The 72,089-nt window shown below is 50.2% G+C and overlaps 1 protein-coding gene across 1 annotated transcript; it reads right to left on the reverse strand.

The window, feature by feature from the left end:
* Positions 1–14,289: 14,289 nt before the first annotated feature.
* LOC147992821 (uncharacterized) lies at positions 14,290–51,535 on the reverse strand. The gene is made up of 4 exons (XM_087543118.1): positions 50,648–51,535; positions 49,069–49,153; positions 48,848–48,914; positions 14,290–14,476 (listed from the first exon to the last, which is right to left on the reverse strand). The coding sequence occupies exons 1-4, from the start codon at positions 51,533–51,535 to the stop codon at positions 14,290–14,292; spliced, it is 1,227 nt and encodes a 408-aa protein (XP_087399244.1).
* Between the last annotated feature and the right edge of the window lie 20,554 nt (positions 51,536–72,089).

Raw genomic sequence — 72,089 nt, forward strand, 5'->3', positions numbered from 1 at the left:
ATTAACACAGTCCACAGTCTTTGGTCCAAGCTTACGCTTTTTGGGGATCGACACATTAACTTTCGCCAAACAGCCCCAGGTACGTAAGTACGAGAGTGTTGTCCTTCTCTTGGTCCACTTCTCATAAGGAGAGATCTCGTTATCCTTTGTCGGAACTTTATTCAGGACATGACATGATGTCATTATAGCCTCCCCCCCACCATGCCTTGGATAAACCCGACGTATCTAACATGGCGTTAACCAAATCATTTAGAGTACGGTTTTTCCGCTCGGCAACCCCGTTTGACTTGGGTGAGTAGGGAGGCGTCCTCTCGTGAATAATACCGTGTTCCGCACAAAAGGCATCAAACTCTTTCGAGAAGTACTCTCCACCATGATCTGACCGGACTCGTTTAATTTTCTTTTCAAGTTGATTCTCAAATTCCGCCTTATAGATTTTGAAGTAGTGTAGAGCCTCATCTTTAGTATTTAACAGATACACATAGCAATATCTAGTGGAATCATCTATCAAAGTCATGAAATATTTCTTTCCACCTTTAGTCAACACACCATTCATCTCACAAAGATCAGAATGTATGAGTTCAAGTGGCACCAAGTGTCTCTCCTCAGCTGCCTTGTGAGGCTTGCGAGGTTGCTTAGATTGCACACACGAATGGCACTTAGAACCTTTGGCTAAAGTGAAACTTGGGATTAAATTCAATTTTGCTAGCCGCGTCATAACACCGAAACTAAGGTTAAAAAGACGTGAATGCCAGACTTCAGATTCATTAACACTCAAATGAATATTGTTCACGACTTTATTACATAGATCTGCAAGAGAAAGGCGGAACATGCCTCCGCATTCATAACCCTTTCCAACAAATAGTCCATATTTCGTAACAACTAATTTATTAGACTCGAATACCAACTTAAACCCTTCTCTACACAGAAGGGAGCCACTAACGAAGTTCTTCTTGATGGCGGGGACATGATGCACGTTCTTCCGCTGCATGATCCTTCCCGAAGTAAACTTCAGATCGACTGTGCCAACACCAAGAACAAAAGCACTCACGCCATTCCCCATCAGTACGGACCCGTGACCTGTGGCCTGGTAAGAAGAAAACAATGAAATGTCAGCACACACATGAACACCTGCACCTGTGTCGACCCACCAGTAGGTGGACGGCCAAACTAAAAATACAGCAAATAAATTACCGTACCCAGATGCACCACTCTCATGGTTGCTCACAATCATATTGACAGACTTGGAGTCCTGCCCTTGCTTCTTATACTTGTTTGGGCACTTGTTGGCCCAATGTTCAAGCGAACCACAAGTAAAGCAGCCCTCATCCTTCTTGTTCTTCTTGAAGGTCTTCTTACCCTTCTTCTTAAAGTCGTCACTCTGTTGGACACCGTTCTTTCCCTTGGTCTTGTGGGAATTGGAGTTCTTCTGATGCACCATATTGGACACAGAAGTTCCTTCGACCCCTTTTCCGTGCGAGTCCTTTACCCTTGAATTCTGCTCAACACTCAGATGGCCAATGACATCCTCCACAGAGAATTCACGCCTCTGATGTTTCAGAGTGGTGGGAAAGTTCCTTCAGGAATTGGGAAGCTTAGCGATTATGCAGCCCGCGACGAACTTGCCCGGTAACTCGCACTTAAGAAGCTCAAGCTCCTTAACAATGCATGTTATCTCATGAGCCCACTCAAATACAAGACGGTTTTCAACCATTTTGTAGTCATGGAACTGCTCTATAATATACATCTCGCTCCCTGCATCGGCAGCCCCGAACTTAGATTCGAGCGCCTCCCACAAGTCCTTGGCAGACCGCACATGCAAATATGCGTCAACCAGCTTATCTCCAATCACACACAGAACTGCCCCGAGGAACATGACAGTGGCCTCCTTGAACACCTTCTCCTGTTCAGGAGCGATCGTTCCTGTGGGAGTCACACCGGCGACCCAGAACACGTTCATGGCCGTGAGCCATAAGGTGGTTTTAGTCTGCCAACGCTTAAAGTACGTCCCCGTAAACGGGGACGGTTTCAGTGCAGCAGCAAAACAAGAATTCGTAAAACTCCTACACACATTAGGTTTTTGGATTGATAAGAAAATAGGCAGTTTTTCGATTAAGTTAATCGATGAATACATCATGAGCATGACATGGACAGCATTGATAACACACTGACTATGATCTAATAGAGCATGTACTACGCATATAGTAGAAACATCTACGCATATCGCTAGTACTTCTACAACAGAAAGAAACACGAGAAGGATAAACGATGTATACCCTCCAATCGGCCACGCAACGATGGTGGCGGCGGCAGCAGCCGCGGCATCCTCGGCGGCCTTCTTGTCGGCCTCGGCCTTCTCAGCGTCGGCACGGTCGGCGTCGGTCGACATGGTGATGACGAAGGTGATGCGGACGTAGATGAACAGAAGCGAGTAGTCGCATCATCGCTACCCAAAAACCTAATCGCCCCTCTCCCATACAGGATCCGGAGAAGCGGGGTTTCAGAGGCCTGCTCTCCCGTCAACCGTGATCGTGGCCCTACCTGTCAAAGACTCTCTGTTCCTGACCGGCAAAAAGAAGCGCATAGGAGTGAGCTCGGCTCGGCTCAATCCCGCAACCCGCGGCGCGTCGTGACGAGGCATGGTGAGGCGAGCGGAGGAGGAGGAGTGCGCGAGGGCCTCATCTCTTCTCAAGCTCCAATAGCATGAGGAAGAGAATCCCTTAGAAACCACTCCAACTCTCCTTCCACTTCCGGGGTGGGACTAAACTTCCCACCACCTTGTCATGCCACCTACATGGGCCCTTAGAGATCAAATCTGAAATTGTTATATGGGCTCTAGGCCCATCTCATATTTCAACAGTTCCGAGGTGCTTGCTAGCTTGAACTTGGCGAGGACGGCGACCTACGGACTACAATAACGCTTCTGCAGTTTAAGGTCAAGTGCTTCTGTGTTGATCTTGATCTTCAGTTTGTTATTTTCCCAGATGTACATGCTGGAACACTGTACATCCCAATTCTATGTTGTTCTCCGGATAAGTATAAATGTTTGAGAATGAATTGGCGCTTCTTGATGTGCAGCCTAATCCTAATTCTGAATTTCATATAAAACCATCTGGCAGGTTTGGTACGTATGAGCCCCATCTTTTACAATATTTTGGTTTTTGTCTGCACTACACATGCATTGCATTTGATTCTGCATATCTTAGATAGCCAAATCATGTGATTTCTTATGTGTACTACAGAGCCTAACGTATAATCTTGCTGCACCCATACGAACATTGGGTTAAATTTCTGAAAAATATATATTGGGTAATTATTCTCCTTTTGCGTGGAAAAACTAAATAGATTAATTGACTTCACAAAGTAACAATTTGGTCCACTGTTTGCATAAATTTAATTGTCACCACTGGTATTTCTATTGTAGGAATCATATGCATGGGTCCTCTCACATAGGTGATTTCTTTTGTTGCAAATAAAAGAAACATGTGATAAGTTAATTAATGGTTACACCAATACATCCTGTATATCAGGGTTGTGACCTTTCATCGTGAAGTTGATCAAAGTTTTCACTTTTCAATATTGGGTACATACAATAGCTGATTCATTGTATGCTTCCACCCATTAGTTTGTAAACACTTTCTCTCAGCGTCCGAGATGGCTTATGAGAATGTTACTTCTTTTTATAGTGGAACACTTGAGGAGGGTTACTAAATTGCTTCATGTATCTATATTACATGTTATGTAAAACTTTTTCCCTTGAAAAAATAGTTCTATAAGCCCAATTTTTCTATTCATTTTATATAATTGTTCCTGCAGCAACGCGCGGGGAATCTTCTAGTATAATAAAAGGTTCAGCCATGGACTGGTGGACATTCATCATCAGACCCAGCATGAGCGACTAGTGTTAGCATACGCTTTGCTTTTTATCATGGCATTTCAATAAAAACTTGCTTCGTCACAACAAACAGGCAATACATACACACATGCGCACATGGACAACATGGTCACTTACAGTAGGCTACTCCAACAGGAAACAGGCAAAGAAGTGTCAACAAGCTCTTGACAGCTTCCCCTTGCGCACTTGCCATCAGCAGGTTGTCCTCACACTCGACAATTGTGCAAATTCTACATGTTTTTTGCCAAAGCTGGGGGGTTGAACATAGCGCCGCCTTTGTGGCCAACTACTAGTCATGTTGGGTGGACTAATGACAACATTCATCACCAGGCCTACAATAGGAAAGACTAGCATACACTTATCCTCTTTTCATGAAAGAGAGATATTGCCTTGACCCAAAGAAGTAGGCGGTGAGCTCAAACTGAGTATGCATGACCATTGCAATCCCTGAGATGCTGAGAAGATCAGAAACCTCACTCGTTGCTTATTCTCCTGCCAACCAGTCATACCGACAGAGTACATGCGCTCTTCACAACGTAAATAAAATAACTGAACTACCAAACTATTCCAACAAAGCTTGTAATATCAGAACAAACATATACACGCATATACACCATGATCGTCACTTCAAACAGGCTACTCCGGCCAGCAAAGAAGTGGCAGCAAGCTTCCGACAGCACACTTATCATCATCAGGTTTCTCTTTCTATACTTGGCATGTACACCTCAAAAGAGTCATTCACTTATCCTCAAGATACGGTCTCTTGCAATCGTCATCTGCGCATCCAGAGTAGCTATTTTGCTGATAAGAGAGCCCATGTCATCTAGGATAGGATGTAAGAAGACATCTACCTCTGCCCCGATATCTTTTTCTTCATTGTCATTCACCAGAGTTTGGCTGAAAGACTGCAGTCCAGTGATGAGGAGAGAGGAAGCTTCTTCTGTGTCCATGGGGGGGCAAATAGCTCCCATGCGTCGTCATTGGTGTGAATTGTCTCTCATGCGACGTCGTTGGTTGTAATAGCTCTCATGTGACTTCTGCGTTGGAAAAAATAGCTCCCATGCGACACTACTGCCTAATCCAAAGACACATGTTTAAAACTCGAATTAGGTGAGCGGGACCCACGGCGTGGGACCCACTAACTTATCCAACTCAGCATTGGTCAGGTGAACGAGACCCACTGCGTGGGACCCACTAACTTATCCAGGTCAGCATTGGTACAAGAGGACACCGAGCCTTGCCCCGAGTCGTGCAGCACGCGAGCCCATCCTCCCCCCTCCCCCCTCACCGACCGTTGTTCTTCTTCTTCTCCAGCGATAACGCGCAGCAATGCCGTTCCGGGCCGCGACCTAGCAATGTCGAGCTCCGCTTCAGCCTCCCGCCGCTCATGGCCGTGCCATGGCGCAGTGTCCATGACAAGGTGCCCTGCATGACCACGTATCGCACCCCTGAAGCGGCTAGTCACAATGACCGACAAGAATGGCAACCTTGGGCGGGAATTCGTGAAATGCGAGAGCGAACCAGAGCAGGGAAAGGTGAGATTTTACTTCTCAATATGCCAATTTTGGTTTTTGTCTCCCAATTTCATATTTGCCCAATTTTTCATTGGATTTGGGATTTAGGGTTCATCTTTCCAATCTCAGAAATTGAAGCAATGCACCCATTTTGAGTGGCTAGATGAGTACATAGAGCAGATTCAACTGGAGGGTGCATCAGGGGAGCTCGATTTACCGTTGGAGGCGGAGAAGTTGGGCATGTTTGGATCGGGCGCGTCTGGATCTGGGGCCCCTATATCTGCCCATTCCATTGGGGCTACAGTGGGGGATGCAGGAGTGACGGCAGAGCTGAAGAAGCTGAACAAGCAGATGAAGAAACTCATCGAATTGCAGAAGCAGGGCAATTTGATGGGGCTGATGGCCGGACTTTTTTATGTTTGTGTAATTGCTCTCGCATTTGTTTATGTGATGATAATTAGTTGTAAGTGAATAGATTGGGCATCATTTGTAATCGTAATGATATGTATATTTGAATAAAAGTGTTGTGCTGTACGAATTCGGCATGTCTTCTCCACTCTATTTCGGCCCCGTTTTTTCAGTTCTTCAGTTCGTCATCAGTTTCAGTGGTAGAGGGAGAAAAGGAAAAAAAGTTCGTCCACAGTTGCCCGAAAAGGCCAGGCCCATATAGAAGTTAGGCAGGGCCGAATAGAACATATCCAGGCCAATTGATAAAAGAAGTGTAGCTAGTGCAAAAAAAAGTGCACACGGTCATTGACATCGATATATCTTTTCGGCTTTAGTTTATTTCACAAATTTTAAGTTTCCTGCAGTCACCTTTTTTGAGATAACTCATCTGATAATTATTTGAGCTATTTTTATGCATAAGCTATCGTGTCCGATGGTAGGGTCCCGTGTTGTTTCGACTAAAACAAAAGGTTGGTTCTAGTTAGCAGTCTAACTTGCAGTCTTTGTGAACCAAAAAAGTTGCAATTGTTTGGTTCTAGTTTATTTCAACCAAGCACCATTTTTAATTTTTTTTGATTTGTGCTATGGTGTTTTCAAAGTTTTTACTCATGTGTTTCAACCGAAAAAGGTTGTGCCCCTCTCAAAAAAGAAGACATCTAGTGTGCCCCTAGTAGCATCTCCTTACAACATAGAGGGGCATCCCCTTACAACATATAGTGCATAAAACATAAAAGGAAGATAATTAACTAGACACGTGCTAACAACAACTTATATGATTGGATCATGTTTTAGTGCATTTTTAGTACACGTGGCCACATAAATAAAATGCAATGGAGAAACTTTAGGCCCGAAAAAACATTAATAGATAACACGATAGAGGGGCATCGGGTACCCTAGTAGCATAGATAGATAGAACATATAGAGGGGCATCCCCTTACAACATATAGTTCATAAAACATGAAAGGAAAATAATTAAAACTAGATAGATAGAAGACACGAGCACACACGCCCGAACCAAGACAAACACAAGCTAGATAGATAGAAAGACTCGCACTAGAACAACTCCTTGGCCCCTCCTCCTTAGCCGGCGCCCCTCACTCGTCGTTCTCCGGCATCTGGTAGGGGAGGGTGTGCATGCCGTTGGGGTGAGGGAAGATGTGGTGGAAGTTGGTGAAGATGTTGTAGGTCATGAACGCGATAAACTCGCATCCACTCCAGAAGACCTGGCCGAGGAGGTGGTGAGCGTCGTAGGGGTTGGTGAAGGTGACGTAGAGGCCGATGACGAAGCCGTTGGCGTTGCCATCGTACTGCTCGTGGAGGTGGAACATGGGCGGAGTGCCCGGAGGGAGGTGGCGGTAGCCGGCTTGGAGGAAGAAGCCAACCAACTCTCTAGGGCCCCTCCACCTTGAGATGGACCACACCCTCAGGCTATTCTCGACGATGACTCCGGCCGGGTACTCCCTCTCCGGCACGATGCGAGGGCGACGGTAGGTAGGGCCGTTGAACTGCATGGTGGATCGAGTGGTGGATTTGGCTCGAAAAGAAGAAGGGGAGGAGGCTTGAGAGATTATTGTGAGAGGGATGAGGAAATGGTGCCCTTTTATAGCCGTGTTGCAGCCGTGGTCAATGTGTACACGGTGCCTTCTCGATCGTTTTCTCTTCTCCGTTCGTACTGGCATAAGTAATTGCGGGCATTAATTCAAAAACGGCGGGCAGAGCATCCAAAGAGGCACGGGCGGCACAGGCGAGATGCATCGTTTCGTGCACTTGCATCGGCGGTGACGCCGCATGTGAAACAGGCCCGTTCATCCGCGCGTGACACTAAAAAAGGAGCTGCACCACTGACGCATCCGTCCCGTTCAAACATGCATTTGTTAAAATAATTAAGATGTGACGTACGTATACGCTGCGCCCCTGCCATGCTTTACTGCGTCGATGCATGCATGCAAGCCCGCATGCAAATGGCTAGGCTGTGTCACAGCGTTCAGGAGCACATAATAGCTAGGCTATGACGTTGCATGGCATGCATGGGATAGGGATGGCCCACATGTCATTGACCCTCTCGCATGCAGCCCATCCCCCCCTCTCGACGGCCGTGCACACGCACGCCAGGCTCTGCCGGGCCCGATCCGCTCGGCCCAACGGTCACTGAGATGCTCCCCCGCTCAACGTTATCTGTTCGTCAGAGAGAAAAAACGGTGGCCAATTAGATTGGAGAATGAGGGCTCCCACGGACCGCCCCCGCGGAATCCTTCTAAAAGGCCTATCCGACGGCCGCAGTTTGGCATTAGGGTTAGATCGACGGTGGACGTTTGGCGCTAGGGTTACATGGGTTTTGGAGGCAGTCAACGGGGTTTTGAAAGGTTTGACCGAACATTCAAATGTGTATAACTAATTCAAAAAAAATCTAAAAAATGAAAAACCTGCGCATATAGCCTTTTTATGTTACAAAGTTATGATATAAAATGATAACCTTGATCTAATGATCTTTGCATGAAAAAACCATCACAAATTGGACTATCTCGACTGAGGTTGCATAGAGTTCAAAGGAGTGAGAAGAGGGTTTGAGGTTTCGAAAATGCAAAAAAATCAAAAACATCACCTTAGCTTCATTTTGGAGTGACTAAGGAGGATCTGAAGTTATTTTTGCATTTTAAATTTTTAAACTTGTTTTATTACTGACTTTGTATTAAAGGTGTTTTTTCAAAAATAAATTAAATAATATGAATACTTATTCAAAAAATGTGAGACTTCGTATTGATCCTATATAGGTATAATATAAGCTAAGAAAATCTTTTTTGGGTGATTTTGAGAAGGTCGAAAAAAACTTGCTTAGAAACTTGCTAAGTAACTTTGGAGCCTGTTTGGACAACATTTTCAGTGACTATGAGTTGGACTTCACAAAAAGGGTTGGATTTATGAACTAAAGTGCATAGTAGTACATAAAACAATGCAACATCACAGAACAAACAAATGAACTCCAAAAATATTGGATATAGGTTCAAATTGAATGTCGGTTCAAATTTGAATTTTATTTCAAGTCAAATCAACATCATGGCACATAAGTTTTCACATGAAAGAACATAAGTTTTCACATCAAATGACAACAAACTTAAGTTTTCACATCAAATTTGAATGATTTCGACTCTATTTCTTTTGCTTCTTTCTACCACTCGATTTCTTCTCCTTTTTTCCACCGTTTGGTTCCACGGCGCATAGTTTGTTGATGTTGATGCTCTTGCTTTTTGGCCCCTTGGTTTTCTTGCCAACTCCACTAGGCCCCCTCAACTTTTGCACCTGACCATGTCCCACTTCACCAGTTTGCACTTCTGCAGATTGAGTAGATGGCACACATTGTTCAAATACTTCAGTTTGCAAGTCAACACTTGGCAGCACAACCTCCAAACATGGCAACACAGCTGTCAAAGCAGATTCGCATGGCAGCACAACAGTTGCTTCATCTGCAACAGTTTCAGATTGCCCTAGCACCTGCAAAACAGATTCAGTATGCATCACATCATCCAAAACAGAAACACTTAGCTCATGTTCAGCAGTAATAGTTTCAGTTTGCTCCATATCTTTGTCACCAAACATTATCTGCTTAGTGCTCTTCCTTCTAAAGCCATTGAGTCTTGCTTTTTTCACTAGCCAGCATTGTTCAACAACAAGAGGTGGGGCTTTTTCTGCATGCTTCCTCCTAAAAAATAAATCATTTGACTTGGTTAGATACTAGAACAAGTAGTAAAATAAGAAACTTGCAAAAACAGTAACATAAACATACTTCGGCCTCTGAGCAGTGTAGATGCACTTGGATGAACCAATTCTGTGCCCAAGTACCTCACACAACTTGCACCTATTTTTGTTACCTTTTTGAGCCCTTTTCGGCTTATCATTCTTTTCATTTTCCTTTTCCCCCTTCTTACTACAACCACCTTTCTCAAACCAAGCTTTGAATCTGCTATGTTTAGGCCTCCCAGCCTTTCTTCTAGTGACAGGGGGGACACAAGGTAAATTCTATTTCCACCTCAGGCCACTGAGATTGGTCAGTCAGTGCAGGAATTGGACTTGCATATGCAGCTTTGAATTTTTGTACTGAATAATACTCATGCCAATATGGGTGCATATTTAACCTGGGTTTAGATGCCAAAAAAAGTATGGAATGCTCACATGGTTTTCCAGTGTGTTGCCACTCTTGGCAAGTGCACTCATGCAACTCAGTATTTACCACATGCCTCTTGCCACTCTTTGTATCTCTAACTTCAGCACCCCACAAGGAAGATTTCTCAAGAGATAGATGTGAAAGATTTCTACTCCTGTTAACCACCTGTTGTACCACTGCTGGATGCTTGTCCCCTTCCAAAATATTAGCAATTTTTCCTCTCAACTCCCACAAACGCATGATCATCATCCTTATTTGGTCCACCATGTCATGCATAGGCAAGTCTTTCAAATCCTTCACTTTGTTGTTAAAACTTTCTGCCAAGTTGTTATTGATATGATCACATTTTATGCCAGTATTAAAACCTGATCTATACCACAACAGAGAATGGTGGGTGTTCAGCCATGAATCAAATTCATTATCACTACATGATGCCAATATCTTACCAAGGTGATAGGAATGTGTCTATCTGGTGTAGGATCTTGCTGCTGGCCACATGCGCCCAAATTCATCTCCTCTGAATTTTTTTATCAGATTCATCCACATATGTCCAAAGCACTCCCTCTGCTCGGCATGGGGGGAAACATTTTTTACTGCATTTTCCAACCCTTTACATGCATCTGTGTGGATGGCCAAAGGAGAAACTGGCCCTATGCATCTTTTCAGTTGCATCATGAACCATATCCATGATGCCTCTGTCTCTGATTGAAACATTCCTATTGCAATTGGGAACATCCAGTTGTGTCCATCTAGAGCATTGCATGCAGCCAACTGACCATTCCACTTTCCAGTAAAAAAAGATGAGTCTATGCTCAAATATGGACGAGAACCTGCTTTGAATCCATCTATGCAAGGCTTCAAACACATAAAAGACTTGCTGAATAAAACCTTGCCATCCTCTGTTACCTCTGTATCTATCTCCACCACACTCCCAGGTGACCTCTTCTCCACCTCTGCTTTAAAACTATACAACATCCTAAATGTATTTTCCCAGTCATCATATAATGATTTCATGGCCCTTTGTTTTGCTTTCCACACTGTGGTATATTGCAGCTGGATTGGGTACAGCTTCTCCAAGTCAACTTTAAGCCTCTTTGCAGTAGTGTTTGGAGTCTTGGCTAAAATAGGAGTAATCTTCTCTGTAACCGAAAGCTGTGATGTCATCTTTGAAACTCTCTGTGAAGTGGTCATACATGTATGCTGGTGTGGTATTTGATTTACCCTTACTGTACTTCCATCAGGTTGTAGTCTGGCCGACAAGTACCATTTGGAAGGATTGCCGCCACCATCATAACCTTTGCACCAAGCATAAAATTTCTTTCGATCAGTCCACATAGTCTTGGCATCAAACTCTTTTTTCACTACATAGGTCCTGAAAGACATCCTAAACTCCTTCATGCTTTGCTACAACTTTCCCACCTCAATAACTGGGTTCTCTTTGTCATACAAACAAACCAGCTCATTATCATCTGCATCATCCACATCATCTGCAGCCTCTCTCATCATCTGTTCTTCATCCTCATTTGCATTTCTAGGGCTTGTGTTACCATCAGCAGGCAAAGAACTGTCATCCTTCTCCTTATCTTTGTCATCAACTTGAATGCCAAACATTTGGGCCATATCAATGTCAGATATTGGTGTAGTGAGCAAATCAGTTTTTTCATTCAACTCTACTACATTCCAGTCAACAACAATCTTCCTAGCACCATGTGTTCCCTCCTCTCCATCTGCATCAATCCCTGTATCTTCAGCTACTACAGTCGGTTCAGTCAATAATGCCAACATCATCTTTTGTGAAACCCACTCATCATCTTCCACCTGTGCAGCCATCTTTGATGGCACAGAACCAACTCTGGAATGAGTTTGCAGATTAATTAGCTCTGCATAAAATGTTACTTGTTTGCTTTCCCACCCTTCTTGCTAATCAATTTCAGCAACCATGGATTCTCCATCTTCAATTCTCACATATTCACCATTATAGTTATCAAAACGTTGTAGAGATACCTCTTGTTCTGGACCCCAAACAATACTCTCCCCAATTCTCTCCACCAAATTGCCCACGGCCTTCTCCTTCATGCTCTCCAAATCCTGGGGATCAACATCTGCAAATTCGACATCCAACCTCACGGTGGTATCTCTATCAATGTCTTGGACACTGCCATCACTGAGCTTGGCTTTATAGGGAAAAATTCCACTATAATTGCGAATGTGGTGGCAGAACCTGAACCTCCCTTGTTTTGTCAATGGCAGGCAGCGGCGGCAGTGTAAGCGATAGTCACCACCAAATCGAGTTCGATTCTAAATCGCCAAGAAAAGAGGGTGGCATTACCGATTTGAAGCATTGTCTCCTTGCTCCATCTCAGCCAGCCCTCGCTCCATCTCCTATCCAATCGACATTCTAAAACGCCAAGAAAAAGGGGCAGCATGAGGCCACAGATTTATCCAAAATTCAGTGGAATGGGAGTAGTGTTTGGAAAATACTCACTCGCAATAGCCACTGCAGAGAAAGGCGCTCCACCACCGGGCCACAGAGAAGAAACAGCCCCCAGATCCAATAGAGCCCAATTCTCAATCGCCAAGAAACAGAGGGCAGTATTAGGCCACAGATCCGCCAAAATTCTGGGGAGTGGGACTAGGGTTTCAGGCTCACCTCGCAATAGCTCTGCTGCTGCCGAGAAATGCACTCCACCACCGTGGAGAAGAAACCACTGCCGGAGAAGATCCTTACGGCGGCGCCGCTCGCCCAGTCCAGCACGGGCGAGTCGACCACGGTCACACAGTCACCGGTCGAGTCATGGACGGTTGACTCTTGACTATGTGGCTCTAGGTGGACCCCACCATTCAGAGCACATAACCCCCAGTGTCCTAACCAAACCTCAGCCTAACTAACAGCCAACTAGCCGCATAAATGAGAGCTATTACAACCAACGACGTCGCATGAGAGACAATTCACACCAACAACGACGCATGGGAGCTATTTGCCCGTCCATGGGATCATCATCTTCAGTTTCTGATTCCTCCTGCTACAAAGAGGGCTTTCGGTGCGAGCAAGAAATTAAAGTGTAGGTATAGACAAAAAAAACTGCAAGGCTACAGATTCTAATGATACAACATAAATTTACTTAAGCTCTTATTAGACAGGTAGTGAAGGTCAAGGTGAACCTCATTGGTAAGCATTATGTGTACAGGGAACCTCATATATGGGCAATTAGCGATTGTGAGGAGTTAGGGAACTACGAAGAGATGGCGACGGGATCCCCCCGCCGCCTCCTCCGGCCCCGTCGTCGCTCCGGCATCCTCGCCCCCTCCACCACCGCCGGCGCAGCCCGTGGCGGCCGTGCCGCTGCTTCCCCTACTCGCCCCGGCCCCTATGACTCGCGTCCTTTGGGTGGACCTCGCTGACGAGGATCCGCTGCCTTCCCCCACCAGGCACCCCTTCCCCTCTCCCGCCGCTCCCCGTCGTGGCCCGGCCAGGCCGGTGGCTCAGCCCCCCAAGTATGGGGTTCTGCCGCTGGCTCGCGGCTGCTACGGTCGCCGACGCCGCCCTCGAGTTCCGCTCAGGCCATTGGGATGCAGGGCGTGGCCTTAGGGGACGGGGGTGCTCGCCGCTGGCGCGTTCGATCCTGGAGAGTGGTCGGCCGGTCCGACCGGGGCTCCGGCCGCTCGTCGTGGTGCTGCCCGTCGGCTGGCCTGCGCCCGGTGACGGCTCCGCCGTTGCCGGCGACGAGCCATGGCCAGGCTCCCTCGGCCCCGGTTGCTCGCTCCCCCCTTTCGGTCGTTCATCTCCACCTTCGGGTCCTCCTCGCCGCGCTTCCAGGCCTCCCTCACCCTGTGACGTCCCTGGCTGTCCCTCGCCGGTGGCCTGTCGGCTGCGGTGGCGCCCCCTGCCTGCCACGGGGAAACCCTACTGGTCTCCCCCCCCGCCGCTCCTTAGGCCGCGTGTCGGCCGTTAGGTGCATTTTGGGCCGCGGTCCAGCCCATCTACCACCCGCGCTTGCTGGGCCCGCCTCGCCCCAACTGGGCCGGCCTGCGGTGGCTAGGCCGCCCTCGTGCCCTAGGCTCGCGCCGTCGTCTGCCTTGATTTGGCTACCGCAGGGGCTCCCAGTCGCCTCGTTTCCCCTCACCGCCACCACGCTCGACACCCCCGGCTCCTCGCTAGCTCTCCCGCCCGACCCCGCGCTCCCTCCTCCCTCCCCGCCGATACCCGCCGCGGCCTCGTCCCCTCCTCGCCCCGCTTCGCCGCGGCCGACCATGCCGCGCGAGTGGGACGACGGCTAGGTCCGACACAAGCCGCGCGCCGATGACCGTCGCGATCCCCACGTCCATCTCCCGACGCGCTGCGTCGCGAGGAAGAGCTTCGCCGCGAGCTGCGGGAGCTCCGTGACGGCCGACGCGATGACCGGCACTCTATGGCCCGCCGCGACACCCGAGGCAGGTCCAGTGCCCCCCGCCCGGCGGTGTCTGTGTTGGGGAACGTAGTAATTTCAAAAAATTTCCTACGCACACGCAAGATCATGTGATGCATAGCAACGAGGGGGAGAGTGTTGTCTACGTACCCAACGCAGACCGACTGCGGAAGCGATGACACGACGTAGAGGAAGTAGTCGTACGTCTTCACGATCCAACCGATCAAGCACCGAAACTACGGCACCTCCGAGTTCGAGCACACGTTCAGCTCGATGACGATCCCCGGACTCCGATCCAGCAAACTGTCGGGGAAGAGTTCCGTCAGCACGACGGCGTGGTGACGATCTTGATGTACTACAGCAGCAGGGCTTCGCCTAAACTCCGCTACAGTATTATCGAGGAATATGGTGGCAGGGGGCACCGCACACGGCTAAGGAATAGATCACGTGGATCAACTTGTGTGTCTAGAGGTGCCCCCTGCCTCCGTATATAAAGGAGTAGAGGGGGGGAGGCTGGCCGGCCAAGCTTGGTGCGCCAGGAGAGTCCTACTCCCTCTGGGAGTAGGATTCCCCCCCCCCCAATCCTAGTTGGAATAGGATTCGCGGAGGGGGAAAAGAGGAGGAGGGGGCCGGCCACCTCTCCTAGTCCTAATAGGACTAGGGGAAGGGGGAGGCGCGCAGCCCATCTAGGGCAGCCCCTTCTCTTTTCCACTAAGGCCCACTATGGCCCATATAGCTCCCGGGGGGTTCCGGTAACCCTCCCGGTACTCCGGTAAAATCCCGATTTCACCCGGAACACTTCCGATATCCAAACATAGGCTTCCAATATATCAATCTTTACGTCTCGACCATTTCGAGACTCCTCGTCATGTCCGTGATCACATCCGGGACTCCAAACAACCTTCGGTACACCAAATGCATAAACTCATAATATAACTGTCATCGTAAACTTAAGCGTGCGGACCCTACGGGTTCGAGAACAATGTAGACATGATCGAGACACGTCCCCGATAAATAACCAATAGCGGGACCTGGATGCCCATATTAGCTCCTACATATTCTACGAATATCTTTATCGGTCAGACCGCATAACAACATACGTTGTTCCCTTTGTCATCGGTATGTTACTTGCCCGAGATTCGATCGTCGGTATCCAATACCTAGTTCAATCTTGTTACTGGCAAGTCTCTTTACTCGTTCCGTAATACATCATCTCACAACTAACATATTAGTTGTAATGCTTGCAAGGCTTATGTGATGTGTATTACCGAGAGGGCCCAGAGATACCTCTCCGACAATCGGAGTGACAAATCCTAATCTCGAAATACGCCAACCCAACATCTACCTTTGGAGACACCTGTAATGCTCCTTTATAATCACCTAGTTACGTTGTGACGTTTGGTAGCACCCAAAGTGTTCTTCCGGCAAACGGGAGTTGCATAATCTCATAGTCATAGGAACATGTATAAGTCATGAAGGAAGCAATAGCAACATACTAAATGATCGTGTGCTAAGCTAATGTAATGGGTCATGTCAATCAGATCATTCAACTAATGATGTGACCTCGTTAATCAAATAACAACACTTTGTTCATGGTTAGGAAACATAACCATCTTTGATTAACGAGCTAGTCAAGTAGAGGCATACTAGTGACACTCTGTTTGTCTATGTATTCACACATGTATTATGTTTCCGGTTAATACAATTCTAGCATGAATAATAAACATTTATCATGAAATAAGGAAATAAATAATAACTTTATTATTGCCTCTAGGGCATATTTCCTTCTGTCTCCCACTTGCACTAGAGTCAATAATCTAGATCACATCACCATGTGATTAACATCGATAGTTCACATCATCATGCGATTAACACCCATAGTTCACATCGCTATGTGACCAACACCCAAAGGGTTTACTAGATTCAGTAATCTAGTTCACATCGCTATGTGATTAACACCCAAGGAGTACTAAGGTGTGATCATGTTTTGCTTGTGAGAGATTCTTAGTCAACGGGTCTGCCACATTCAGATCCGTATGTATCTTTGCAAATTTCTATGTCAACAATGCTCTGCATGGAGCTACTCTAGCTAATTGCTCCCACTTTCAATATGTATCTAGACCGAGACTTAGAGTCATCTAGATTAGTGTCAAACTTGCATCGGCGTAACCCTTTACGACGAACCTTTTTTCACTTCCATAATCGAGAAACATATCCTTATTCCACTAAGGACAATTTTGACCGCTGTCTAGTGATCTACTCCTAGATCACTATTGTACTCCGTTGCCAAACTCAGTGGTAGGGCATACAATAGATCTGGTATACAGCATGGCATACTTTATAGAACCTATGACTGAGGCATAGGGAATGGCTTTCATTCTCTTTCTATTTTCTGCCGTGGTCGGGCTTTGAGTCTTACTCAACTTCAAACCTTGTAACACAGGCAAGAACTCTTTCTTTGACTGTTCCATTTTGAACTACTTCAAAATCTTGTCAAGGTATGTACTCATTGAAAAAACTTATCAAGTGTCTTGATCTATCTCTATAGATCTTGATACTCAATATGTAAGCAGCTTCACCGAAGTCTTTCTTTGAAAAACTCCTTTCAAACACACCTTTTATGCTTTACAGAATAATTCTACATTATTTCTGATCAATAATATGTCATTCACATATACTTATCAGAAATGCTGTAGTGCTCCCACTCACTTTCTCGTAAATACAGGCTTCACCGCAAGTCTGTATAAAACTATATGCTTTGATCAACTCATCAAAGCGTATATTCCAACTCCGAGATGCTTGCACCAGTCCACAGATGGATCGCTGGAGTTTGCACATTTTGTTAACACCTTTAGGATCGACAAAACCTTCTAGTTGCATCGTATACAACTCTTCTTTAGTAAATCCATTAAGGAATGCAGTTTTGTTTATCCATTTGCCAGATTTCATAAAACGCGGCAATTGCTAACATGATTCGGACAGACTTAAGCATAGATACGAGTGAGAAAATCTCATCGTAGTCAACACCTTGAACTTGTCGAAAACCTTTTGCGACAATTCTAGCTTTGTAGATAGTAACACTACTATCAGCGTCCGTCTTCCTCTTGAAGATCCATTTATTTTCTATGGCTTGTCGATCATCGGGCAAGTTAACCAAAGTCCATACTTTGTTCTCATACATGGATCCCATCTCAGATTTCATGGCTTCAAGCCACTTTGCGGAATCTGGGCTCACCATCGCTTCTTCATAGTTCGTAGGTTCATCATGATCTAGTAGCATGACTTCCAGAACAGGATTACCGTACCACTCTGGTGCGGGTCTTACTCTGGTTGATCTACGAGGTTCAGTAGTATCTTGATCTGAAGTTTCATGATCATTATCATTAGCTTCCTCACTAACTGGTGTAGGTGTCACTGAAACAGTTTTCTATGATGTACTACTTTCCAGTAAGGGAGCAGGTACAGTTACCTCGTCAAGTTCTACTTTCCTCCCACTCACTTCTTTCGAGAGAAACTCCTTCTCTAGAAAAACTCCGAATTTAGCAACAAAAGTTTTGCCTTCGGATTTGTGATAGAAGGTGTACCCAACAGTCTCCTTTGGGTATCCTATGAAGACATATTTCTCCGATTTGGGTTCGAGCTTATCATGTTGAAACTTTTTCACATAAGCATCGCAGTCCCAAACTTTAAGAAACGACAGCTTAGGTTTCTTGCCAAACCATAGTTCATACGCTGTCGTCTCAACGGATTTAGATGGTGCCCTATTTAACGTGAATGCAGCTGTCTCTAATGCATAAACCCAAAACGATAGTGGTAGATCGGTAAGAGATATCATAGATCGCACCATATCTAATAAAGTATGGTTATGACGTTCGGACACACCATTACATTGTGGTGTTCTAGGTGGCATGAGTAGTGAAACTATTTCACATTGTTTTTAACTGAAGGCCAAACTCGTAACTCAAATACTCTTCTCTACGATCAGATCGTAGAAACTTTATTTTCTTGTTACGATGATTTTTCACTTCACTCTGAAATTCTTTGAACTTTTCAAATGTTTCAGACTTATGTTTCATCAAGTAGATATACTCATATCTGCTCAAATCATCTATGAAGATTAGAAAATAATGATACCTGTCGCGAGCCTCAATATTCATCGGACCACATACATCAGTATGTATGATTTCCAACAAATCTGTTGCTCGCTCCATTGTTCCGAAGAACAGAGTCTTAGTCATCTTGCCCATGAGGCATGGTTCGCAAGCATCAACTGATTCATAATCAAGTGATTCCAAAAGCCCATCAGCATGGAGTTTCTTCATGCGCTTTACACCAATATGACCTAAACGGCAGTGCTACAAATAAGTTGCACTATCATTATTAACTTTGCATCTTTTGGTTTCAATATTATGATTATGTGTATCACTACGATCGAGATCCAACGAACTATTTTCATTGGGTGTGTAACCATATAAGGTTTTATTCATGTAAACAGAACAACAATTTATTCTCTTACTTAAATGAATAACCGTATTACAATAAACATGATCAAATCATATTCATGCTCAACGCAAACACCAAATAACACTTATTTAGGTTCAACACTAATCCTGAAATTATAGGGAGTGTGCGATGATGATCATATCAGTCTTGGAACCACTTCCAACACACATCGTCACTTCACCCTTAACTAGTCTCTGTTTATTTTGCAACTCCCATTTCGAGTTACTAATCTTAGCAACTGAACTAGTATCAAATACGAAGGGTTTGCTATAAACACTAGTAAAGTACACATCAATAACATGTATATCAAATATACTTATGTTCACTTTGCCATCCTTCTTATCCGCCAATCACTTGGGGTAGATCCGCTTCCAGTGACCAGTCCCTTTGCAGTAGAAGCACTTAGTCTCAGGCTTAGGACCAGACTTGGGCTTCTTCACTTGAGCAGCAACTTGCTTGCTGTTCTTCTTGAAGTTCCCCTTATTCCCTCTGCCCTTTTCTTGAAACTAGTGATCTTGTCAACCATCAACACTTGATGTTTTTCTTGATTTCTACCTTCGTTGATTTTAGCATCATGAAGAGCTTGGGAGTTGTTTCCGTTATCCCTTGCATGTCATAGTTCATCACGAAGTTCTACTAACTTGGTGATGGTGACTAGAGAATTCTGTCAATCACTATCTTATCTGGAAGATTAACTCCCACTTGATTCAAGCGATTGTAGTACTCAGACAATCTGAGCACATGCTCACTAGTTGAGCGATTCTCCTCCATCTTTTGGCTATAGAACTTGTTGGAGACTTCATATCTCTCAACTCGGGTATTTGCTTGAAATATTAACTTCAACTCCTGGAACATCTCATATGCTCCATGACGTTCAAAACGTCTTTGAAGGCCCGATTCTAAGCCATTAAGCATGGTGCACTAAACTATCAAGTAGTCATCATATTGAGCTAGCCAAATGTTCATAACGTCTGTATCTGCTCCTGCAATAGGTCCGTCACCTAGCGGTGCTTCAAGGACATAATTCTTCTGTGCAGCAATGAGGATAAACCTCAGATCACGGATCCAATCCGCAACTTTGCTACTAACATCTTTCAACATAATTTTCTCTAGGAACATATCAAAATAAACACAGGGAAGCAACAATGCGAGCTATTGATCTACAACATGATTTGCAAAATACTACCAGGACTAAGTTCATGATAAATTTAAGTTCAATTAATCATATTACTTAAGAACTCCCACTTAGATAGACATCCCTCTAATCCTCGAAGTGATTACGTGATCCAAATCAACTAAACCATGTCCGATCATCACGTGAGATGGAGTAGTTTCATTGGTGAACATCACTATGTTGATCATATCTACTATATGATTCACGCTCGACCTTTCGGTCTCCGTGTTCCGAGGCCATATCTGTACATGCTTGGCTCGTCAAGTATAACCTGAGTATTCCGCGTGCGCAACTATTTTGCACCCGTTGTATTTGAACGTAGAGCCTATCACACCCGATTATCACGTGGTGTCTCAGCACGAAGAACTTTCGCAACGGTGCATACTCAGGGAGAACACTTCTTGATAATTAGTGAGAGATCATCTTAAAATGCTACCGTCAAACTAAGCAAAATAAGATGTATAAAAGATAAACATCACATGCAATCAAAATATGTGACATGATATGGCCATCATCATCTTGCGCCTTTGATCTCCATCTCCAAAGTACTGTCATGATCTCTATCGTCACCGGCATGACACCATGATCTCCATCATCTTGATCTATATCAATGTGTCGTCACACGGTCGTCTCGCCAACTATTGCTCTTGCAACTATTGCTATCATATAGCGATAAAGTAAAGCAATTATTTGGCGCTTGCATCTTATGCAATATAGAGACAACCATAAGGCTTTTGCCAGTTGCTGATAACTTCAACAAAACATGATCATCTCATACAACAACTTATATCTCATCACGTTTTGACCATATCACATCCCAACATGCCCTGCAAAAACAAGTTAGACGTCCTCTACTTTGTTGTTGCAAGTTTTACGTGGCTGCTATGGGCTTAAGCAAGAACCAATCTTACCTACGCATCAAAACCACAACGATAGTTTGTCAAATAGACTCCGTTTTAACCTTCGCAAGGACCGGGCGTAGCCATACTTGGTTCAACTGAAGTTGGAGAAACAGTCACCCGCAAGTCACCTTTGTGCAAAGCACGTCGGGGAAACCGGTCTCGCGTAAGCGTACGCGTAATGTCGGTCCGGGTCGCTTCATCCAACAATACCGTCGAACCAAAGTATGACATGCTGGTAGGCAGTATGACTTATATCGCCCACAACTCACTTGTGTTCTACTCGTGCATATAACATCAACATATAAAACCTAGGCCCGGATGCCACTGTTGGGGAACGTAGTAATTTCAAAAAAATTCCTACGCACACGCAAGATCCTGTGATGCATAGCAACGAGGGGGAGAGTGTTGTCTACGTACACAACGCAGACCGACTGCGGAAGCGATGACACGACGTAGAGGAAGTAGTCATACGTCTTCACGATCCAACCGATCAAGCACCGAAACTACGGCACCTCCGAGTTCAAGCACACTTCAGCTCGATGACGATCCCCGGACTCCGATCCAGTAAACTGTCGGGGAAGAGTTCCGTCAGCACGACGGCGTGGTGACGATCTTGATGTACTACAGTAGCAGGGCTTCGCCTAAACTCTGCTACAGTATTATCGAGGAATATGGTGGCAGGGGGCACCGCACACGGCTAAGGTATAGATCACGTGGATCAACTTGTGTGTCTAGAGGTGCCCCCTGCCTCCGTATATAAAGGAGTAGAGGGGGGGAGGCTGGCCGGCCAAGCTTGGTGCGCCAGGAGAGTCCTACTCCCTCTAGGAGTAGGATTCCCCCCCCCCCCAATCCTAGTTGGAATAGGATTCGCGGAGGGGGAAAAGAGGAGGAGTGGGCCGGCCACCTCTCCTAGTCCTAATAGGACTAGGGGAAGGGGGAGGCGCGCAGCCCATCTAGGGAAGCCCCTTCTCTTTTCCACTAAGGCCCACTATGGCCCATATAGCTCCCGGGGGGTTCTGGTAACCCTCCCGGTACTCCGGTAAAATCCCGATTTCACCCGGAACACTTCCGATATCCAAACATAGGCTTCCAATATATCAATCTTTACGTCTCGACCGTTTTGAGACTCCTCGTCATGTCCGTGATCACATCCGGGACTCCGAACAACCTTCGGTACATCAAAATGCATAAACTCATAATATAACTGTCATCGTAACCTTAAGCGTGCGGACCCTACGGGTTCGAGAACAATGTAGACATGACCGAGACACGTCCCCGGTCAATAACCAATAGCGGGACCTGGATGCCCATATTGGCTCCTACATATTCTACAAAGATCTTTATCGGTCAGACCGCATAACAACATACGTTGTTCCCTTTGTCATCGGTATGTTACTTGCCCGAGATTCGATCGTCGGTATCCAATACCTAGTTCAATCTCGTTACCGGCAAGTCTCTTTACTCGTTCCGTAATACATCATCTCACAACTAACATATTAGTTGTAATGCTTGCAAGACTTATGTGATGTGTATTAGCGAGAGGGCCTAGAGATACCTCTCCGACAATCGGAGTGACAAATCCTAATCTCAAAATACGCCAACCCAACATCTACCTTTGGAGACACCTGTAATGCTCCTTTATAATCACCCAGTTACATTGTGACGTTTGGTAGCACCCAAAGTGTTCCTCCAGCAAACGGGAGTTGCATAATCTCATAGTCATAGGAACATGTATAAGTCATGAAGGAAGCAATAGCAACATACTAAACGATCGTGTGCTAAGCTAATGGAATGGATCATGTCAATCAGATCATTCAACTAATGATGTGACCTCATTAATCAAATAACAACACTTTGTTCATGGTTAGGAAACATAACCATCTTTGATTAACGAGCTAGTCAAGTAGAGGCATACTAGTGACACTCTGTTTGTCTATGTATTCACACATGTATTATGTTTCCGGTTAATACAATTCTAGCATGAATAATAAAGATTTATCATGAAATAAGGAAATAAATAATAACTTTATTATTGCCTCTAGGGCATATTTCCTTCAGTCTGGGGACTGGCGCCCCCGGCGCGGCTCGCCCTCCTCGGCCGAATCCCGTCCCCGTCTCGCCTGGCGCGTCCTCCGCCCCCTGCTCCCATGCATAGTCGACCGCCCCCGCTCCCCGGAAGTACATCCCGCCCCATGCCGCCGCGCCTTCGGCTCCGTCCTCCACGGCGCACCATCCCGCGGGCGCCAGGGACCCGCCTAGAAGAAGAAGCACCGCGGTCAGGGCCGGGGCAACCAAGCCTTGCCCCCCGATGGCCCCGTGTACCTCTTCCGCCTCGGGCCCTGTCTCCAACCTCTCTCGCCCCCAGCTTCAACTAGGGGTGGCGGGTCACTCGCAAGTCAACTGCGTTAACCCCCAGTGCTGCTACCTCTGCAAGGATCCGGGCCATCCCGCCCTCCTTTGTCCGGATCGACCGGTGACGTCGGAGCTCATGATGTACGGCCATGATATAGAGGGGCTTGGCTTCTTCCAGCTGGAGGTCCCCGACATCCCGCCTCCTGACCCCTCACTCCAGGCGATCGTCACCGTGGTCGACGAGGTGGCCTCTCCGAAGATGATTGAGGCCGAATTGAACCACCTCTAACATTGCCAGTGGGACTGGATGGTCACCCCTACCGCTGGCCACATCTTCACCGTGGTTTTCCCCGATGCCATCAGCTACGGTTACGACACCCGAAGTGGCTAGATCACCCTCGCCCTCAACTAGCTTGTTGTCGACATCACCGAGCCAATCCTCAACGCAATGGCGGTGGCTGTCCTCGACACCGCCTGGATTCTCAAGGCCGGTCTCCCCGACATTGCCTGGTCGGAGCCCATCATCCGCCAGATGTCCCGGATCCTGGGCAAGTTGGTGGTGGTTGACTCTCCCTCCGCAAAGAGGAGGAGGTCCGTGCTAAGTTCAAGTGCCTGGATTCCACCGAGCTCCGTGTCACCGTGTGAGTGTTCTTCAACGACCAGGGCTTTGACCTTCGGATTGCCCTCGAGCCCCCCCCCCAACCACGTCGGCCGTCCCCGCTTCTTCGATGATGGCCCGCCCGGTGCCAACCCGGGGGCCGATGTGTTGGGCAACGTAGCAGAATTTTAAAATTTTCTACGCATCACCAAGATCAATCTATGGAGTCATCTAGCAACGAGAGAGGAGTGCATCTACATACCCTTGTAGATCGCGCGCGGAAGTGTTCAGGAGAACGGGGTTGATGGAGTCATACTCGTCGTGATCCAAATCACCGACGACCTAGCACCGAACGGACGGCACCTCCGCGCTCAACACACATACGGTTGGGAAGACGTCTCCTCCAACTTCATCCAGCAAGGGGGAAGGAGAGGTTGATGAAGATCCAGCAGCACGACGGCGTGGTGGTGGAAGCAACGGTTTTCTCGGCAGGGCTTCGCCAAGCTCAGGGAGAGGGAGGAGTGTCACGGGAGGGAGAGGGAGAGGCCAGGGGCTAGGGTGCGGCTGCCGTCCCTCCCCCCACTGTTTATAGGACCCCTAGGGGGGCGCCGGCCGTAGGAGATCCAATCTCCAAGGGGGGTGGCGGCCAAGGGGGTGGCTTGCCCCCCAAGCCATGTGGGGCGCCCCCCACCCCTAGGGTTTCCATCCCTAGGCGCAGGGGGAGGCCCAAGGGGGGCGCACCAGCCCACTAGGGGCTGGTTCCCCTCCCACTTCAGCCCATGGGGCCCTCCGGGATAGGTGGCCCCACCCGGTGGACCCCCGGGACCCTTCCGGTGGTCCCGGTACAATACCGATTACCCCCGAAACTTTCCCGATGGCCGAAACTTGACTTCCTACAAATAAATCTTCACCTACAGACCATTCCGGAACTCCTCGTGACGTCCGGGATCTCATCCGAGACTCCAAACAACTTTCGGGTTACCGTATACAAATATCTCAACAACCCTAGCGTCACAAAACCTTAAGTATGTAGACCCTACGGGTTCGGGAGACACGCAGTCATGACCGAGACGACTCTCCGGTCAATAACCAACAGCGGGATCTGGATACCCAAGTTGGCTCCCACATGCTCCTCGATGATCTCATCGGATGAACCACTATGTCGAGGATTCAATCAATCCGTATACAATTCCCTTTGTCAATCGATACGTTACTTGCCCGAGACTCGATCGTCGGTATCCCAATACCTCGTTCAATCTCGTTACCGGCAAGTCACTTCAATCATACCGTAATGCATGATCCCGTGATCAACCACTTGGTCACATTGAGCTCATTATGATGATGCATTACCGAGTGGGCCCAGAGGTACCTCTCCATCATATGGAGTGACAAATCCCAGTCTCGATTCGTGCCAACTCAACAGACACTTTCGGAGATACCTGTAGTGTACCTTTATAGTCACCCAGTTACGTTGTGATGGTTGGCACACCCAAAGCACTCCTACGGCATCTGAGAGTTGCACAATCTCATGGTCTAAGGAAATGATACTTGACATTCGGAAAAGCTATAGCAAACGAACTACATGATCTTTGAGCTATGCTTAGGATTGGGTCTTGTCCATCACATCTTTCTCCTAATGATGTGATCCCGTTATCAATGACATCCAATGTCCATAGCCAGGAAACCATGACTATCTTTTGATCAACGAGCTAGTCAACTAGAGGCTCACTAGGGACGTGTTGTGGTCCATGTATTCACACATGTATTACGATTTCCGGATAACATAATTATAGCATGAACAATAGACAATTATCATGAACAAAGAAATATAATAATAACCATTTTATTATTGCCTCTAGGGCATATTTCCAACAGTCTCCCACTTGCACTAGAGTCAATAGTCTAGTTACATTGTGATGAATCGAACACCCATGCAGTTCTGGTGTTGATCATGTTTTGCTCTAGGGAGAGGTTTAGTTAGCGGATCTTCCACATTCAGGTCCGTATGTACTTTACAAATATCTATGTCTCCATTCTGAACACTTTCACGAATGGAGTTGAAGCGATGCTTGATATGCCTGGTCTTCCTGTGAAACCTGGGCTCCTTGGCAAGGGCAATAGCTCCAGTGTTGTCACAGAAGAGAGTCATCGGGCCCGACGCATTGGGTATGACTCCTAGGTCGGTAATGAACTCCTTCACCCAGATTGCCTCTTGAGCTGCCTCCGAGGCTGCCATGTACTCCGCTTCACATGTAAATCCCTCCACAACGCTTTGCTTGCAACTGCACTAGCTTACTGCCCCACCATTCAAAATATACACGTATCCGGCTTGTGACTTAGAGTCACCCAGATCTGTGTCGAAGCTAGCATCGACGTAACCCTTTACGACGAGCTCTTCGTCACCTCCATAAACGAGAAACATATCCTTAGTCCTCTTCAGGTACTTCGGGATATTCTTGACCGCTGTCCGGTGTTCCATGCCGGGATTACTTTGGTACCTTCCTACCAAACTTACGGCAAGGTTTACATCAGGTCTGGTACACAACATAGCATACATGATAGACCCTATGGCCGAGGCATAGGGGACGACACTCATCTTTTCTCTATCTTCTGCCGTGGTCGGGCATTGAGCCGTGCTCAATCTCGTAACTTGCAATACAGGCAAGAACCCCTTCTTTGACTGATCCATTTTGAACTTCTTCAATATCTTTTCAAGGTACGTACTCTGTGAAAGACCAATGAGGTGTCTCAATCTATCTCTATAGATCTTGATGCCTAATATATAAGCAGCTTCTCCAAGATCCTTCATTGAAAAACACTTGTTCATGTAGGCCTTTATGCTTTCCAAGAATTCTATATCATTTCCCATCAACAGTATGTCATCCACATACAATATGAAAATGCTACAGAGCTCCCACTCACTTTCTTGTAAATGCAGGCTTCTCCATAAGTCTGCATAAACCCAAACGCTTTGATCATCTCATCAAAACGAATGTTCCAACTCCGAGATGCTTGCACCAGCCCATAAATCAAGCGTTGGAGCTTGCACACCTTGTCAGCATTCTTAGGATCAACAAAACCTTCCGGCTGCATCATATACAATTCTTCCTTAAGGAAACCATTAAGGAATGCCGTTTTGACGTCCATTTGCCATATCTCATAACCATAGAATGCAGCAATTGCTAACATGATTCTGACGGACTTCAGCTTCGCTACGGGTGAGAAAGTCTCGTCGTAGTCAACCCCTTGAACTTGTCGATAACCCTTAGCGACAAGCCAAGCTTTATAGATGGTTACATTACCATCTGTGTCTGTCTTCTTCTTAAAGATCCATTTATTTTCTATGGCTCGCCGATCATCGGGCAAGTCAGTCAAAGTCCATACTTTGTTCTCATACATGGATCCTATCTCGGATTTCATGGCTTCCAGCCATTTGTCAAAATCTGGGCCCGCCATCGCTTCTTCATAGTTCAAAGGTTCACCGTTGTCTAACAACATGATTTCCAGGACAGGGTTGCCGTACCACTCTGGTGCGGAACGTGTCCTTGTGGACCTACGAAGTTCAGTAGCAACTTGATCTGAAGTTTCATGATCATCATCATTAACTTCCTCTCTAGTCAGTGCAGGCACCTCAAGAACATTTTCTTGAGCTGCGCCACTTAGCGGTTCAAGAGGTAATACTTCATCGAGTTCTACTTTCCTCCCACTTATTTCTTTCGAGAGAAACTCTTTCTCTAGAAAGGATCCATTCTTGGCAACAAAGATCTTGCCTTCAGATCTGAGGTAGAAGGTATACCCAATAGTTTCTTTAGGATATCCTATGAAGACACATTTTTCCGACTTGGGTTCGAGCTTTTCAGGTTGAAGTTTCTTGACATAAGCATCGCATCCCCAAACTTTTAGAAACGACAGCTTAGGTTTCTTCCCAAACCATAATTCATATGGTGTCGTCTCAACGGATTTTGACGGAGCCCTATTTAAAGTGAATGCGGCAGTCTCTAAAGCATTGCCCCAAAATGACAGCGCTAAATTGGTAAGAGACATCATAGGTCACACCATATCCAATAGAGTGCGATTACGACGTTCAGACACACCATTACGCTGAGGTGTTCCAGGCGGCGTGAGTTGTGAAACTATTCCACATTTCCTTAAGTGTGTGCCAAATTCGTGACTCAAGTATTCTCCCCCACGATCTGATCGCAAGAACTTGATTTTCTTGTCACGTTGATTCTCAACCTCACCCTGAAATTCCTTGAACTTTTCAAAGGTCTCCGACTTGTGTTTCATTAAGTAAACATACCCATATCTACTCAAGTCATCAGTGAGGGTGAGAACATAACGATAGCCACCGCGAGCCTCAACACTCATTGGACCGCACACATCAGTATGTATGATTTCCAATAAGTTAGTTGCTCGCTCCATTGTTCCTGAGAACGGAGTCTTGGTCATTTTACCCATGAGGCATGGTTCGCACGTGTCAAATGATTCGTAATCAAGAGACTCCAAAAGTCCATCTGGATGGAGCTTCTTCATGCGTTTGACACCTATGTGACCAAGACGGCAGTGCCACAAGTATGTGGGACTATCATTATCAACCTTACATCTTTTGGTATTCACACTATGAATATGTGTAACATTACGCTCGAGATTCATTAAGAATAAACCATTCACCAGTGGAGCATGACCATAAAACATATCTCTCATATAAATAGAACAACCATTATTCTCGGATTTAAATGAGTAGCCATCTCAAATTAAACGAGATCCTGATACAATGTTCATGCTCAAAGCTGGCACTAAATAACAATTATTGAGGTTTAAAACTAATCCCGTAGGTAAATGTAGAGGTAGCGTGCCGACGGCGATCACATCGACCTTGGAACCATTCCCGACGCGCATCGTCACCTCGTCCTTCGCCAGTCTTCGCTTATTCCGCAGCTCCTGCTTTGAGTTACAAATGTGAGAAACCGCACCGGTATCAAATACCCAGGAGCTACTACGAGTACTGGTAAGGTACACATCAATTACATGTATATCACATATACCTTTAGTGTTGCCGGCCTTCTTGTCCGCTAAGTATTTGGGGCAGTTCCGCTTCTAGTGACCACTTCCCTTGCAATAAAAACACTCAGTCTCAGGCTTGGGTCCATTCTTTGACTTCTACCCGGCAGCTTGCTTACCGGGCGCGGCAACTCCCTTGCCGTCCTTCTTGAAGTTCTTTTTACCCTTGCCTTTCTTGAACTTAGTGGTTTTATTCACCATCAACACTTGATGTTCCTTTTTGATTTCCACCACCGCTGATTTCAGCATTGAATATACCTCAGAAATGGTCTTTTCCATCCCCTGCATATTGAAGTTCATCACAAAGCTATTGTAGCTCGGTGGAAGCGACTGAAGTATTCTGTCAATGACCGCGTCATCCGGGAGATTAACTCCTAGATGAGTCAAGCGGTTATGCAACCCAGACATTTTGAGTATGTGCTCACTGAGAGAACTATTTTCCTCCATCTTACAACTGAAGAACTTGTCGGGGACTTCATATCTCTCGACCCGGGCATGAGCTTGGAAAACTATTTTCAGCTCTTCGAACATCTCATATGCTCCGTGTCTCTCAAAACGCTTTTGGAGCCCCGGTTCTAAGCTGTAAAGCATGCCGCACTGAACGAGGGAGTAATCATCAGCATGTGACTGCCAAGCATTCATAACGTCTTGGTTCTCTGGGATGGGTTCGTCACCTAGCGGTGCTTCTAGGACATATTCTTTCTTGGCAGCTATGAGGATGATCCTCAGGTTCCGGACCCAGCCCGTATAGTTGCTGCCATCATCTTTCAGCTTGGTTTTCTCTAGGAACGTGTTGAAGTTGAGGGCAACATTAGCGTGGGCCATTTGATCTACAAGACATAGTGTAAAGATTTTAGACTAAGTTCATGATAATTAAGTTCATATAATCAAATTATTCAATGAACTCTCACTCAGATAGACATCCCTGTTGTCATCTAAGTGAAACATGATCCGAGTCAACTAGGCCGTGTCCGATCGTCACGTGAGACGGACTAGTCAACATCGGTGAACATCTTCATGTTGATCGTATCTTCTATACGACTCATGCTCGACCTTTCGGTCTTCCGTGTTCCGAGGCCATGTCTGTACATGCTAGGCTCGTCAAGTCAACCTAAGTGTATTGCGTGTGTAAATCTGGCTTACACCCGTTGTATTCGAATGTTAGAATCTATCACACCCGATCATCATGTGGTGCTTCGAAACAACGATCCTTATCAACGGTGCACAGTTAGGGGGAACAGTTTCTTGAAATTATTACGAGGGATCATCTTATTTAAGCTACCGTCCTTCTAAGCAAATAAGATGCAAAACATGATAAACATCGCATGCAATCAAATAGTGACATGATATGGCCAATATCATTTGCTCCTTTTGATCTCCATCTTGGGGCTTCATGATCATCGTTGTCACCGGCATGACACCATGATCTCCATCATCATGATCTCCATCATCGTGTCTTCTTGAAGTTGTCTCGTCATCTATTACTTCTACTACTATGGCTAACGCTTTAGCAATAAAGTAAAGTAATTACATGACGTTTATGTTGACACACAGGTCATAAATAAATTAAGACAACTCCTATGGCTCCTGCCGGTTGTCATACTCATCGACTTGCAAGTCGTGATTCCTATTACAAGAACATGATCAATCTCATACATCACATATATCATTCATCACATCCTTTTGGACAAGTTAGACGTCCTCTAATTGTTGTTGCAAGTTTTTACGTGGCTGCTATAGGTTTCTAGCAAGAATGTTTCTTACCTACGCCAAAACCACAACGTGATATGCCAATTTCTATTTACCCTTCATAAGGAACCTTTTCATCGAATCCGATCCGACTAAAGTGGGAGAGACAGACACCCGCTAGCCACCTTATGCAACTAGTGCATGTCAATCGGTGGAACCAGTCTCACGTAAGCGTACGTGTAAGGTCGGTCCGGGCCGCTTCATCCCATGATGCCGCCGAATCAAGATAAGACTAGTAACGACAAGCAAATTGACAATACCCACGCCCACAACTACTTTGTGTTCTACTCGTGCATACAAACTACGCATAGACCTAGCTCTAATACCACTGTTGGGGAACGTAGCAGAATTTTTTAAAATTTTCTACGCATCATCAAGATCAATCTATGGAGTCATCTAGCAACGAGAGAGAGGGGAGTGCATCTACGTACCCTTGTAGATCATGCGCGGAAGCATTCAAGAGAACGGGGTTGATGGAGTCGTACTCGTCGTGATCCAAATCACCGATGACCTAGCGACGAACGAACGGCACCTCCGCGTTCAACACACGTACGGTTGGGAAGACGTCTCCTCCAACTTGATCCAGCAAGGAGGAAGGAGAGGTTGATGAAGATCCAGCAGCACGACGGCGTGGTGGTGGAAGCAACGGTGATCTCGGCAGGGCTTCGCCAAGCTCAGCGAGAGGGAGGAGTGTCACGGGAATGAGAGGGAGGCGCCAGGCGCTAGGGTCCGGCTGCCCTCCCTCCCCCCCACTATTTATAGGACCCCTAAGGGGGGCGCCGTCCCTAGGAGATTGAATCTCCAAGGGGGGGCGGTGGCCAAGGGGGGTGGAGTGCCCCCCAAGCCAAGTGGGGCGCCCCCACCCCTAGGGTTTCCAACCCTAGGCGCAGGGGAGGCCCATGGGGGGCGCACCAGCCCATCTGGGGCTCGTTCCCCTCCCGCTTCAGCCCATGGGGCCCTCCGTGATAGGTGGCCCCACCCGGTGGACCCTCGGGACCCTTCCGGTGGTCCCGGTACAATACCGATTACCCCGAAAACCTTCTCGATGGCCGAAACTTGACTTCCTATATATAAATCTTCACCTCCGGACCAATCCGGAGCTCCTCGTGACGTCCGGGATCTCATCCGGGACTCCGAACAACTTTCGGGTTACCGTATACTAATATCTCAACAACCCTAGCGTCACTGAACCTTAAGTGTGTAGACCCTACGGGTTCAGGAGACACACAGACATGACCGAGACGACTCTCCGATCAATAACCAACAGCGGGATCTGGATACCTATGTTGGCTCCCACATGCTCCTTGATGATCTCATCGTATGAACCACGATGTCGAGGATTCGATCAATCCCGTATACAATTCCCTTTGTCAATCGGTACATTACTTGCCCGAGACTCGATCGTCGGTATCCCAATACCTCGTTCAATCTCGTTACCGGCAAGTCACTTTACTCGTACCGTAATGCATGATCCCGTGATAAACCACTTGATCACATTGAGCTCATTATGATGATGCATTACCGAGTGGGCCCAGAGATACCTCTCCGTCCTACGGAGTGACAAATCCCAGTCTCGATTCGTGCCAACCCAACAAACACTTTCGGAGATACCTGTAGTGTACCTTTATAGTCACCAAGTTACGTTGTGATGTTTGGGACACCCAAAGCACTCCTACGGTATCCAGTTGTTACACAATCTCATGGTCTAAGGAAATGATACTTGACATTCGGAAAAGCTATAGCAAACGAACTACACGATCTTTGAGCTATGCTTAGGATTGGGTCTTGTCCATCACATCATTCTCCTAATGATGTGATCCCGTTATCAATGACATCCAATGTCCATAGTCAGGAAACCATGACTATCTTTCGATCAACGAGCTAGTCAACTAGAGGCTCACTAGGGACGTGCTGTGGTCTATGTATTCACACATGCATTACGATTTCCGGATAACACAATTATAGAATGAACAATAGACAATTATCATGAACAAAGAAATATAATAATAACCATTTTATTATTGCCTCCAGGGCATATTTCCAACAACTAATAGCAGAGAACGAACGAAGAGATTATGGTAGGGTACGAAACCACCTCAAAGTCATTGTTTCCAATCAATCCATTGGGCTATTCCTATAATTGTCACAAACAACCCTAGAGTTCATAGTAGAATAACACCTTAAGACACAAATCAACCAAAACCCTAATGTCACCTAGATACTCCAATGTCACCTCAAGTATCCATGGGTATGATTATACGATATGCGTCACATAATCTCAAATTCATCTATTCAATCAACATAAAGGACCTCAAAGAGTGCCCCAATGTTCTACCGGAGAATCACGACGAAAACGTGTGCCAACCCCTATGCATAGGTTCATGGGCGGAACCCGCAAGTTGATCACCAAAACATACATCAAGTGAATCACGTGGTATCCCATTGTCACCACAGAGACGCACGGCAAGACATACATCAAGTGTTCTCAAATCTTTAAAGACTCAATCCGATAAGATAACTCCAAAGGGGAAACTCAATTCATTACAAGAGAGTAGAGGGGGAGGAGAAACATAAGATCTAACTATAATAGCAAAGCTCGCGATACATCAAGATCGTGCCAAATCAAGAACACGGGAGAAAGAGATCAAACACATAGCTACTGGTACATACCGTCAGCCCCGAGGGAGAACTACTCCATCCTCGTCATGGAGAGCACCGGGATGATGATGATGGCCACCGGAGAAGGATTCCCCCCTCTGGTAGGGTGTCAGAACGGGTCTAGATTGGTTTTCGGTGGCTACGGAGGCTTCTGGTGGCGGAACTCCCGATCTATTGTGTTCTGGAAGTTTTAGGGTACGTGAGTATATATGGGTGCAGGAAGTACGTCGGTGGAGCTTCGGGGGCCCCACGAGGCAGGGGGCGTGCCCTAGGGGGGGGCGCCCCCACCCTCGTGAGCACCTCCCTTGGCTCCTGACGTGGGGTCCAAGTCCATCTGGTAGCTTTCCTTCCAAAAATAACTTCTCCAGTTGATTTCGTTCCATTTCGACTCCGTTGATATTCCTTTTCTTCGAAACACTGAAATAGGCAAAAACAGCAAATCTGGGCTGGGCCTCCGGTTAATAGGTTAGTCCCAGAAATAATATAGAAGTGGATAATAAAGCCCAATATTGCCCAAAATAGTAGATAACATAGCATGGAGCAATCAAAAATTATAGATACGTTGGAGACGTATCAAACATCCCCAAGCTTAATTCCTGCTCGCCCTTGAGTAGGTAAATGATAAAAACAGAATTTTTGATGCGGAGTGCTACTTGGCATAATTTTAATGTAATTCTTCTCAATTGTGGTATGAATATTCAGATCCGAAAGATCCGAAAGATTCAAGACATCGACTGCATGAACGATGATGCAGCAGACAAACAGGAACTAGCGCCCACAGGGCGCCGGACAACCACTTCATCACATGACATATACATGGTGGATACACCCAAAGAGGGCAATGGCGAAGAGACAGCGGAGGATGCCCCCTGCAAGCAACCCAAGCGTCGATGTCAGCAGCGCCGCTCTAAGTCCCGCCATAGCAAAAACAGCGATAACAGCGCAAGAGGAAATAACAGTCCAGTCGACTCTAGAAGAAACGATGACCGCATCGCCCCGGTGGCAGAGCATGATGAAAATGAAAACGACAAACATAGTGCGGATCCGGCGTCCGAACACAGCGACGCCAAGGATAAACCTCATCAAACCCCGTCTGGGGAGGAAAATAGTCTGGACGAAGATGCACACATCATCCCGGAAAACGCACTTGGAGCAAGAGAACCTCCGCAGAAGGCTTATTGCCACGGCGAGGAGTTTGAAGAAACAGAAACAAAGGCTTAAGGCCGCACAAGATATGCTCAACAGCAGGTGGAACAAAGTGCTCGTCAACAAAACAAAGTATGGTGGAAGTTACCACACAAATAGCTATCCAAAACACAAGCTATTACCTGAATTCGACGATGAGGCCTTAGAGCCCACGCAATCAAAAAATGATACGGCCAAACGGCCGGATCCACCACCTTGTGACCGCGATAGAGCGGCTAACAAAGTCGCACATAAGTCAACACATGATCTACGTGAGAACTTGCGCCAAAAATCAGGTATGACCAGATCCATCTATGGATCTAGGAAGCGCGATCTGGCACAAAATCAAAACCGAATACTACAACCGTCCGAACGCCATGGCATATCCCAATACAGGGGTGCCGCACACCCCCTATGTTTCACCGATGAGGTGCTGGATCACGAATTCCCAGAAGGATTCAAACCAGTGAACATAGAGGCGTACGACGGGACCACAGACCCTGGAGTCTGGATCAAGGACTTTATCCTCCATATCCATATGGATCGCGGAGACGATCTCCATGCCATTAAATACTTGCCCCTCAAGCTTAAAGGACCAGCTCGACACTGGTTGAAAAGCCTCCCCGGAAACTCAATTGGAAGTTGGGAGGAGCTCGAGGACGCTTTTCGGGCTAATTTTCAAGGGACTTACGTCCGACCTCCGGATGCAGACGATTTAAGTCATATTATCCAATCGTCCGGAGAGTCTGCCCGAAAGCTTTGGAATAGGTTTCTCACCAAGAAGAACCAAATCGTCGACTGTCCGGACGCCGAAGCCTTAGCAGCTTTCAAACACAGCGTCCGAGATGAATGGCTCGCTAGACACCTCGGCCAAGAAAAATCGAGAACAATGGCAGCCCTAACAAGCCTCATGACCCGCTTTTACGCGGGCGAAGACAGCTGGTTGGCTCGTAGCAGCACCAGCGACCCAAGCACATCCGAAGTCAGGGATGGCAATGGAAAACCACGACGCAACAAAAACAAGCGTCGAAATAAAGAAGGTAGCCCAGATAATACGGCGGTAAATGCCGGATTCAGGGGCTCTCGACCAGGTCAGTGGAAAAAGCCTTAGTAGCATTATGCGCTTGAAGATTAGAAAGATTAGAAAATATGCCATCGATAGTGAGGCTTGGTATCATTATGCTGTTGGATCAATTGTTACCTTAGTTGCGATCTTGATCGTATTTGTTGTTGCATTTAAATGCTTTAGCTAGAGAGTTATTTGTTTGTTGCATTTAAGTGTTGTATGAACTTTATGTATGAACTTGTATTAATTTGGTCTATTCGGTGTTGTGTAATGAAGATGAGCCGGCAATGGATGTACGATGACCGATGCTCTCCCCAGTTCATTGAGGGCGTGCATACTTTTCTGCTTGCGGCTGAGGCAAACAAGCGGGCGGATGGTTTTATGCCTTGTCCATGTGCTCGCTGTAAGAATGGTCACAACTACTCTACGTCAAGAACCATTCACGTCCACCTGTTTAAGTCCGGTTTCATGCCCCACTATAATGTTTGGACCAAGCACAGAGAAAGAGGGGTTATGATGGAAGACAATGAAGAAGAAGAGGACAACGACAGCTATCCTGGCCATGGGTTCCCTGAATACGATGATACAACAATGGGGGAAGCAGCTGAGCCGGTAATGCGGGAAGAAGCTGAGCCGACAATGCGGGAAGAAGCTGAAGAAGAGGCATCAGATGAGCCCGTTGATGATCTAGGTCGGGCCAATGCCGATGCAAAGAGAAATTGCACAAGTGATTTGGAGAAGAAGAAGTTGTAGCGCATGTTAGAGGGTCACAAAAAATTGTTGTACCCGAATTGCGTAGGTGACAAGAAAAAGCTGGGCACCACACTGCAATTGCTACAATGGAAGTCAAAGAATGGTGTATCTGACAAGGGATTTGGAAAGTTGCTGGTAATGATAAAGGATATGCTTCCAAAGGACAACGAATTGCCCGAGAGTACGTACGAAGCAAAGAAGGCTGTCTGCCCTCTAGGGTTAGAGGTGCAGAAGATACATGCATGCCCTAATGATTGCATCCTCTACCGCGGTGAGTACGAGGATTTGAACGCTTGCCCGGTATGTGGTGCATTGCCCTATAAGATCAGCCGCGATGACCCTGGTGATGTCGAGGGCAAGCGCCCTAGGAAGAAGATTCCTGCCAAGGTGATGTGGTATGCTCCTATAATACCATGGTTGAAACATTTGTTCCAAAACAAAGAGCATGCCAAGGCGATGCGATGGCACAGAGAAGACCGTAAGAAAGACTGAAAGTTGAGAGTACCCGCTGACGGGTCGCAGTGGAGAAAAATCGAAAGAAAGTACGGGAAGGAGTTTGCAGATGACGCAAGGAGCGTATGGTTTGGTCTAAGCGCAGATGGCATTAATCCTTTTGGGGAGCAGAGCAGCAACCATAGCACCTGGCCTGTGACTCTATGTTTGTATAACCTTCCTCCTTGGTTGTGCATGAAGCGGAAGTTCATTATGATGCCAGTGCTCATCCAAGGCCCTAAGCAACCGGGCAACGACATTGATGTGTACCTAAGGCCATTAGTTGAAGAACTCTTACAACTGTGGAATGGAACAGGTGTATGTGCGTGGGATGAGCACATGGGGGAAGAATTTGACCTAAAGGCGTTGCTGTTTGGACGATAAACAAGGGATACCACGCATGCACGCACTGTTTGGACGATACCGACACTATATATTTGGCTAATTGTAAGAAGAATGTGTACCTGGGACATCGTCGATTTCTTCCGAGCGGGCATCCCGTAAGAAAGAAAGGCAAGCATTTCAAAGGTGAGGTGGATCACCGGATGAAGCCTCGCCACCGTACTGGTGCTGATGTACATGATATGGTCAAGGATTTGAAGGTGGTCTTTGGAAAGGGTCCTGGTGGACAACCTGTTCCGAATGACACTGACGGACGCGCACCCATGTGGAAGAAGAAATCTATATTTTGGGACCTGACCTATTGGAAAGACCTAGAGGTCCGCTCCGCAATCGACGTGATGCACGTGACGAAGAATCTTTGTGTGACCCTGCTTGGCTTCTTGGGCGTGTATGGGAAGACAAAAGATACACCTGAGGCACGAGAGGACCAGCAACGTATGCACGGAAAAGACGGCATACATCAGGGTCATGCAAGCTACGCTCTTACCAAAGAAGAGAAGGAAATCTTCTTTGAATGCCTGCTCAGTATTAAGGTACCGTCTGGCTTCTCGTCGAATATAAAGGGAATAATAAACATGGCAGAGAAAAAGTTCAAGAACCTAAAGTCTCATGACTGCCACGTGATTATGACGCAACTGCTTCCGGTTGCATTGATGGGGCTTCTACCGGAAAACATTCGATTAGCCATTGTGAAGCTATGTGCATTTCTCAATGCAATCTCTCAGAAGGTAATCGATCCAGAAATCATACCAAGGTTAGAGAATGATTTGGTGCAATGTCTTATCAGTTTCGAGTTGGTGTTCCCACCATCCTTCTTCAACATCATGAGGCACGTCCTAGTTCACCTATGCGAAGATATTAACGTTTTAGGTCCTGTATTTCTACACAATATGTTCCCCTTTGAGAGGTTCATGGGAGTCTTAAAGAAATATGTTCATAACCGTGCTAGGCCAGAAGGAAGCATCTCCAAGGGCCGTCAAAATGAGGAGGTCATTGAGTTTTGTATTGACTTTATTCCTGATCTTAGGCCGATTGGTGTTCCTGAATCGCGGCATAAGGGCAGACTGGATGGAAAAGGCACGCTAGGAGGGGAACAAATAATATGTATGGATGGACATTCTCTCACTGAAGCACACTACACAGTTCTACAGAATTCCGCCTTGGTGGCTCTGTATATGGATGAACACAAGAATTTGCTATGCTCCAAACACCCGGAGCGGTCTGATGACTGGATTACACGTGAGCAAACCAGGAGTTTCGCCAGCTGGTTGCAGACACGTACCATGCATGACACCTCTATTGAAGATGACCTGTACTTGTTGTCCCAGTTACCATCTTCGAATATAATGACTTTCAAAGGGTACGAGATAAATGGTAATACATTTTACACGATCGCCCAAGATAAGAAGAGCACCAACCAAAACAGTGGTGTCCGCTTTGATGCAGAAACCAAGACAGGAAAGGAAACATATTATGGTTATATACAGGACATATGGGAACTTGACTATCGACGTGGTTTGAAGGTCCCTTTGTTTCGGTGCAAATGGGTCAATATGACATGAGGCGGGGTAACGGAAGACCCGCAGTACGGAATGACAACAGTGGATCTCAACAATCTTGCGTATGCAGACGAACCATTCATCCTAGCCAATGATGAGGCACAGGTTTTCTATGTGAAGGACATGTCTACCAAGCCAAGAAAAAGAAAAGATAAGGAAGCGAATGCATCGTACGATGAGCCAAAGCGGCACATAGTTCTTTCTGGGAAGAGAAACATCGTGGGATCGAGTGGATGACAAGACAGACAAGTCAGAAGATTATGAAAAGTTTGATGAAATTGCTCCATTCATAGTGAATATTGACCCGAGCATCCCGTTAAATGATGAAGATTTTCCATGGTTACGGCGCAAAGGGACACACGCGAAGAAAAAGTTTCACACCCAAAGATCAGGGATGTGATCGGCTTCACTATCATCACTTTCTTCTGTGTTTCACACCCAGAAGGGAATCTCTGTATGTCGGAGTAAGTGACCATGGGTAGCCTAGCCGGCTCCCCCTGGCCTTTCTGAAAAAATTACGAGCCGATCCGGCTCTCAAGAATCCAAGACATGGGGCCGCCTTCCCCTGGCCGGCTGTCTCCCAGGCCGGCTATCGGAAGGCGGCCCGACTTCAGCCCTCATGAAGAAAGCCGCGGGAGGGCCGGCTCCGAGGAGCCGGCTGCGAGAAGGCCGACTCCAAGGAGCCTGCTCCCATAAAGCGGTCGAGATCGTACCCTCGAAGTCTGCACCCACATAACGGCGATGTGACGGGGCGTGGCTACAGTAAGGCTGGCCACCCCCGAATCCCGGAGCACGCCTGGCACAGTGCGCCGTACGGGTGGCCATGACCCGTCCGGCGCAGCACTATTGCCATGTTGACCCTGATGTCATCCACGACAGGCTGCCAGTACGGCCCACAGGCGGTGGGCCCCTTCGGGCAGAGAGACACCCGAAGGCGGCCAGACCTCCCCCAGTCGGCCTAAGATAGAGCCGGCTCCCCACAGCCGGCTTGCCACCTCCCTCGAAGAAGACGCCCCATTAGGGAGACAAGACGCGGTGGGGCTACAGTGATCGCCCACCGGGCGGCGGCACTGTAGCCACGCCCACTTCGACGAAGCCCTCGTCATCAGGATTGAGCAAAAGTAACCAGCCACCGACAAGGCCCTAGCCAGTGGGGCCTGCCTGTCGACCAAGGAGCCGGCAGCCGGCGGGCCCCAGCAGCCGGCGCGGAAGCCGGAGAGCGTAGACACAGACGGCTGGGCCCCGCGCCCAGCCGGATTACCATTGTACCCCCGGGGGGTAGGCCGATATAAACCCCCCGGGGCATCCATGCAAAAAGAGGATGAATCCCTGCTAGTCTCAGACACCACATAGGGAGGAGAAGAGGGCAAGCCGTGCCCTGCATCCTCCTCTCGCCAAACAGCTCAAGGAGCACGGTGTAGCTACTTGTTCATCTAGTGACCATGCGGAGACCCCGCAGAGCAGCAGTAGGGGTGTTATCTCCATGGAGAGCCCCGAAGCCGGGTAAGATTCGCCAGCGTGCATGTCTTCACCTCATCCCGTTTCCAGGCACCGGCGACGTCTTACCGGCTCCCACAATGATAAGCCACTCGTTGGCATATGTCGCACCTACCACCCGACATTTGGCGCCCACCATGGGGCCAGGTGCACCGTCGTCCGAAGACCTGTTCTGGACGGGAACCCTCTTCCTCCCTCGCGAGCATAGCCAGCCCGGCACGCCCGATGGCGCTTGCCACGACGTGCTACAAGGCGTCACCAACATCTGTGCGGCGAGCAGCCTCGCCGATCTCCTTGACAAGACTCTCATCTCTGACGAGCTCGCCTCCGACGCGGGCAACGACCACCTCGTCAACCTCCTCGGCCAGCTCCACGTCTCCGGCGAGCCTGCCGTGGACTTGGAGACGGTTGGCTGCACCGATCCGATGCCTGTCGACTCCGACACGGCCTCACTTGACACTTTCCCCACCAACGTCGCGATCTACAATGACTCGCTTCCCAGGGCCGATGGCTGCGATGCTGTCACCACCGAGGTGATGGTCATCGGCCATGGCGGCGCTTCTGACGAGAGCGCCCACGACGCCCCGCACGCGGCGGTCCACGACTTGTCCATCCCGCTCCTGACCGATGCCGACGCTGAAGCACTGGAAGCTTGCCGCCTCGCCCTCCTCGCGGAGGGCCGGAAGTTGGTTTCCATGAGACGCCTCGCTGAGGCCCACCGACGCGAGGCCGACCGCGCCGCCTTTGGCACGCCGCCCCCAGGCGGGCCTAGCCGGGTCGGTGTTGTCAGACAGCGCGGCGCTGTCGTTGCCGACACGTTAGGAGTCAACCGCCCAGTCTACGCCACTCCACTCGAAAACCTGCACGCCGCCCAGGCGGCCGTAGACGAGCTAGACGGACTAGGGGGCCGAAGAACTCCCCCACATGACCCGACGCATCCAGCAGCTGATCGATGCAGCCGCGCAGCGGCACGAAGCCGACGCCCACGCGGAAAGCCCTCCCCCGCGCCGAGATCACGGCGCGACGTCCCGGACGCCGACTGCGGGTAGAGACCGCGCACGGCGCGAGAAAGAGCCGGCTGCCAGCCGAAGCCAAACCTGGATCTCCATCGAGCGAGACGCAGAAGGCCACCCTCGGGCCGTGGAGTGGCGGGGCAACCCGCCTCCGCCCCGGCCCCATGGAGAGAGATATCCCACCCCGCCGCCTGTTGCGCATCCGACTCTCAGCGGCCGGCTAGGTCGCCGCGAAGGAGTTGGCGAGAAAGACGCCCGCCATCGGATCGACCGCCTGGCGCGATCCCTGGCGCTGGAAGAAGAAGACGATGTCGGTCCACCTTGCTTCGGCCCCCGCATCCGCGACGAGCCCTTCCCCAAAGGGTTCTCGCTCCCAAGAGACACGCCCAAGTACAACGGCTCCGTGAAGCCAGAAGATTGGTTGATCGACTACTCCACGGCGGTTAGCATAGCCAGCGGCAACAGGTGCGTTGCCGTGAAGTACGTGCCCCTCATGCTGCAGGGCACGGCGCGGACCTGGCTCAATAGCCTCAAACCACACAGCATCAACAGCTGGCTAGACTTCACAGAAGCCTTCGTCCGCAACTTCACCAGCACCTACAGGTGGGCTCCGAAGCCCAGACAGCTCTCCTTGTGCGTGCAAGGCCCCGCCGAGTCCACTCGCGACTACCTCACGCGTTGGGCCGAGCTCCGCAACTCTTGCGAAGGGGTGCACGAGGTGCAAGCCATAGAATACTTCACTGCCGGGTGCCGAGAAGGCACCCTCCTCAAGCACAAGCTTCTCTGCGACGAGCCGACTACCCTCGACGAGCTTCTGGACATAAAGGACAAGTACGCCACCGCCGACTCCTCAATGAAGACCGAGCTCCGGGTAGACGCGTCCGGGAAAGTACTCAACCCGGTGCCCAAGACGCCGACTGGGGATTCCGGCCGACGCCCACACTTGAATGACCACAAGTGCAAGGGCCCCGCGCCGCCTCCCATCCGCCGGCAGGTGGCCACAGTCGAAGACGTGCCGCCCGAAGGGCAGCACGCGCCCAAGAAACCCAAGGGCGGCAGGCCGGCTTGGCAGCCGGCCTTTTCCTACGAGCAAACTCTCGACACCCCGTACAAGTTCCACAGCGGGGCGAAGCTGTCCAACCACATGACCCGGAAGTGCCATTGGCTCACCCGAATCTCTAAAGGCGAAGGGCTCGCACCGCCTCCGCCTGCCGGTCCGCCGCCTCCGGCTCCGCAGCCGCTGGCCGCTCGGCCCGCAGTCGGAGCCGTGCACGATGAGTTCCCCGATGAGCATGCCGCCTATGTCATCTTTACAAGTCAGCCCGAAGACCAGCGTAGCAAACGCCGAGAGCACCAAGAAGTCAACATGGTTGCTGCCAACCCCGCCGAGCACATGCACTGGTCAGAAAAACCTATCAGCTGGAGCCGGACCGACCACCCAGAGGTGATGCCGTCTCCCGGCTCTTATGCGTTGGTTTTGGATGCCACCCTTGCAACGGACAGACACGCTGCCCGATTCTCCCGCGTGCTGATAGACGGCGGGAGCAACATCAACATCCTGTACCGTGACACCATGGAGAAGCTGAATGTCAAGACGAAGCAACTCATGCCTACTCGGACTGTGTTCCACGGCATCGTACCCGGCCTGTCCTGCGGCCCCATTGGCAAGATCAAGATTGATGTACTTTTTGGGGACAAGGAGCATTTCCGCCGGGAAGCGATCTGGTTTGAAGTGGTGGACCTGGAGAGCCCTTACCATGCATTGCTTGGCCGACCTGCCTTGGCCAAGTTCATGGCAGTTCCCCACTATGCATACCTCAAGATGAAGATACCAAGCACCAAAGGCGCCATCACCGTAGCTGGCGATTACAAGAAGTCCTCCGAGTGCACAGCAGCCAGCAGCCGGCTGGCCGAGTCCCTTGTGATTGCCGAAGAGAAGAAGATGTTGGACCGGGTCGTGGCCATGGCCGGCAAGCAGTCGGCCCTGTCCCCCGATCCCAAGGAGTATGATGCCCAAGGATCTTTCCAGCCGGCCATGGAGACGAAGAAGATACCTCTTGACCCCGAGCACCCAGAGAGGTTTGCCGTCATTGGGGCAAACGTAAACAGCAAATAGGAAGGCGAGCTCGCCGACTTCCTCCGTGAGAATCGGGACATCTTTGCATGGTCCCCCAAGGACATGCCGGGTGTTCCGAAGGAATTCGCCAAGCACAAATTACACGTCCGAGAAGACGCCAAACCAATCAAACAACCCCTCCGCCGACTGTCGGAGGAGAAACGCGGGATTGTGGGAGAGGAGATAGCCCGGCTTCTGGCAGCCGGCTTCATTATGGAAGTTTTCTTTCCAGAGTGGCTCGCCAACCCGGTCCTCGTGCTAAAGAAGAACAACAAGTGGCGCATGTGTATAGACTACACGAGCCTCAACAAGGCCTGCCCCAAAGATCCCTTTGCCCTGCCAAGGATTGACCAAGTGATAGACTCCACGGTCGGATGCGAGCTGTTGAGTTTCTTGGATGCTTACTCAGGATACCACCAGATAAAGTTAGATCCGGCTGACCGCCTGAAGACCGCCTTCATCACGCCATTCGGAGCCTTCTGCTACCTGACAATGACATCCGGCTTCATTATGGAAGTTCTCTTTCCAGAGTGGCTCGCCAACCCGGTCCTCGTGCTAAAGAAGAACAACAAGTGGCGCATGTGTATAGACTACACGAGCCTCAACAAGGCCTGCCCCAAAGATCCCTTTGCCCTGCCAAGGATTGACCAAGTGATAGACTCCACGGTCGGATGCGAGCTGTTGAGTTTCTTGGATGCTTACTCAGGATACCACCAGATAAAGTTAGATCCGGCTGACCGCCTGAAGACCGCCTTCATCACGCCATTCGGAGCCTTCTGCTACCTGACTATGACATCCGGCTTGAGAAATGCCGGTGCCACTTTTCAGCGTTTCATGCAGAAGTGCCTCCTCAAGCAGCTTGGCAGAAATGCTCACGTCTACGTAGACGACATTGTGGTGAAGACGGAGAAGCGCGGCACCTTGCTGGAAGACCTCAAAGAAACATTTGAGAACCTACGCCGTTTCCAAATCAAGCTCAACCCCGAGAAATGCGTGTTCGGAGTGCCAGCCGGCCAGCTCCTAGGCTTCCTGGTCTCCGAACGCGGCATCGAATGCAAGCCGGTGAAGATCAAGGCCATTGAGAGAATGGAGATTCCCACCAAGCTTCGAGACGTCCAGAAGTTCACCGGGTGCTTGGCCTCCCTAAACCGCTTCATCAGCCGGCTCAGAGAGAAAGCTCTCCCCCTCTACCTCCTCATGAAGAAGACCACTCACTTCGAGTGGAATGACCAAGCTGACCAAGCTTTCCATGAGCTGAAGAAGATGCTGGCCACACCGCCAGTCCTGGCAGCGCCGACTGAGAAAGAGCCCATGCTCCTCTACATTGCCACAACCAGCCAGGTGGTCAGCACCGTCATCGTAGTCCAATGCCCAGAAGAGGGCCGAGCCCAGCTGGTCTAGAGGCCGGTGTACTATTTGAGCGAGGTACCAAAAGATGTGTTATGGCGTGTACTTCGCCGCCAAGAAGCTGAAGCCCTACTTCCAAGAGCATCCCATCACGGTCGTATGCACCGCCCCGCTGGTCGAGATCATAGGCAGCCGGGATGCATCCGGCCGGGTGGCGAAATGGGCCATCGAGCTGGCCCCTTACGCGATCTTCTACCAGCCTCGCACCGCCATCAAATCCCAAGCATTGGCCGACTTCCTCGTCGACTGGGCCGAGACCCAGTACCTGCCGCCGGCTCCCGACTCCACTAATTGGCGCATGCACTTCGATGGGTCCAAGATGCGCACCGGCTTGGGAGCCGGCATCATCCTCACCTCTCCCAAAGGCGACAAGCTCAGATACACGCTTCAAATCCACTTTGCCGCCTCCAACAATGTAGCCGAGTACGAGGCGCTCATACACGGGCTCCAGCTTGCCAAAGAGCTCGGCATTCGCCGGATCCTATGTTATGGCGACTCGGACTTGGTGGTTCAGCAATCATCCGGCGACTGGGATGCCAAGGACGCAACTATGGCAAGCTACCGCTTCATTGTTCAGCAGATCAGTGGGTATTTTGAAGGATGCGAGTTCCTCCACGTACCGCGAGCCGACAACGAGCCAGCTGATGCTCTGGCTCGAATAGGATCCACCCGGCAAGCAATACCAACCGGCGTCTCTCTACAATGCCTCCTCAAGCCGTCTATCAAGCCGTCTCCAGAGTCCGATTCCATCTTCGTGCCGCCTGACCCCGATGCAGCCGGCTCGAAGAACCAAGCAGGTGACCCGGGGACTTCGATAGTCGGGCCAGGGACGTCAGCAGGCGGCTCGGGGACTTCCGTAGTTACGCCCGACCCGGGGACTACCTCACCCGGCTCGGGGACTGCAGTAGTCGGCCCGGAGACTACACCAACACAACAGGCGGCGGCCGACTCCAGCATTTCACCGCCCAGGCCGCCCGCCCTGGTCGCAGTAGCCGTTTTGGCAATAGAAGAAGTCGCAACTCCGTCATGGGCTTAACCCATCCTCAACTTCCTAATAAACCAAGATCTGTCGGCTGACGAAGTAGAGGCAAGACAAGTCCAACGCCGAGCCGGAGCATACACAATCGTCAACAGAGAACTCGTCAAGCGCAGTGTCACTGGAGTCCTCCAGCGATGCTTGAGCAAGAGAAGGGCATTGCAATCCTCAGAGAAATCCACCAAGGAGAATGCGGCCACCATGCGGCCTCAAGATCACTCGTCGCCAAAGCCTTCCGCCATGGTTTCTTTTGGCCGACTGCTTTCGATGACGCCAAGAAGTTAGTTAAACACTGCAAAGGGTGCCAACTCTTCAGCTCCAAGCAACACATGCCGGCTTCAGCACTCAAGACCATTCCCCTCACTTGGCCCTTCGCCGTTTGGGGACTGGACATGGTGGGCCCATTCAAGACGGAGTGCGGCGGCATCACAGATATAACAACTTGGTACGACGTGCCACACAGCATCATCACCGACAATGGCACGAATTTCGCGAAGGGAGCCTTGGCACGTTTCTGTGCGACGCAAGGCATCCGGTTGGACCTAGCGTCCGTCGCCCACCCGCAGTCAAACGGCCAGGTCGAGCGAGCCAACAGCCTCATCCTTTCCGGCATCAAGCCCCGACTGATCGTACCACTGGAGCGTTCAGCCGGCTGTTGGCTCGATGAGCTGCCGGCTGTCCTCTGGAGTCTGCGCACTACACCAAACAAGTCAACCGGCTTCACTCCTTTCTTCCTCGTATATGGTGTCGAGGCGGTCATCCCAACTGACACCGAGTTCGACTCGCCTCGGGTAACCATGTACATGGAAGCCGAGGCCAAGGAAGCACGAGAAGACGGCGTCGACCTGCTGGAAGAAGGCCGGCTGTTAGCCCTCAGCCGGTCCACCATCTATCAGCAGGGCCTGCGCCGCTACCACAGCCGGAAGGTCAAGCCAAGATCCTTCCATGAGGGCGATCTTGTGCTCCGGCTGATCCAGCGAACAGCCGGCCAGCACAAGCTCTCGGCCCCTTGGGAGGGCCCCTTCGTCATCAGCAGAGCCTTAGGCAACGACTCCTACTACCTGATCGACGCGCAGAAGCCGAAGGCACGAAAGAGAGACGACTCCGGCAAGGAGTCGGAACGACCATGGAACGCCAACCTCCTCCGAAGGTTTTACAGCTGAAATGCAGTATGTATCACGCTAACTTGTGTACTAAGTACGAGACAATAGGCCCCCTGAGGAGAGCTCGAGGACTGCCATCTTTTATCTATGAATGAAGAGTATCATGCTTATGACCTTGTCATTACATTTACTTGTTCCGTCCAGCACCGGGGTCGACTAGTCGGCCCGGGGACTGGCCGACTGGACTTATATTAGAAGTCCTACCTGCGGTCAGACAAGTAGTGTGCCGGCACCCAAGCCTTCTCTTGCCAAAAGTCGCAGTTCGAAGAACCGGCTGTCCGGCTGGCACGAGTTAAAGGTAGGAAAGGACGCCCACACGAAAAACGGCTAGGGACTAACGGACTAATATAACAAAAGCCGGTCTCTCTTCCACCACCGACCGACTACCAGAGTAGCCGGCCGGCCGGCTTCCATTCACTTCACTTCAATCCAAGAAAGCTCGAGTAATTGCCTCCCCAAAAGGGGAAGGCGGCAAAGGAAACAGCCTAAGGATAAAAAGCATACGTGAATGGAAACCAAACATGCACAAGTTAATATTTACATAAAAGACCTTCAAAAGGCCAGCATTCAACATAGTTTGGATATACCCCCAGTGGATGGAACTGCGGAAGCTTAATAAAATTGTTCAGAAGGCAACAAGCAGGAAAAAACAAGGATGGCAGATTAAGCCGGCGGAGCGACTGACGAGCCGGGCAGGTCGATGGAGACGGCAGTGCCGGCTGGAGGAGTGGCTGACTGGCGAACCTCGGCATGATCACCGCCTCCCGCAGAAGGCGCGCTTGCGCGCGCCCCGTTGCTGGAGGCACGGTCAGGCTGAGGCTGGCTGGCTGTTCCACCAGCCGGCTCGACGTCTTCGCTTTCCTCTCCTTCGTCGTGTTCGCCTTCGTCACTGGAGGCGATCTCTTCTGCCGAGTCTTCACCCGCCGCCGGGTCCAGCCCGAACCACTCCTCCGGCTGGGCAACGCCGTCATCATTAATCTCGGGAGCGAAGACGCTGATGTCAGTACACTCGGTGATTGTCGATGCGCGCTGAGCGATAGCCGGCCGCACCTCCGCTAGCTCTTCGTCGGCCTCCAGCCGCCAGGTGCGCAGCTGGTCCAGGTTCAGCCCCGGATACCAAGCTCGGACGAACTCCAGCGCCCGCCCAGCTCCAAGCCGGGCCGCCGACGCCTTCCAGGCCTCGAAGCGGCCAACCGCAACCTCCAGCCAATCGGCAGTCTGACTCGGGGTGCGGGGAATCGTCTCGCTTGGCCAGAGGGCGGCCAACACCTACGCTCCAGCGCGCTGGAGGCGGCGGAGCATACGATGAGCCGGCTGCAGCCGCGCTTGGACCACCAAGAGTTGCTCTTCGAGCGACCTACTTGCGTCCGGCGCGACTTCAACCCCCGCCTGCCGGCGCGCTTTGCGATGGGCCTCGATGGTTTGGGCGGCGAAGACGGAGTAGCCAGGAAAGTAGTCTGCACAGAGAATAAAAAGCAGCTCAAGTCAGAACACAAGTCAGGCGGCAAGGGGCAGGCAAGGAGCGAGGAAAGTGGCTTACCGTCGATCAAATCCTCAATACGGCCGAAGCCTTCATTCAGCGCTTGCCTGGTCTCGGCCCAGCCCGCCGCTTCAGTCTCGAACTCGGCCTTCAGGGCGGCTTCGTTATCCTGCGCCTTCTTCAGAGCCGCCTTGTGGCTCTCCTCCTGGTCAGCCAGCTTCTTGGCCAGGCGGTCATGCTCCAGGACAAAGGCGTCATACTCGGTTTCCCTGGCGCGAAGGGCGGCCTGCGCCTCGCTGAGCTGCCCCCTTAAGTCGGCATTGGCTTCTGCGAGCACGAAAGACAAAAGAAAAACCAGTAAGGTGAAGTCGTCGGGAAAGATCCGACCCGACTGCTCAGCAGTCGGCCCGAATCTCGGGGACTACACCCAATGGGTGCGCTAACGCGCCCCCACAGGAGATGAACGAAACCAAGTACGTACTCCGGCTGCTGATCAGGTCTTCGGTTCTCCGACCCAGCTCCTGAGCCTGGGAGTTGAAGGCGGCAGTGCGGAGGTTACGATACTCCTGGAAGATTAGACAGGATGCGAGAATAAGGTAGTCGTTAAGGAAGATCCGACCCGACTGCTCAGCAGTCGGCCCGAATCTCGGGGACTACACCCAGTGGGTGCGCTGATGCGCCCCCACGGAAGAAATCAAGAGAACAAAACAACCAAAGATAGAAGACTCACCCGGATGACGGCCCGTGTCGCAAGGAACTCCTGGATGTATTGCTGCAGCGAGGCGGCTTGGGCCTGAAGCCGGTTCCGAACCTCTTGGGCCGCCACATTCAGCTCGCCCGTCCCGCCGTTGGGAGTCCACTCGGACGTGCCGGTGCTGGCCACCTCCAAGGCCTCCGCCGTCTGGCTGGCACCCGTAGCTCGGTGCAGCTCCGGCGCAGCGGTGCCTCCCCCTGCGCGCCGGCACATTGCCGGATGCACCTTGAGGCCAGCTCCTGCTTCCGGCTCACCCCCGGTCGGCTGCTCTGGCGCCGCAGCCGACTGGCCGCCTTGGCCCGCCCCGTTTGGCGCTGCCGGTGGCGCCCCCTCCACGAAGATCACGGAGTCCTCCCTCCGCTCCATCACCGGCGGTTCTTGGTCGACCTCCTCCAGCGGAGGCACAGGAATGTTGGGGGCCACGGTGCGGAGGGGAATGGCTAGCAGCGGAGGCTGGTTGTGCGAAGCCTCCGTCTCCGTCTCCACAGCTGCAGCCTCCGCCCGGGCCTTGGCTGCTGCATCGGCCTGCTCCTTTGTCGCCTGGGCGGCCCTTCGCTCCGCCGCCTCCCGCTCCTCCCGCACCTCTCGTGCGTTCCGCTCCGTGGCCTCCCTGAGGTTGGCGCGGGGATCCACGCGGCGGGAGCCTGAAGACCCTCCAGTCGGCCCGACTACGGAGCCGCCCGGACCCCGCTCAAGGGAAAGCGGCGCCCTGTCCGGCGAGCAAAGAAAGGTTTAGAAGAGTTTTCAATCGAAAAGAACAACAAAAAATATGTATCCAAATATGTATCCAAGCATTCGACGACTTACGCTGAGATCTCCTGCGGCTGCTTCACCGCCTTGCGGAAGCGGGCCGCCTTAGCGGCCGCCTCATCTCGCTTGGTCGCCGCCGTGGAAGCCTTGGACTTCTTCGGTCGGCTGCCGAAGAGGATCGACACGGCCCGGCGCTTCTGGGCGCCGCCGCCAGCAGCCGGCGCGGCGGACGAGCTCGCGCCTTGATGATCAGGCGCCGGCTGGCGGCGCGGGGCGACTTCGACCTCGGCATCATCCGGCCAGTCCTCGAAGCCGGCCGTGAGCCCCGCGCCTCCGGCCTCGTCGCTTTCCCCCACGATGGCGTCTTCCATGGCGGCCGCTCCCAAGTCCGGGTCGTCGGCGTCGTCCACCGTGCGGTCAGGGACGAGCTGGCACTCTATCCCTGCGGCCCCGGTCGTCGGCGGAAGGAGAGGGTTCTGCTAGGGGCAAACCGACTGATCAGAGGCTGGCTATCATGAGGCCAGCTACCAAAGGAAGAAAAGAAGAAAGAACTTACGACGGGCGGAGGGTTGGCGCGAGAGTACGGCCCCTTGCCGTACCGCCAATCCTCGAAGAGCTTGCAGTTGGAGATATAGTTCACCATGTAGGAGACCTCCGCATGAGGCATCTCCCTGGTGCTCAGCCGGCTTGGGTCGAAGCGGCCGCTCATCTGACAAACCATGTGAGGCCGGCTTTGGAGGGGAAGAACCCGGCGCTCCACGAGGGCGGCCACCAAGTCGGCTCCGGTCAGGCCCTCCGACTGGATCATCACCCGAAGCCGAGAGACGGCTGCGTTCCCGGCCTGAGACAACAACCTAGCCCGGTAGCTCCACGAAGGTCGCCTCCCAGCCGGCGGGCTGGCTTCATAAGCCGGCAGGTTGACGTAGTCGCCTTGCTGCGCGACATTCTTCACGTAAAAGTATGACTTCTGCCAGAGCTTCACCGACTGGATCAGCGGGATAGGCGGGAACGGGTTGTTCTCGCTCGCCCGCCTCATGGCAATAAAGGCTCCGCAAGGGGCGGGCACGCCCGCGACGACGGTGCCGAGCTTGCTTTGGAGGAATTTCGCCCAGAGCTCGAGCGTCGGGAGGACCCCAAGGAAGCCTTCGCACAGCGTGACGAAGGCCGACAGCAGCATCACCGCGTTGGGCGTGAGGTGATGCGGCTGGAGGTTGTAGAATTCGAGGAAGGCTCGGAGGAACCCGCTCGCCGGAAGGCCGAAGCCGCGCAGGCAGTGCGAGCGGAAGATCACCCGCTCGCCCTCCTCCGGTGCCGGAGAAATCTCCTTCTCCGGCGCTAGACGAACCTGAACAAAGTCCTCGCCGGGCAGGCGTCGTGTCTGGCGGAGGAACTCGACGTGGTCCTCATGGACGTTGGAGCCATCCCACGAGCTTGACAGCGCCATGGGGCAGCGCGGCAAGAAGCAAGACGATGCGGCAGCGGAACGGCGCGGCAAAGAGTTACTGCGGCGGCAGGAAGGAGAAGACGGAAGACGGGAGGGGGCGGAGCGAGGGAGAGCGTGCGTGCCTCTACCGCTCCCCCTCCTCCCCCTACTTATAGACCGCGCGGCGGAGCCGAGGAGGCGTGGCGTGGGGGAACGTGGGGATCAACTGTGCCCACTCCCCCACGTCCCGCGATTATTACGCCCTAATGGCGTAATAAAATCGCTGCGGGAAGGCGAGCGGTCCGCATGGGTCGCAGAAGATCCACGCTCGGGCCGAGGCCTAGTAGTGGCGGGCCCGGGCCTGCGGCGGCGTCCCGTCGCGCGCGTGCACTGGCAGGGTTTCCTTGCCACGTGGCCCGTAGGATGGCCTGCGGACAGCTCGCAGGTCGACCGCGTTCCCGCCTACGAGAAACGGAGCTCTCCGAAGTCGGCGCACACAAGCAAAGCCGGCCCCTCAGGATAGGAAGCTGACCAAGCTTCTCGTCCCTTTATCAGCCTCGAAGCTCGCTCAGCTTCGGGGACTACTGTCGGAGTAAGTGACCACGGGTAGCCTAGCCGGCTCCCCCTGGCCTTTCTGAAAAAATTACGAGCCGATCCGGCTCTCAAGAATCCAAGACATGGAGCCTCCTTCCCCTAGCCGGCTGTCTCCCAGGCCGGCTATCGGAAGGCGGCCCGACTTCAGCCCTCATGAAGAAAGCCGCGGGAGGGCCGGCTCCGAGGAGCCGGCTGCGAGAAGGCCGACTCCAAGGAGCCGGCTCCCATAAAGCGGTCGAGATCGTACCCTCGAAGTCTGCACCCACATAACGGCGATGTGACGGGGCGTGGCTACAGTAAGGCTGGCCACCCCCGAATCCCAGAGCACGCCAGGCACAGTGCGCCGTACGGGTGGCCATGACCCGTCTGGCGCAGCACTGTTGCCACGTTGACCCTGATGTCATCCACGACGGGCTGCCAGTACTGCCCACGGGCGGTGGGCCCCTTCGGGCAGAGAGACACCCGAAGGCGGCCAGACCTCCCCCAGTCGGCCCAAGATAGAGTCGGCTCCCCACAGCCGGCTTGCCACCTCCCTCGAAGAAGACGCCCCATTAAGGAGACAAGACGCGGTGGGGCTACAGTGATCGCCCACCGGGCGGCGGCACTGTAGCCACGCCCACTTCGATGAAGCCCTCGTCATCAGGATTGAGCAACAGTAACCAGCCACCGACAAGGCCCTAGCCAGTGGGGCCTGCCTATCGACCAAGGAGCCGGCAGCCGGCGGGACCCACTAGCCGGAGGGACCCAGCAGCCGGGGCGGAAGCCGGAGAGCGTAGACACAGACGGCTGGGCCCCGCGCCCAGCCGGATTACCATTGTACCCCGGGGGTAGGCCTATATAAACCCCCCGGGGGATCCATGCAAAAAGAGGATGAATCCCTGCTAGTCTCAGACACCACATAGGGAGGAGAAGAGAGCAAGCCGTGCCCTTCTTCCTCCTCTCGCCAAACAGCTCAAGGAGCACCGTGTAGCTACTTGTTCATCTAGTGACCATGCGGAGACCCCGTAGAGCAGGAGTAGGGGTGTTATCTCCACGGAGAGCCCCGAAGCTGGGTAAGATTCGCCGGCGTGCATGTCTTCGCCTCATCCCGTTTCCAGGCACCGGCGACGTCTTACTGGCTCCCACAATGATAAGCCACCTGTTTGCATATGTCGCACCTACCACCCGACACTGTAATAGTTAGGGTAGTTAATTATGTGTTTTGGCATTTGAAACGCGAAGAAATTTTATGTGCAAACAAATTCTTTCATGCCTTTACTGATTTTTAAAATTAAGTTATTCACAAACTAGTGATTCACACTAATTTCAAATAATTCAAAATTTAAACTATTCAAATTTGAAAACTACGGGCACTAATAGAAAGTTTGTAATTTTTTGTACCTAAAGCAAAAATATTCACAAAGAAACTCTAAATACACAAAAAAAAAACAACTCAAAAATAAATAAAGCAAAAAAAATAAAAATAAAAAGCCCGCCTACTAGGCCAGAGCGGCCTGCATACGACTAGAAGCCCAACCTGTTGTTGTTGGGCCAGGATGCAGGCCCGCAAAGGCCCAGTAGGCCAACAGGGCAGCACAGAACATGTAGGCCCAGTAGGCCTGCTTTGGAGAGGAGCTCGAGAGAGCTACCGCACGAGGGTTTATAAACCAGTGCGGTCGCCCCTCGGCTAGCGAGGTGGGACTAAACTTGCGCACCGCACCTGCGCCAGCGCACCCCCTTTAGTACCGGGTCGTGTAACCAACCGGTACTAAAGGGGGGCCTTTAGTACCGGTTGGAGCCACCACCCGGTACTAAAGGGGGTCGCTTCCCGCCACTTGGCCTGGCCAAAACAGGCCTTTAGTACCGGTTGGTGACTCCAACCGGTACTAAAGGCCCCTCCTATATAAACAACACTTATGAAAATTTCAGTTTCTCATCTGCTTCTTCTCCTCTGCACCGTCGCCCGCCGCCCCCGTATGTCTCCATCCCTCATCGCCGCCCCGTCCCCGTCGTCACAGCCGCCCCGTCCCGGCCCGTCCCGCGTCGTCCCCGTCCCCGTCGTCGCCGCCCCGTACGTCCCTGTCGTCGTCGCCGCCCCGGCCCGTACGTCCCCGTCCCCGTCATCGCCGCCCCGTCCCTGTCCCCATCGTCGTCATCCCCGTCGTCGCCGCGCCCGTCGCCGTCCCCGTCGCCGCCCCCCGTCGCCTCTCGCCTCGCCGGTGAGCGCACACACACACACATACATTTTTTTTGTTTTTTAGTTATACAAATAGTTAGAAATTTTTCTGTTTTTTAGAAATAGTTAGAAATGTTAGAATTGTTAGAATAGTTAGAAATGTTAGAATTGTTAGAATAGTTAGAAATGTTAGAGTTGTTAGAAATTTTTCTGTTTTTTAGTTATAGAAATAGTTATAAAAAAGTTAGAATTGTTAGAAATTTTTCTGTTTTTTAGAAATTGTTAGAAATTTTTTTATTTTTTAGAAATAGTTAGAAATGTTAGAATTGTTAGAATAGTTAGAAATGTTAGAATTGTTAGAATAGTTAGAATTGTTAGAATTGTTAGAAATTTTTCTGTTTTTTAGTTATAGAAATAGTTATAAAAAAGTTAGAATTGTTAGAAATTTTTCTGTTTTTAGTTATAGAAATAGTTATAAAAAGTTAGAAATTTTTCTTTTTTTTAGTTCTAGAAATATTAGAAATGTTATAGAAATGTTAGTTATATAGAAATGTTAGAAATTTTAGTTATCAAAATCCAATCATTAAAAAAATGTTACTTTTTGCGGGCATATAGCTAGTATTTGTTCTCGACGATGCCCGGCCCGCATCCTCGCCGTCGACCCGTCCGCGACGACGTCCGGTTGACCCATGTCCGGGACTGGGCTCCGCGGAGCTGGCACTGGGAGGTGCTGCCTGGAGGGGCGCGCCACTTGATGAGGAACCCGGCCCCGGGTCCCGTCGTCGACCCTGATCTCATTTGGTGGCGTTCGCGTGGGCTAGTTTCGGTGCGGAGGGAGCCGGCCCCGCCGGAGGTGGTACGTCGCCGTGTCAGGGAGGAGGACGAGCACGTCCATCGCTACATGGTTGCGTTAGATGGCGGCAGGTTCTCCAATACCTGGCAGTTTCTTCAGGGATCTCACTTCAGCTATGATCCTGTGAGGGTTCCTTCTCTTTGGGTGTCCACCGCCCGCGCCGCATGAACCGCGAGTGTCCTAGATTCTTCTATAGTATTCGATCTTTATTAGCTACCTAGCCAGTGATGTACTCGATATATAATATTCAAGATGATGTATTCGAGATTATATATTATTGGAGACGATGTATTCGAGATTATATCTATTATTCGAGACGATGTATTTGAGATTATATCTATTATTCGAGACGATGTATTCAAGATTATATCTATTATTCGAGACGATGTATTCGAGATTATATCTATTATTCGAGACGATGTAATTTGAATACTAAATTGTTTTATATTTCTTTTGGCATAGTTAAATAAAAGCTATGGCAGACAATACCGACAGAGAGGGAGAACAGACCATGTTCGATATAATATGCGGGCCAGATGATGATCAGAGTGAAGAAGATTATGACGGCTCCGAATTTCTAAACAACACCGGAGAGGGTGATATGATATTCGATCGCGACGACCGAATTGATGAAGTCATGAACTACGATTAAGACAACACCAGAGAGGTATATATATTTATATAAGCAGGCATCTGGTGACCATCACATGTCTTAAATGAGTTGAAGATATATTAACGAATCGATCTTTCTTCTTTCAGCCATCCGGATCGAGCAAATCTTCAGGCAACAGGACGAAACGAGGACCGAACAAAAAGTTGAAGGAGGGCGTAAAGTATAATATCGAGGCAATCAAACCTAATGGCGAACCATTAGCGCCTAAGAAGATTGCGGACAAGTTCGTTCGTCAGTGCGGAGTTCTTGTGAAGGACCAACTCCCGATCTCCCTTCAAGAATGGAGAGAGCCAGCAAAGCCAAGTCCAGATCTTACTTTTGTCGACGACAGACAAAAAAGTCTGCTTTGGGATACTCTCATGGAACATTTCACCCTACCAGATCATTTCACAGAAGCAGATGTGCAGAAAGTCAAGGACGCTGCTCTTAGGAAGATGGCGGTTGCATTCAAGAACCACAAGAATCGTGAATGGGACAAGTACGTCAAGGGAGGAAGGAAGACTCTAGTATTCAAGGGAACACTAGAGAATCAAAGTGCTCATTGGGATGATTTCGTGAAATTGAAGGATTCAGAATTATCTAAGGAACGGTCAAGAATAAACAAGGCCAATGCCGCAAAAAAGGATAAGTTCCATAAGCTGGGGCCAGGTGGTTATGCTGTGGGAATGCCTAAGTGGGATAAGTCTGAGAAAGAGATGCTGGATGCAAGTGTCACTCCAGAAACATTGAGCTGGCCCCCTAGGTGCATGAGTTGGTTCTATGCGCATGGGGGAGAGTTGGACCCGAAGACAGGCAAAGTTTCCAAGAAGGCATGTCTGGACGGAGCCGAAGATAAGCTACTTGTTGCAATAGAAGAGGCTCGATCCGGGTTGTTCGAGCCCAACAGAGAGAACGTCGAGCTTACGTGTGCCCTGGGAAATCCTGAACACCCGGGAAGAACACGAGGCATGGGCGCTATTCCGTGGTATGAGGGGTTTTCGGACTGGAACGCCGACTACAGAACCCGTGCGAGAAAGAAGATTGCGGAGGAGAAGAAGAGGAAGATGGAGGAGGAGCAGAGGAAGCTCGACTATGAATGCCTTCAAGGCCTAGAATCAGCGCACGCGGACTTGGCAATCAAATTCCAGCGGCAGCAGGAGCAGATCGACTCACTTAGCCAGCAAAGGGGGTCTCAGCAGCTGCAGCAGCTAGCGGATGATCCAGCATTGGATACCACCGCCCCATCCATGCCGAGAAGCAGTGTGGGTTCCGCCCCATTTGACGCAACGCTGGATAGATACCCCGTGGATGACATCGCGGAGAACACTAACTGCGAGCTACACTTCAAAATTAAGAACATATCCTTGAAGGTGGCGGACGGCGTTGCTTATACAAATTCCCCCGATGCAACCTTCCATTGCAACCCGATTCCAGCAGGCTATGCTCATGTCGTGGTTGATGAGGTGGTGGACCAATATTCGGGGCTAGAGCTTGACATTCCTGGAGGTGACGAGGAGCACACACTCGGAGATGCCAAACATCGTATCATCCTATGGAGAAAGGATTGCATCATCTTTCGAAGGCCACCGACACCGCGTCACCCGACTCCTCGTCGAAGACCGCCACCGAGTCAGCAGACTCCCGCTCCTCCAAGTCCACCAACGCGTGAGGCCACTCCTCCTCCTCCAAGTCCGGCAAAGTGTCAGGCCACTCCTCCTCCAAGTCCGACACAGCGTCAAACGTCCACTCCTCCAAGTCCGGCACAACCTCAGGCCACTGCAAGTCCGGCACAGCTTCAGGCCACTCCTCCTCGTCCAACTCAGCCACGTCAGCTGTCTCCGCCGCCTCAGCAATCGCAGAAGAGACACCCCGCAGTTATGGTTCATAGCGGTACGAGTCGAGGTCATAGTACAGGAAGTACAGGCGGAGGCAAGCGATATAAATATGGTCCAAACCTCACTACTCCTCTTCCTGAGAGGGCTTACGACAGGACCGAGGAGCAAACCAATGCCATAGTGCGGGCAGAAGTCGACGCCCATTTTGGACCGAAACCGCCACCGCCGCCAAGGGAGAAAGTGCCTGTGGAAGTAGTTGACCACTTCATTCGTATGGCTCAACCACCAGCTCCTAAGCCTGTTGACACAGACTATGAGCGCCACATCAGGAAGTTACATCGACAACGTCTACAGAAGGAGGCGAGCTCGAGCTCGAGCAAACAACAAGCAGCTGTCAAAAAATGCGGGAAAACCGTTGCCCGGCTGGGAGAACAGGTGGCGCAATCGATCCCCCCGCTTGTTGTGCCGCCAACAACACGTGACAGTACGCGCGCCCAATATTATTGTGGCCAAATAGTTAAAGTTCCCGAGGTGGGCGATGTGGTAATAACCCAGGAGCATATAATGCAAGCTGAAACTCTCAAAATCACTGTTGGACAACTCCTCGAGATCGAGGACATGCATGTGCTTACAGAGGAGGAAATAAAACGGAAATATGCCCGGGGCCAACCTTTGGTCAAGCCAGAAGAGGTCAAAAAGCTCCCAACGAGAATGTATGAATTGCATCAATGGTACATGGACATTACCAAGAGATCTGATCGAGAGTCCCTCATGGTGCAAGTCAATAAGGATCATTACTACCATGAGAAACCTGTGACCGTTGAGTATTCTGAACTGTTTCAGTTATACAATCAAGACGCACTCGACAAATCTATCGTCAGTTGCTATTGTCTGTAAGTGATTTCTTTCTGTAATTGAAGTCTCAAGCTAGCTGTAGTGATCCTTTTGATCAATCATTACCTGTAATTATCCTCACTATATTCTTTTCTGTGGTATTATGCAGGATGAAGATGTATGAAATGAGAAAAGGTGGACGCTATGGCATTGGGTTCATTGACCCAAACACCGTTAATGAATACACATGGACAATAAACAAGCATCATGAAAAGCAGGTAGAGGACAGCATGCTAGGGTTCTTGAAGCGCCTCAAATACAATGAAGATATACTACTTCCTTACAACTTCCAGTGAGTCACACTTTCTTGTACTACAAATTCTCCGTTTTTGCCTACTAGCTAGCTACATGCTTTTGCTTACATATGCCCGCTTAATTAACACATGCAAACGTGTATGCATGCAGATTTCACTGGATCTTGTGTATCATTAAAGTTGAGGCCGGAACAGTTCAAATACTGGACTCACTACTCAAAGCAAATAGTGACTATAACATCTTGTTTGGGATAGTAAACAGGTAATTTCAATCATTATTAACTATATATCTCGGCCTATTTAGTTCGTCATTTCATGATATGAACTATTTAATAACCCATTTATTCATTTTCTTTGTCGGCGGGCAGGGCTTGGGCAAGGTTCAGCAGCGTCACGGAAGGCGAATGGAAATGACAGCTGAAATGGTTTCGACCCAAGGTAAGTTATTAAGTAGTACTAGCTAGCTGCCATCTCTTTAATTATCATGCTTGATTAATTATTATCTGATCAAATTAAATTCCATTCTCGTAATAAAGGCCCTGAAGCAGGCGCAGGGGACTAATCTGTGTGCATTCTGCGTTTGCGAGAACATTCGCATGATGGCGTCCGAAAGGAGCAGATCTCAAAGACAGGAATGGGTACGCTTGTCAGAACACTATTCACAATTTTTACACCATTATCGATATCTAGTCACACAACTAATACACATGCATATTGATCTCCTTCTTAACAGTTCAAAGAGGTGCGGGACAAGCTCCTAGAAACGGAGCGCGTAGAAGCACTTCAAGAGGAAATAGCGGGATTTTTGCTCGACCAGGTCATAAATCCGAAGGGAGAATACTATTACCCGCTACCGCCCCCATCGACCAGGTCATGAACCACTTCCAATTGTCATCGTGCTCCGAAGGCACCAATTAGGCTAATGCCACTGGCTCCGAAGGCAACATGCATATGTAGGAGAAATTGTATATAGCTATACATGTGTGTATGTGTGAATTAATATGGTGGTTTGTGAGACATTGATGATATATATATATGATTGGTACTACTAGAAATTCTATTTATATATATATGCAACGTGTACAATGTGTAGTATCGTAAAATACCAGCAAACGAAAAAGAATTAAAATGGAAAACACAAAATTAAATGAAAAAGAAATCATAAAACCAAAAACCCCCCAAACATTTTAGTACCGGTTGGTGTTACCAACCGGTACTAAAGGGCTCCCGGCCCCCAGAGCTGGCTCGTGCCACGTGGTTGCCCTTTAGCACCGGTTCGTGTTGAACCGGTACTAAAGTGGGGGGGGGGCGGCCTTTAGTGACCACACTTTAGTGCCGGTTATGGAACCAGCACTAAAGGGCCTTACGAACCGGTGCTATTGCCCGGTTCTGCACTAGTGATAGTCTGAAGACTTTAGACTAAGTTCATGATAATTAAGTTCATCTAATCAAATTATTCAATGAACTCCCACTCAGATAGACATCCCTCTAGTCATCTAAGTGAACCATGATCCGAGTCAACTAGGCCGTGTCCGATCATCACGTGAGACAGACTAGTCAACATCGGTGAACATCTTCATCTTGATCGTATCTTCTATACGACTCATGCTCGACCTTTCGGTCTTCCGCGTTCCGAGGCCATGTCTGTACATGCTAGGCTCGTCAAGTCAACGTAAGTGTATTGCATGTGTAAATCTGGCTTACACCCGTTGTATTCGAACGTTAGAATCTATCACACCCGATCATCACGTGGTGCTTCGAAATAACAAACCTTCGCAATGGTGCACAGTTAGGGGGAACACTTTCTTGAAATTATGTGAGGGATCATCTTATTTAAGCTATCGTCGTTCTAAGCAAATAAGATGTAAAACATGATAAACATCTCATGCAATCAGATAGTGACATGATATGGCCAATATCATTTGCTCCTTTTGATCTCCATCTTGGGGCTTCATGATCATCGTTGTCACCGGCGTGACACCATGATCTCCATCATCATGATCTCCATCATCGTGTCTTCTTGAAGTTGTCTCGTCATCTATTACTTCTACTACTATGGCTAACGCTTTAGCAATAAAGTAAAGTAATTACATGACGTTTATGTTGACACGCAGGTCATAAATTAATAAAGACAACTCCTATGGCTCCTGCCGGTTGTCATACTCATCGACATGCAAGTCGTGATTCCTATTACAAGAACATGATCAATCTCATACATCACATATATCATTCATTACATCCTTTTGGCCATATCACATCACACGACACATGCTGCAAAAACAAGTTAGACGTCCTCTAATTGTTGTTGCAAGTTTTTACGTGGCTGCTATAGGTTTCTAGCAAGAACGTTTCTTACCTATGCCAAAACCACAACGTGATATGCCAATTTCTATTCACCCTTCATAAGGACCCTTTTCATCGAATCCAATCCGACTAAAGTGGGAGAGACAGACACCCGCCAGCCACCTTATGCAACTAGTGCGTGTCAATCGGTGGAACCAGTCTCACGTAAGCGTACGTGTAAGGTCGGTCCGGGCCGCTTCATCCCACGATGCCGCCGAATCAAGATAAGACTAGTAATGGCAAGAAAATTGACAATATCCACGCCCACAACTGCTTTGTGTTCTACTCGTGCATAACAACTACGCATAGACCTAGCTCATGATGCCACTGTTGGGGAACGTAGCAGAATTTTAAAATTTTCTACGCATCACCAAGATCAATCTATGGAGTCATCTAGCAACGAGGGAGAGAGGAGCGCATCTACATACCCTTGTAGATCGCGCGCGGAAGCGTTCAGGAGAACGGGGTTGATGGAGTCGTACTCGTCGTGATCCAAATCACCGATGACCTAGCGCCGAACAGACGGCACATCCACGTTCAACACACGTACGGTTGGGAAGACGTCTCCTCCAACTTGATCCAGTAAGGGGGAAGGAGAGGTTGATGAAGATCCAGCAGCACGACGGCATGGTGGTGGAAGCAACGGTGTTCTCGGCAGGGCTTCGCCAAGCTCAGGGAGAGGGAGGAGTGTCACGGGAGGGAGAGGGAGAGGCCAGGGGCTAGGGTGCGGCTGCCCTCCCTCCCCCCACTATTTATAGGAGCCCTAGGGGGGGCGCCGGCCCTAGGAGATCCAATCTCCAAGGGGTGGCGGCGACCAAGGGGGTGGCGGCGGCCAAGGGGGGTGGCTTGCCCCCCAAGCCAAGTGGGGCGCCCCCCACCCCTAGGGTTTCCAACCCTAGGCGCAGGGGGAGGCCCAAGGGGGGCACACCAGCCCACTAGGGGCTGGTTCCCCTCCCACTTCAGCCCATGGGGCCCTCCGGGATAGGTGGCCCCACCCGGTGGACCCCCGGGACCCTTCCGGTGGTCCCGGTACAATACCGATTACCCCCGAAACATTCCCGATGGCCGAAACTTGACTTCCTATGTACAAATCTTCACCTACGGACCATTCCAGAACTCCTCGTGACGTCCGGGATCTCATCTGAGACTCCAAACAACTTTCGGGTTACCGTATACTAATATCTCAACAACCCTAGCGTCACCGAACCTTAAGTGTGTAGACCCTACGGGTTAGGGAGACACGCAGACATGACCGAGACGACTCTCCGGTCAATAACCAACAGCAGGATCTGGATACCCATGTTGGCTACCACATGCTCCTCGATGATCTCATCGGATGAACCACGATGTCGAGGATTCAATCAATCCGTATACAATTCCCTTTGTCAATCGGTACGTTACTTGCCCGAGACTCGATCGTCGGTATCCCAATACCTCGTTCAATCTTGTTACCGGCAAGTCACTTTACTCGTACCATAATGCATGATCCCGTGATCAACCACTTGGTCACATTGAGCTCATTATGACGATGCATTACCGAGTGGGCCCAGAGATACCTCTCCATCATAGGAGTGACAAATCCTAGTCTTGATTTGTGCCAACTCAACAGACACTTTCGAAGATACCTGTAGTGTACCTTTATAGTCACCCAGTTACGTTGTGACGTTTGGCACACCCAAAGCACTCCTACGGTATCCGGGAGTTGCACAATCTCATGGTCTAAGGAAATGATACTTGACATTCGGAAAAGCTATAGCAAACGAACTACACGATCTTTGAGCTATGCTTAGGATTGGGTCTTGTCCATCACATCATTCTCCTAATGATGTGATCCCGTTATCAATGACATCCAATGTCCATAGCCAGGAAACCATGACTATCTTTTGATCAACGAGCTAGTCAACTAGAGGCTCACTAGGGACGTGTTGTGGTCTATGTATTCACACATGTATTACGATTTCCGGATAACACAATTATAGCATGAACAATAGACAATTATCATGAACAAAGAAATATAATATAACCATTTTATTATTGCCTCTAGGGCATATTTCCAACACGATGGGGACTATCCCGGATGCCACCACCCTTGCGGCCGCCGTTCCGAGGAGGAGGGGGATCGGACGACTCGCCCTCCCGCTCCCCGTCCCCCTCGCCTACTCCTCCGGCCATCGGGGCCACGGCCGCTAGGCCGCTCCCGGACTGCTCTCCTCCCCGGCGGCTCCTCTGGGTGCTTCGTCTGACCCGGCGCCCGAGGCCTCGGAGGCTAGCGATGCCTCCAATGTCTGTCTAGTCGTCTATCCCGCTCCCCCGCGGCCCCCATCTCCGACGGGACTGACCTGGAGGCGGGGCCGCTCCTGGCTGCGGTGCCGGCCCCCGGCTCGGCCTCGCCTGGTCGTCCTCTAGTGGTGCCTCCCATGGTCGTCCTCCCGCCCCCGGCTACGGCTCCTTCGTCCGTACCTCCACCAGTGGTGCCCCCCGTGGCCGTCTTGCCACCCACGGCAGTACCCTCTCCACTGGCTCCCCTGCCGCTGGAGGACCCGGCGCCCCTTGCTCCGCCCCGGCACTGCCATCGGCATGCTTGACTCCGACCTCGCTGCCTCTCGACTGCACTGGACCGGCGCTCCTGCTCCTCCCCGTGGCTGACCCCGGCACGGATGGGGAGACTCGGGTGACCACCCCGTGGCCGCCAAGCCTCCCCCTCCGCGGTCTAGTCCCGCTGCGCTCGGTCTGCCTCCTCCTCGGTGACGGCCTCCCACCGGAGCGCTCGATTCGATGTTGCGCGCCCCGAGGGCAGCTCGGCCCTGCCCATCCCGGCACGGGCGGAGCTCCATTCTGTGGCCCGGAAACTGGATCCAGGTACATCTGCAGTCCCCCCCTTTGCTACTACTTGCTCATTCTCTGCTCTCGAGTCAGCCCCGCTTGGGCATCTTTGTAGAACGAGGCCATCAGGGCTCGCGAGATCCTCGACGGTAGACTAGCGGAAGCCCGTGCGGCTTTGCTCTCGCATGTCGCCCCTGCGCCTGCCGAGGGGGCTCCCACACCTCCTCCCCCTAGCTGCCGCCGACCTTCGTGGCCGCACTCGGTCTCAGACCGCCGCTCTCCGTGCCCAAAGCGCATCTCGTATCCTGGGGTCAAGCAGCCCCCCAATGGATTCCTAATGTGCGCCCTCTTCTGGAACATCCATGGTTTCGGCCATGATGGCCGGCGCCACCAACTCATCGAGTACATGCGTGAGGAACACATTAACATTGTCGCCATTCAAGAAACCATGCGTATAGAATTCTCCCTCCCCGAGCTCGATCGGCTTAGCTCCCACCTCTTCACTTGGCATTGGCTCCCTTCTAGTGGGAGCACTGGCCATTTTGGTGGCATCCTGTTAGGTGTTAAGGATGCCACTTTCGAGGTGGGGAGTATGGACCGTGGCCAGTTCTTTGTTAGCATGGAACTTTTCGAGCAGGCCCTGAACTTCAAGTGGGAGATTATTATCGTCTACGGTCCTGCAGACCATAGTAGGTCTGCATCCTTCCTCGAGGAGCTCCACCGGAAGGTTTCGGCGGCAACGCTTCCGGTGGTTGTTGGCGGCGATTTTAACCTCCTTCGGTTCGCGCAAGACAAGAGCAATTCGCACACCAACTTTTCTCGCATGCAAATGTTTAATGACTGCATTGTTGTCCTTGGTCTCCGCGGAATAGATAGAGTAGGTGCCAGGTTTACCTGGACCAACTGTCAGGCATCCCCGACCCAGTCCGTCCTAGACTGGGTCCTAGTCTCCCCAGAATGGGACCTCCGGTGCTCCCTTGATTCCCTCAAAGCCATCACTCGGATTGGCTCCGATCACGTCCACCTCCTCCTCTCCTCCACCGACGAGCGCCCCCCGACCCCCCTCCCCCCGATTCCAGTTTGAGACATTCTGGTTGTTCCAAACTGGCTTCATGGAGGCGGTTGGTGCCTGTTGGGTGGAGGCTCGAGCCCATCCTCAGCCTCGTCCCCCCTCTGCCATTGACTCTTGGCACTTTTGTGCCAAGCGAAGCCGGCAGTTCATGAAGGGGTGGGGCGCCAACCTGGGGCGTGACCTCCGCGAGCGCAAGAAGGCCCTATTGACCGCCATCCAGGCCCTGGACCTTCGTGCCGACGCGCCGGGTCTCTCTCCCGAGGAGTGGCTTGCCCGATACAACTTGGAAGACCAGCTCTATGTCATCTACGACGACGAGGAGACCTATTGGCGCTTGCGTGGTTCCCAAAAATTGGTGCTGAATGGCGATGCGAACACAACCTATTTCTAGGCCATTGCGAATGGTCGCCGTAGACGCAACACCATCCCCCTCCTTTGGGATGGCCCGACTCTCCTACAGTCCCCTCGTCAAATTAGGGCCCATGTCGACGGCTTCTATAGGTCCCTATTCTCAGCCATTCTTCGGAGCGGTTTATCTCTGGACCATGACTGCTGGTCTGGCCGCCAGCTAGTCTCCCATGCGGAGAACACGACCCTTACGGCCCCCTTCTCCGAGGGCGAGGTCTAGGCTGCAATTAGAGGCATGAACCCTACCTCGGCCCCGGGTTCGGATGGCCTCCCAGTTAAATTCTTCCAGACCTTCTGGAATGTGATCAAGCCTGAGATCATGGCCATCTTCGGCGAGTTCTACGTAGGGTCCATCGACCTCAGGCGCCTCAACTATGGGATCATTTCGCTCATCCCCAAGGTGCCTGGGGCGTCTGACATCCGCCAGTTTCGTCCGATCACGATGATTAATGTGATCTTCCGGATTCTGGCAAAAGGGTACGCCAATAGGGTGACCCTTCTTGCCGACCACATTACCCACCCCAACCATTCCGCCTTCATCCAAGGCCGATATATCTTGGATGGGGTGCTAGTCCTTCATGAAGTCCTACATGAGGTCCGATCCAAACACCTCAAGGCGGTCTTCTGAAGATTGACTTCCATAAGGCCTATGACACTGTTAGTTGGCCCTTCCTTCGGGAAGTTATGCTCCGGAAAGGTTTCGATGAACGTTGGATCACCAGAGCGATGCAGATGGTTTCTTGCGGTCGCACGGTCGTGAACATCAATGGGGAGATTGGCCCTTACTTCCCCACTCTTTGTGGGGTCAGACAAGGCCACCCATTCTCCCCATTCTTGTTCAATTTGGTCGTGGACGCGCTTGCTGCCATCCTGGACAAAGCTAAGGCCGCGGGCCATATTCATGGGATCACTCCTCATTTGGCCGGTGGCGCCGGGATCTCCCTGCTCCAGTACGCCGACGACACCATCATCATGGTCGAAGGCTCGGACGTGGACATCGCTAACCTTAAGTTCCTCCTCTGTTTCCAACAAATGTCTAGCCTCAAGATCAACTTTGACAAGAGTGATGTGATGGTATTGGGATACTCCTCGGCGGAGGCCCTTGACATCGCCAACCGTCTCAACTGACGTCTAGGCTCCTTCCCCACAACCTACTTGGGCACGCCCATTAGTGACTCTCGGCTTACTGTTGCTGACTTGCGTCCGACCGTGGCCAAGTTACAGACTCGCATTGAGCCATGGCAGGGTAGGTGCCTGTCGAAGGCGGCTCAGACGATTCTCACCAACTCCTCCCTCTACAGCCTCCTCTTGTTCCTCATGAGCTTCTACAGCCTTCGCGAGACTCTTCACCATGAGATCGCCAAAATCCAATCTCGATTCTATTGGGCCGGCAATAATAATAAGCAAAAGTACCATATGGTTAGCTGGCCTGACATCTGCAAGCCCCGGGATCAAGCAGGCCTCGATATCATGTGCTCTAAGCACATGAATATTGCCCTCCTTTCCCGCTGGCTTTGGCGCATTTCGCAAGGGCACGGCGGCCTCTGGTTAGACATCATCCGGAACAAGTACCTGCGTGGGCAACCCCTGGCCTCCTGTCAAAGATCCAGCGGTTCCCAGTTTTGGCAGTCAGTCATCCAACTGCTCCCCGACCTCTGCATCGGAACTTCCATCTCGATTGGGTCGGGGGTGGCGACTTTGTTCTGGTTTGACCGATGGGCGGGTGACAACCCCTTCGCGACCCGCTTCCCCGACCTCTTCTCCGTCGCCGTCGACCCCTCGATCTCTGTAGAGAGGGCCCTTATTGACCTAGGGCGCCTCGCGTTCCGGAGGCCATTTGGTCCTACGGAGGCTGCCGCTTGGCCAGAGCTGCTTGACTGTGTCGCTCTCCACGAGCCGGTTGTAGATGTTGGCCCGGATGAGGTTCGGTGGCGTCTTGAGCCTTCGGGCCAATTCTCCACCAAGTCCCTCTATCTGACCATCGCCCCCTCCTTCGCCCCCCCCCCTTTCGGTGGTGTGGTCCATGTGCTTGCCACTAAAAATACGGATATTCATGTGGCAATGGATCCGCGGACGGATCCCGTCTGGGGTGGAGGTTCGCAAGCGCAATGGCCCCGGGTCTGGCCTCTGCCCGCTATGCGGTACCCCCGAAGATTCCAATCACATCTTCTTCTCCTGCATGTCCGCTCCATTCGTTTGGAGCTACTTAAGAGAAGTGGTGGGCGGTGATTGGTGCCACACCAACTTCCATGACCTCTTTGCCGAACTCCAGAACTCTCCCTGCCCTCTCGCCACATTAGGTGGCTCGATATTGGGGCACTCGCGTGGACCCTCTTGATGATCCGCAATAAGCTTGTGATTCAGCGCATCCCTCTCTGACGGGCTACTGACGCTCTCTTCAAATTGTCTGTTTTCTAGCAGCTCTGGCGACCGCTTAGCCGCCCTTAGGATCGGGACGCAATCTCCACCTTCATCGCGCTTGATAGACGTCCGCCTTTCACCGCCGCTCCCTCCGCCACCACCAGAGCCTAATTAGACGGCTGGCATGTTCGTCGCCGGCTGCGGCCGCCTTCCTTTTTTATTTTTTTTGGGCTTGTTGAGCTGTGCCCTCAGCAGAACCTTTGTACTCCTTGTTGTGTGACCTGGGTGTGTGTGTTCTGAACTAGTCCGTGTATGTGTGCTCTTGGTGGTTTGCTTTATTTATAAAGCGGGGCGAAAGCCTTTTTCGGTATATGGGCAATGCAACACTATATAATATCATCGTACAAGTATAAAATCTGCAAATGATTTATAAAGCCTTTTTGCGTATATGGGCAATGCAGCACTATGTATTACTATGTTTAAACTTAAGATAGAAGTCGATGGCAGCCTTTCACAACACCATAAACCAATGCTAATGTTAAAATTCAAAGTATATCTTCCTCATTTGGGCGGCTTGTTAAGAAGTTCAGATATCATGTAATCTGCACAAATACGCACGCTGAAATTTAAAGTATTGCATCCTCGTGCTGACAGGCCCATCCAGGGGGCTGTGCGAGCAGTTTGACCGCACCGGGCCCCTAAATTCCAAGGGGCCCCAATTTTTTGGGCCAACGTTGTATATTTTTTATCAGGACTGATCTGACCGCCCGAGTGCTTCCTCCCAATCGATCGATCGTACGACCCGAGCCTCTCCCCAACTCCCCCCTCTGGGTCAGCCTTCTGCCACACTATTCTTTCCAGCCTTCCTGAATTCGCCTAACAAATTCGAGCAGAAACGAGCCCCAGCAAGGTCCAACGTAGCCAGGAAAAGCAGAAGGCAGACGCTGCTAGCCGGCGGTCAAGCGCTCGGGCTTAGGCCAGATTGATTTGATGAATCACCGACCAGTCCATGTCTATCAGGTGGCCCCAAGACCAAGAAGTATTATTTAGGTCATTTTTCATGTTCAATAATCTAATGGTTAATGGGTATACTATATATGTGCATCAGTTCTTAAGTAAGCTACTTAATAAACTGTTCTATGTTTATTGCTTCACCGATGTGTTCTTTATAGAAGATAGTTGGTGTATTTGATACATTCCATAATATTGTACAAAATACCGCATATTTAAAGGTAATGGCTTAAACGAGAGTGTTCTTTAGTTGTATATAAATATTTTAGTTACAAGAATATTTAAAACTTTAGGACTTTATTTTGCATTTCACACCGGGGCCCCGAATTCCTGGAGACGGCCCTGCATGCTAACATACAATCTGCAATCGAATTCTTGCAATATGGTTTATGCAAATCAGACATGCTAGTAGCTTTAAACATGAGACAAGAGTTCACAACACAATAATACAATGCCTTTAAGTAACTTAATTGCATACAATCTATGAAGCAGGCGCTGAAAGAAAATTTTACACAATAGCACAGGCTCACCTTGCTTTGTAGCAAAGAGGGAGGCCATGCCAGGACCTAGGGATGGGCCGCCTCATTACGCTGATATGCACCTTTAAAGAGCACCCAGATATCCGGTCTTTCCAGGCATAATGACAGGTACAACTCCAAATATTCTTATGTGTCCTTGGGGTAGAAAATACACAGGTAGACAAAGCCATCGATGACGGCCACAAGATCCACCTTGACACGACAGCCCTCTTTCTCCATTGAGCACCCGGTGAGCCTCCTAACGATCGGGGGCAATGGGAAATTCCGGTACGCAATCCATCTCTCGACGACACTGCCATTGTCCACGAACCAAGATACGATTGTCTTATTCTTTATATCTGTGATGCAGAGCTTCTCATCCTTTGTCACACCAAGCTTATACTTTGCCTCACCCAATTCCGGTTGCAAAGGCATTGGCAGATCGATCAGCGAGAACTGAAAGGTCGCGGTGTCGAGCACCATGATTTGGTCATACATCCGGCCTGTCAAGCAAACAAGCCGATGCACCACCATGCCACAGCCAGTCTTGGGCATGTCAGATTCACCGAGCCACAGCATGGTCTCCGGGAAGATTTGCCACTCCATGGTGTCCAATGAGAAGACGGCGGGGCGCTCTGGCCGTCCGCTGCCTTGAAATACACAGACCACGCGGGCCGGCTCCCGACCATCTTGGGAGGGGAGCGTGTAGAACTCAAGGTGGATGCACCTAGACCGCGCCGGCGGCAGATTGAGGAACAGATCCAGGGCCTGCGTCAGCGGGCTGTAGGCGGCGGTCCGCTTGGTGCGCCCGCTCCAGTTGTCGAGGATGAGGTAGCCGTCGGCGCTAGGCTGCCAGGATTTGATCTTCCACCGAGAGGGATGGGCGTCGGCGTGGGAGACGTCAAAGAAATCGGCGGCGACGCCTGGGTCGCGCCGCCGCCAGTGGCAAGGGTGGAGCGGGACGACCTCCATGTCGGGCTCGAGGAAGAGAGCGAGCACGGGCGGCGCGTGGCGCTCGCGGAAGCTACAGTGGAAGGCGGGGGTCCACTAGTAGAAAATAGGGCTTTGGTCACAGGGCAATATTCACATTAGTCCCGGTTCGTGCGGCTAAGGCATTAGTCCCGGTTCACCTGAGCCCTTTAGTCCCGGTTTAAGACACGAACCGAGACTAAAGGGTGCGATGCCCTTTAGTCCCGGTTTGTGTCTCAAACCGTGACTAAAGATTAGACCTTTAGTCCCGGTTTGAGACACGAACCGGGACTAAAGGGTGCGATGCCCTTTAGTCCCGGTTTGTGTCTCAAACCGGGACTAAAGGTCCCATTTTCAAACTCTACCCCCCCCCCCTTGGATCGCCTTTTTTGTTTTGAAAAAATCAAAAGAAAATGATAAAAACTTCAAAAAATAAAATCCTTCGAGAGGTAGTTATATTACTACATCTACTAGTTAGGAAAATTTAAAAACTTAAATTTGGACATGTTTTGCAAAAAGTGCAGGAAAAACGTAAAACGGCTATAACTTTTGCATACGATGTCGGAAAAAAACGTATAATATATCAAAATGTTCAGCACGAAAATCTGCATCCGATTTTTATCAAAATGTTTTGCAAATTTTTAGAATCCTTAAATTCTAAAAGGAAAAAAAGTTATGCTCAAATTTCAGTTTTTTTGTATTTTCGTTAAATCTGGTCAAACTATGGTCAAACTACTTATTCAAGAAGTATTAGTGTTACTAAATAATTATTCAAGAATATTAGTGTGACTAAATAATTGTTTCAGTTTTTTTGAATTTTGGTCAAATCTGGTCAAACTGTGGTCAAAAAATGGTCAAACTACTTATTCAAGAAATATTAGTGTTACTAAATAATTATTTCAGTTTTTTTGAATTTTGGTCAAATCTGGTCCAACATTGGTCAAACTATGGTCAAACTGTGGTCAAACTACTTATTCAAGAAATATTAGTGTTACTAAATAATTATTGTTTTTAGAACAATAGTTTCAAACTCAAACAGTGAAATGTGTGACTTCATGCTCAAGCTAAATTCCTGAGGGTTAATAGGATTGACATCTTACTATTGTCAGGAAAACAACAAGTGCAGACTTGGAAACGAGGGAGAATAGAACCCGAAAGTTAAGCGTGCTCAGGCTGAAGTAGTCAGAGGATGGGTGACCGTCCGGGAAGTTAGATGATTTGGAATGATGAGGGGTGATTAGAGATTAGAGATTAAATTGAGCAGTGATGAGGGGTGATTAGAGATTAGAGGTTAAAAAATTTCAGAAATTTGAAAATAAAAAAATTTCAAAAAAAATTTCAAAAAAATTTCATAAATTTTCCTTTAGTACCGGTTGGTGTTACCAACCGGGACTAAAGGTGGACCTCCGGGCAGCGGCCACGTGGAGGGCCTTTAGTCCCGGTTCGTATAAGAACCGAGACTAAAGGGGGAGGCTTTAGTAACAACCCTTTAGTCCCGGTTCCAGAACCGGGACTAAAGGCCCTTATGAACCGGGACTAAAGGCCCTTTATCTACTAGTGGTCGCGCGGACGGCGCAGCGGAAGGCGCGGCAGGCGGCGCAGACGAGGGTCGGGAGGGCGGGGAGGCGGAGGAGATCTGGCGGAGGAGGTCGTCGCCGAGATCGAATATGGTGGTGGGAGCGGGCGGTGGCGGTTGGAGGTCCATGGCCGGCGGCGGTTGAGACTGGCGAGGTGAAGCGACGGCGGGCGCGTATTTGGGAACGGGCCGGCACGGTCTGTAAAAAGGAGTTTAAAAGAAAAACGGTAAAACAGATTATACGAAGAAACAGTAAA

This window comes from Triticum urartu, chromosome 1A, assembly GCF_056163025.1.
Source record: "Triticum urartu cultivar PI428250 chromosome 1A, HENAU_Tu73, whole genome shotgun sequence".
Classification (NCBI taxonomy): Eukaryota; Viridiplantae; Streptophyta; class Magnoliopsida; order Poales; family Poaceae; genus Triticum; species Triticum urartu.

Excerpts from the sequence above, each read along its gene's own strand:
- LOC147992821 (XM_087543118.1), bottom strand. The coding sequence starts at position 51,535 with ATGGCGCTGTCAAGCTCGTGGGATGGCTCCAACGTCCATGAGGACCAC. Across the intron at positions 49,154-50,647 it reads GCGCCAACCCTCCGCCCGTC|GAGTATCGTAACCTCCGCAC; the intron begins GTAAGTTCTTTC and ends CTAATCTTCCAG. Across the intron at positions 14,477-48,847 it reads CTTCGCGCCAGGGAAACCGA|ACACCGCCGGGCGGGGGGCA; the intron begins GTATGACGCCTT and ends TCCCCAACACAG.